A 57,568-nucleotide genomic window follows, 5' to 3' on the forward strand; every position below is an offset into this window, starting at 1 on the left:
TATGATGTTTCTTGCAGTATCATTCCTGTAGAATGTTTCTTCAGGTAGATGAGGAGGAGGTATGATGTTTCTTGCAGTATCATTCCTGTAGAATGTTTCTTCAGGTAGATGAGGAGGAGGTATGATGTTTCTTGCAGTACCGTGCTCCCAGTTAGTAAATTTTGAAAGATTAGGATATGAGTTGTCCCCTGTAGTACCGTGCTCCCAGTAATTATTTTTGTTCCTTTGCGAATTGGAGGCATGTATTTTATTAACGACGAAATTTCCTGCGGAAATATTCGTCCAATATTTTAAAGCTTTTTTTCCCGCACAGAAATAATGTCTTTTACTACTATGTAAAGGGCATTTACTTGTAGGTTGTAATAAATCACTATTTGTATAATTTGTAATCTTTACTTCATGAATTTCCCTTTTTAATGTATCCAAAAAAAAACTTAGCATTTTCACTACCTTTTACATATATATACTTAAAATTTTTTGTTAAGTTTTGCAATATGTTTTTTAAGTTATTGTAGGGAATATTTCCATCGTTCCAATGAATTCCGTGACGCATTCGCGTTAACCATTCATTGGTTTTCTTATCTTTTGGGGATAATTTATCCCAAGTAAAGGGAGGACCAACTACAAGGGACCCTGTGTGTTTTAAATCACATGAAACATAGCCTAGTTCTTTGAAAATGTACTTGTAAACACTGTTAGGAGCCTTATGCTGAAAACCTTCTAACGTTAGTACTATGAACGAATGACTGGACATTATGTTTTAGCGTGGATAAGGAACCTAGAGGGGGGGGAGAAGGAATATTTTAAGAAATTATTATTAAATGAAATTATTATTAAATTTAAGAATTATTTTTAACTTTAAGAACTTTTACAAATTATTATTAAATTTAAGAATTATTATTAACTTTAAGAAATTATTATTAAATTTGAGAACTTTTACAAATAATTCAAAATTAAGAAAGAAATTGTTATTAAATTTAGGAATTATTATTATTTAAAAATTATTAACTTTAGGAATTTTTTACAAATAATTCAAAATAAAAAGAAGCACTTACCAACAGCCAGTTAAGAAAAATCTCAAGAGTTCACTCCTTAACAACTCGAGCAAGTAGTGAGGAGCTCTAACAGACCACCTCCTTTTATATGCGCTGAAATGATCTTATCAGAGGAAATGATACCCTAGAATAGTATTCATAATAAGCCAAAAATAAAAATTGAGGTTACTTTACCACGCCCAGTTCTTGTTATCAGTTTCTAGAAATCAAATTCGCAACAGGATATCTTTTCATAGAACCACTTTTCAAGGAGAATGTCTTACCTTGTGCTTAATTTCGAAGATTTTTAAAATTCCATGATTCAATTCGTAGTGAAAGAATTAGCATATAGTAATTAACTAAAAAGTAAAGAAAGATGGATTCTTCATCAAGGAGAATGTCTTACCTTGTGCTTGATTTCGAAGGTTTTTACAATTCCAAGATGCAATTCGTAGTGAAAGAATTAGCATATAGTAGTTTAAATGGAACGTGTCGAGGAATATTTGTTTTTAAACCTCCTTTTCCATGGTATTATATGAATGACCAAGAAAAGAAAACAGCCGTTTGGGCAAGTAATTACTATCACGGTTTATCTTGGTACGAAGGGGAAATACCTTATTACCATTTACAATTTATTTTAAACATGTTGAGTAGGACATTTAAACAATTTCCAATTTATTGTCGAGGGGAAGGAAAACGCTTATTCTTGGAAAAATGGCTTGGGAGACCCGTTTATAATATTTCAGGATCGAAAGAAGAAATTAAAAAATATGATGAAATTGAATCGGTATCTTGCCCTAATCATACAAATGGATTTCATCATTGTGCTTTGCAGAAGGTGGTTAGATATACCCATTATTTAAAAAGCAAAGGACCTTGAATACATAAAAAAAAAAATAAAAAAAAAAAAAAATAAAAAAAAAAACTCTTCCTTTTTCTATTTTATAATTTGATGTCTAAACTTTTTACTTACTTTGAAATGGAAATCTATTTTTAGAACCCAATTTTTTTTTTTTTTTTTTTTTTAACATATTGCTTGTAACCATGCTTTTATCCAATGTATACGTAGACTCATTTTTTCTCCTTTTATAAATATTTCCCCCTGCTAGGGCTGTTTGGTTCTACATTTACTCAGGAGTTTAGTCCTGCCATGGAGGATATCTGTACTAGAAAATCGATAATGTTACCCTTCAGGTTCGAGAATATACCCGTGACAATCTTCATTATAGAAAGATGTTTATGGTTTAAAGCTTTAGACATTTCAAACTGCCTCAAAAGACTATTTATGAGTAACAGAGGAGAATCAGTCTTAAACGAATTTATCTCGAATGAAACGCTTCCATTCAGAGATACAGGAAATACCCCTGAACCCATCTTGTACCAAACGAGGATATTAAGAAATACGAGGTTCCTGATGTATCCAAAATTGAAGAGCCTCCTAGAGAAGTTGGGCCAAGACGCAATTTTGTTCTCAAACTGGCTAAACGACGTGTTAAGCAGACCGCTTCAAATAAATGAAGATAGAGTGACTGGAGAACCCTATTTTACTATTATGGAAACTGAATCAGATTGTAAATTCCAAAATTTTCTGGAACTGTTGGATACTGCCTACCTGTGTGAACAAATAAGCGTTCCTTGAATAGTATTATATGTGTATTTAGTTTCTTTCCCGAAATATATCATTATGAGATCAAAACATAGATGTAAGCAATCTCTTTCAGCTCTGACCATCCTAAGGAACAAAATAAGTCAATTCTCATCTCCTTCCTAATTCATTTGGAGGTCTACTACGTCCCCCAAAATGGTGAAAACGCAAAAAGGATTCCTGATCTCCTGTGGATTGGTGAAAGGATAAAAAAATTTTCTCCTCATTTCCCTATTCAAAGTTCTGGAGAGTTTGATAAGGAGATGAAAAAAAAATGGGTTCCTTTTTCACCCAACATTGGAATTAAGAAATATTTATCAGTATCTTATCTCTTTAAATAAATAAATGTATTTTTTTGTAAAGGTTTTGGCATGAAAAGCAAAAGACCCAATGGTAGTTATCTTGAGAAAAAAATGAATCCCCGAGACGAATCGAGATAATCTCGGTTAGGTAAGGAGGTTCCCTTTAGAAGAGTAGAAAAGAAAGCTTTTTTGAGGGAAAATATCTGAACGGTAAACAAGTAAACAAAATGGTAAACAATGTAAACAAAATGGTCAACAATGTAAAAAATGGTAAAGTAAAAAATCGGCTGGAGAAATTTTTCTCAGGAAAAAAAAAAAAAAAAAACTCTTCCTTTTTCTATTTTATAATTTGATGTCTAAACTTTTTACTTACTTTGAAATGGAAATCTATTTTTAGAACCCAATTTTTTTTTTTTTTTTTTTGAGATTAATTTAAAGTAATGACATTTGCAAAGAAAAAAAAATAATGTATGGTATACAAATTATCGCTTTATAAAGGATTTTTTTATTGGTATTCAGTCTGCTCAACTTATTGTTATGAATTCCTTCATTGTTCTTAACATAGAAGGTTTTGATTTGGTCCAACATAATGATGAAAATTACCATGATATGTTAGGAATGTATATAATTAAGGAACTTGCATATATCTCGAGTGATAATGCCAGAGGAGTTGTATACGTTAAATCGCCAAAAGCATGGAGTGATTTAACACCTTCCATAAGACGACGTTTTGTTTCTACCTACCTCCGCCTAGCCGATTCTACACACGGATTTTCGTGGAATGAGGGCAATCTTCCTTACAAAGCGTTACAATCCTTTCTCGTTTCTTTAACGGCAGGTTATAGTAAAATTTATTGTCCAGAATTTTGGAAAGCTAATCTTTTACAAAAAATAATTGATCGGGATGTTGAGAATACATTATCATTAATGTCCATTAATGTATGTCAGAGTAATTTAGCTTCAGATTCATATTCTTGCCTGAAACATTTAGGATTGAACAATTATTGTGCTTTACAAGGTGCCGTCGTCTTTTTTCGTTATCTTAAGGAATATCTATTGGACCGGCCTAATCAACTAAATGATTGACAATTAGGAGTAAAACAATGGATTAATGACATGAGATTACAATAAGAATTCTTTTATTTCCTCTCAGTACTTTGGAAAAAAAATTAATTAATAAAAAAGAAGGGAATATTATTATACTCTCCTCTAATTTTCTGTTGTCACGGTGCCAATATTTTTTAAAGTTTTTAGACTCAGAAATTTTTCCTCAAGATGAAAATTTCTTTTCAACTTTTCCGATTCCCCCCCCTAAAAAAATAAAACAATACAACATGTTTAATTGTTAAACGGTCAAGTTTAAGCCATTTTTCTTCATGTTTGATAAGTATCTTTTAACACAGGAAATGGGAGAAGGAGCTTGAAAACAGGAAACTAAAAATACAGTTCGATTTCTGAGAAAGAGCTTCAAAACAGGAAATTGGAAATGCGGTATAAAACGGGAGGATAGAAAGCGTTACGAGTCATTGCCTGCTGAGCTTCTTTAACTAGCTACATATTGAAAGCCATTATGGACAAGTTATGCGATGTGTTTCCTTCCAAATGTATCGAGTCCGTTGACGAGTTTAAACGACTGTCCAGCTTTAATGATGATTATTTTAAAGATTACTGCTGCGCATTTATACCTCATATACCCATGGATAAGAGAAAATTGTACTACAAGCCAATTAATACCACTCAATTAATTTTGCAAAATATTGAACGGACTATGCTCGATTCAAGATTAGCTCGTGAGTGTGATCCTTATAAATGGAACAAAATCGATCAGAAACTTCGTCTACCTGTGAAATCCTCGAGTGCAGAAAAGAAATATACGGACACTAGGACGAGCTTCAGGTGGAACAATATGTTTCTAACCAAAAGTTACTTTACTTTTGGACTTAGAAGAACGGGAAAGGGAGAAGTACATATTTATCAAACGTCTGCAGCACCTATGGTATATTATGAACTTTGCCCTTCTCCCAACAATTCCTCTATGTTAGAGAGAATGTTTAGACCTGTAGACGAACTCAAATTTAAAAGGTACATTTTTCAACCGAATAGGCTGTACCTTATCCCATCAGATAGGGCATATACGATTTTAACTACGCAGAAAACATTGTTCGCGGTGGACAGGTGTGCTGCTGCTTTAGCAGTACAGATAAAAAAGAAGCTGAACATAAAATACAAAAACCCACGAAGTTATACGAAATTTGAACTCTCAAAGGATCAACCTATCGACCCCTATGAGAAACCACCTGCGACTCCCTATTTAGACGAAGTGGCAAAGTGGACGTCAACCTCGATCCCCAAAAAGAGGAAAAGTGAGAAAGCGGAATCAAAAGCGAAAATTGCAAAATTATTTGATAAGGCAGAATCCGAATTTTACCAGTATTTATCAGATGAGGAAACGGGGAGCAACAAGAGGGCGGAAGAAGGAGAAAAGATGGTAGAAGAAGTATTTAAACAGCCACTTCCACCCCCTCCTGCTGTTGTCAAGAAACCAGCCTGTACTGAAACATCAACTACTATTTTGGTACCGGAAAATTTTATAGAACCCATTAACAGTACCATAATACTTAATTTAGACGAACAAACATGGGGAAAAGGTACCCCGTCTAATTATACGGACTCTGAAATCCAAAACCAAGATACCTCATTGCAAGTAGAGGTAAGTATTAATCCTACCACAAGTTTTAGTAGTGTTCAGACTGAAAATATTACACCAAGTGACTGTGCATTAGTTTCAACCGAAACGACTAATGACTGGAACTTTATGAGTTCTTTAAATGATTATAGTAATACAAACGTTGAAGCGTTCAACTACTCATCACCACAACTAGTACAGGTACAAGAATCTTCTTTTCAGCAGACTTTATGTTTAAAACAAACCCAATGCACCTCATTACAAGCAGGGGTAAGCGACAATTCCACAACTAGTTATAATGACGTTCAGTCTCAAACTGATACTCTGCATTAATTTCAATGAAACCCGTGGAAGATTGGAACTTTTTGACGGGTTCTCTAAGCGATTATAATATGGACATTAAATCGTACAACTCGTCATCTCAATTAGAGTATACCGTTGTACAAGGAGCTTCTTTTTCGCAACCTTCATTAATTACAGAAACCCAGAAGGCCTTATTACATGGAGAGGTACACGACAATACAACAAGTGATGTTCAAACAAATTCATTGTCTGATGACTGGGACTTTTTGATGATGGACATTAATTCTTATAACTCGTCATCACAGTTATCACAGACCGTTGTACAAGTACCTTCTTTTACGGAAACAAATCCTGAAGAAGAAAAAATGTGGGAAGAATTTATGTCATTTTCCTCATCTTTAGTTTAGCATTGTGTTATATATTTAATATAATTCATTGATTTTAGACTTTAGTCATTGAGAATCATATTTAATGAAAAAAAAATGTATATATATCTTCTTATTTATTGGAACTCAATAAAACTGTTTTTTTACGGAAATTTTGTGTTGTTATTTTGTCTTTTTGTTTAACTTTTAAAAAGTTTTCAAATATTGAAACATTAACGAATAAGAAGCAAATTACACTCACTTGGTAAGTTAAACAGCTTTTAGTGATTTTTGCGTTTTCAAGATGGGTACCGGTGTTCAAATACTTTTTTGACAGACTGTACCTCCACATCAGAAAAAATATCTAAGTAGTGAGCAGAAATAGAAAAATTGCATAATTGGTTATCATGATGCACACTAGAGGGAGCTACATTAGGTCGAGAAAGTTTAGGGATAGGAAAAATCAAGTTTTGATTTTTTTTTTTTTTTTTTTTTTTTTTTTTTTTTTTTGAAGTTTTATGATTTAAAACTTTTTATATATATATTTTAAAATTTTATAACACATTAATGTGACACTAAAAAGCTGGAATATGGTATTCAGACGAAGATCAGTCAGTTAAAAGGACATTTTATGCGCATGCGCAAAGTACGGGACGCGCGTAGGATGCAGATTGTTTACTTGTAAGTGACTAGCGTCTACATCCCAAAACGGCAGCCTATGAGAGAGGCGATTCTATTATTTTCCTCGGGGAGTAGGAAGTAGGAGTAGGTTTTCTGAGGAACGCCAACGGCAGTGCACGATGTTTGCTTACATTAGGAAGTTCATTGCAAAGGTGGATTGCCTTAGTTTCTGCGGTTACTTTCAGGGAAATATTAGGCAGTTTTTTCGGTTTGCTGATAGAGGGCAAATAGACAATTTACCTTTATAATCCGAGTTTATCTATTTAAACTTCAGAAGATTTAAGATGAAGCGAATATATTCAACACAACAGAACACAATCTTAAGACTTGTAAATCTTTTAAAAGACAACAGTAAATTTTTAAACATTACTGTAAAAAATATTTTCTCTTCTAATTATAATAAATAATGAGATAATGCATGGATGAATTGTTAATTATATGATAACTATGCATTTATAAAAAGTTTTTAATAATAAACTATAAATAATAATTTTAATTATTGATGTATTGTTTTTTAAAAGATTTACAAGTCTTAAGCTTGCGTTCTGTTGTGTTGAATATATTCACTTCGTCTTAAATCTTCTGGAGTTTAAATAGATAAACGCGGATTTATAAAGGTAACTTATCTATTTGCCCTCTATCAGCAAACCAAAAATCTGCCTAATATTTCCCTGAAAGTAACCGCAGAAACTAAGGCAATCCACCTTTGCAATGAACTTCCTAATGTAAGCAAACATCGTGCACTGCCGTTGGCGTTCCTCAGAAAACCTACTCCTACTTCCTACTCCCCGAGGAAAATAATAGAATCGCCTCTCTCATAGGCTGCCGTTTTGGGATGTAGACGCTAGTCTAGAAAGTGTCTGCAAAGCGAGCGTTGTTTTCTCTTTCCTATTCTGTAGCTGAAGTTCAGCAGCTAAATTCGTACGAATGTTATCACATCAATATTCCCCCAAAATTGATTTCAATAAGTAACCTTTATTATGTAATATTTGTTAAAAACATTTAATATGGCTCAGGTACTACTTGATCGAGCTAATAATCGAAGATCTAGTGTTAAAGAACTTTTATCTAATACATTTGAAACTGTTGGTAATAATAATTTGGTATCTGTCTTGAGCAAATTAAGACGGAGAAAAGAAACATCAAAAAAGTAAGTTATATGTGTATGTGAGCGTAGACTTCTATACATTCCCTAATCTTAATGAATCCTGTAGATTTGCGTAAAACCTAATCTTCATAATCCGTTTTAATTGCGTAAGATTCTTCCGTATACTGCAGAAGCATTTGAAAAACTACCCTTTTTCTGTTGCGCAGTTTCACTTCCGAGTTCCTTTTTGTTTTATATTCCAATTTAACCAGCTTTAGTAATTCAGCTTATCATACTCATATTCTGCTTTAATGTCAATAGAGAAAAAACGATTTTTACTTGCTATGGGATGGAACACAGTATTCAAGCAAATATAATATAACTCAGATTGAATTCTCTAGTGAGGGAAAGAAAATGCCTTGGGTTTAAAATGACATAATCGAATATGGAAAGAGATTTTTTTGTTTTAATATTTCATAATTCTTTATCTTTCTGCTTTTTTGAGACATTCTGTTTGTTAATTGGCTTTAATGAACTTGATGCAAAAATTTGTGCATGTATACACAAAATTTTAAATATATTAAAATTCTAAATTGTATTATTATTATTACCTTAATACCTGCATGTTTTTTTCGTATGAAGAAATTCATTAAAAATTCCTTTATAAGTTATGGTTTTCCAGCTTGTTATATACTAAACAGAATAATTAGTTTTTTAATATCTATAAAATTAGTATCAGATCTACAATATACAGTCTATCCCAAAAGTGTTTATACACTTAAAGAGTTTTAGTGAAATATTGCATTATTCATTAATAAATATTAATATTTGAGAATGAGAATTTTTTAATACTATCTGTAAACTTTTCTTAGCAAAACTGCATTAAATATTTTATAGATATATTAAAATATCTTTTTTTTTTTTTTTTTTTTTTTTTTGGAAAATCAATAATAAAAAAGTAACAGAAAAGTACCTCCTGAAAGTCTTCCTATGCTTTACAGGAATCTGCACGTTGTCACAAATATTATAGTATTTCTCTCAGTTAGTATTTTGTAGTATATCCTGCTGTATTTATGATAGCTTTCAAATGTCCGGGCATAGAGTTCACCAGTTTCATTGTAACATCTCTATCAATGTTCCTACATTCGTCCATCATTACTTTTTTCGGTTGATCTTTACAATATGGTAACTGGTAGTTTGGCGACATTTTGAAGGCGATAAAGGTTACTACCTGGGAGTTTGGTAATATTGTGAGCAGTACTCGGTTCCGATTACGCATTATTTTGTGTGAGGGAAATGAGAGATCATGGAATATGTCATGTGATATTAATGGACGAATTATGGTTCTTTAATCGGAAAAGGGGGGAAATCGGGAAAAAATCTGGAAATTTTGTATTTGGATTTATTCTGTGTTGTGTGAAACAGTGTTCGTGAATTTTTCGATCCCATGGCCGTAACTAAAGTGAATTCAAAATGGGTATTTATGTATGTATTAATTTAATGTATGTGCTCATTTATATTTCAAGTAGTGTTTTTGAATTTAATTATATTTTAATTAAATGATAGTTATTTTGTGAATTTTATGTTTGTAGGAATTTGGTATACGTTTAAGTTGAAGTAAACGTGTGTGGAAATAATTTAAATATTTGATACTAAGTATTTGTAATGCTTGTGGTATGAATTCGTTGGTGATGTGTATAATGTAATAGATGATTTAGAGGTAACCAGTTTGGTTGATCTTTACATTATGGTAACTTGGCGTTTTTTTGGCGACCAACTCTCCTACAGCAACCCTCTTTTTTTTTAACCGGCCGCCATTTTGTCTTCACGAAGTAAAGACGTTTCTTTTCTTTTTATCTACTTAACACTTCTTCCAAGAATCTACTAGCCGAATTACACTTATGCTAGAAATTTTATCTAACAAAACTGCTTAATCATGACAAATATTCACTGCAAAATTGGGAAAAAGTGCACAATACCATACTTCTTACGCGTTTTTCAAAATAACATATACACATAAACCATGTACACGCCGACTAATTTTTACTTAAAAAAAATCCCAGAATTGCACAAAATTGGCATTGTGCACACTCTTCACTATATCCATGTACACTGCTTTTTTCTCATAAATTAGAAAAATTTCACGAAAATACATGACAATTTTCTCAATCTTTAAACCCGGTAAAAAGAAGATATATGAAATTACCTGATCGCGAAAAAGTATTTACCCTTTCCAAATATGAACATTTCCACATATAAAATAAATAAAATATCCAAAAACTTTTACCTCTAAATCATCTATTACATTATACACGTCACCAACGAATTCATACCGCAAGCATTACAAATACTTAGTATCAAATATTTAAATTATTTCCATGCACGTTTACTTCAACTTAAACGTGTACCAAATTCCTACAAACATAAAATTCACAAAATAACTATCATTTAATTAAAATATCACTAAACCATGTACATGTCGACTTATTTTTACTTAAAAAAACATCCCAGAATTGCACAAAAATGGCATTGCGCACACTCTTCACTATATCCATGTACACTGCTTTTTTCTCATAAATTAGAAAAATTTCACGAAAATACATGACAATTTTCTCAATCTTTAAACCCGGTAAAAAGAACATATATGAAATTACCTGATTGCAAAAAAGTATTTACCCTTTCCAAATATGAGCATTTCCACATATAAAATAAATAAAATATCCAAAAACTTTTACCTCTAAATCATCTATTACATTATAGACGTCACCAACGAATTCATACCGCAAGCATTACAAATACTTAGTATCAAATGTTTAAATTATTTCCATGCACGTTTACTTCAACTTAAACGTATACCAAATTCCTACAAACATAAAATTCACAAAATAACTATCATTTAATTAAAATATCACTAAACCATGTACACGCCGACTTATTTTTACTTAAAAAAACATCCCAGAATTGCACAAAAATGGCATTGCGCACACTCTTCACTATATCCATGTACACTGCTTTTTTCTCATAAATTAGAAAAATTTCACGAAAATACATGACAATTTTCTCAATCTTTAAACCCGGTAAAAAGAACATATATGAAATTACCTGATCGCGAAAAAGTAATGAACATTTCCACATATAAAATAAATAAAATATCCAAAAACTTTTACCTCTAAATCATCTATTACATTATACACGTCACCAATGAATTCATACCGCAACCATTACAAAGACTTAGTGTCAGATATTTAAATTATTTCCATGCACGTTTACTTCAACTAAAACATATACAAAATTCCTACAAACATAAAATTCACAAAATAATTATCATTTAATTAAAATATAATTAAATTCAAAAACACTACTTAAAATATAAATGAGCACATACATTAAATTAATACATACATAAATACCCATTTCGAATTCACTTTAGTTACGGCCATGGGATCCAAAAATTCATGAACACTGTTTCACACAACACAGAATAAAGCCAAATACAAAATTTCCAGATTTTTTCCCGAATTCCCCCCCTTTTCCGATTAAAGAACCGTAATTCGTCCATTAATATCACGACATATGCCATGATCTCTGATTTCCCTCACACAAAATAATGCGTAATCGGAACTGAGTACTGCTCACATTATTACCAAAGTGCCAGGTAGTAACCTTTATCGCCTCCAAAATGTCGCCAAACTACCAGTTACCATATTGTAAAGATCAACCTAAGTTTTATAGGATTTAATTATTTAACATAAAACAAAACATTTGGCAATAAATAGCTCAGGAATTTTTGAAAACGTATTAATTTTTTAATAAAAATTGAAGTATACAATTATGAAGTAAAAGAAAATTATGTACTTACATTTTTTTTTAAGTATTTTACCTGTCATATATTGATAAGTACCACAAAAAAAAAAAAAAAACTCTCTTAAACGATCTTCATCTGCGATCCACATTTCTCGCACTTAACTGAAGAAGCAATGAGCGAGGTTTTCTCCAAAAATTTAAAATAAATTTCCTTTGATGCTATTAACAATTTATAAATAAATCTTTGATTAGGAAAGACAGGTTGGCCAAAATAAGGTCTCAAAGGGCAATTTTTTATTCCAATACCAATAGTTCTTGGTAATTACCAATAACAACATTCATCTTCGAAACGGACATATCCATTCCATTTGAAATCTGAGGAATTCGAAGAAATGAATAATAAAATTTTAAAATGGGTTGGTAATGCACAAATATTCAGTAACCAATCAGGGAGCTGATTACATCATGCATAGAATTAAAATTATTTAAGTAATCATTCATAATAAAATAATTTTTAAAACAAATGCAAAATTAAATTGTATTTTAATATTTAACAGCCATAAATAATGTTTAAAACATTAGATTAAATTTATAGATATTAATAAAACCAATTACTTTTTAAGTAAGGTGACGTCATTGATTACATCATCCACAACATAAAATTATAGAAAATATTATAAACAACAAAAGTTTTATTTCAAATAAAAATGCAAAATTAAATTAATGTTTAATATTTAGAAGCCATAAATAATATTTAAAACACTGAATTTTTGCATAATAAAACGCATTATTTTAAAAATAAAATGACAACAAAGTATCGGTTACCATAAATAATTTATCCAGCAATGGGTTTACCATAAGTCGTACTACTTGCCAAAAGAAAAATCGCCAAAATCCATGCAACCGTCTACCAAAGTAGCACCCTTTTTACAAGAGTAAGAAGAATTGGATTTTTGTCAATTTTGTTTGACTTTTTAAGTGAAAATAGGTCGATGTGTAGATTAAGTCAAGGGAGTGCACAGTGCCATTTTTGTGCAATTCTGGGATTTTTTTTTAAGTGAAAATAGGTCGATGTGTGCATGGATACCGAGTATGTGCAATTCTTTAAAACACGATATGCAGTGGGTGATTCTGCACTTTCCCCAAAAATTATCAAATTTTGATTGGTTTTCATTGTTTTCCTATGACTATGAGCCATTTTTAAACATTAAATAAATATAATGAAGTAGGCAAGCAAAAAATAAAGCCAAACATTTTTTTAAACATGTCGCCAAAATGCAAAAATTTTTTAAAAAAGTGGTAGACTATAATTTCATTTATGAAATTTTACGAAAATGTTTCCATGTACTATCTATCACTTTTGTAGCATGTTTTATGTATGCCTCCTTACATTTTCAATTTTAGAAGAAGAAAATAAGTTAGTATTAAAAAAAAGGTTGGTTTCACGATATTTATTTAAATAAATTACTTGAGTATATGCACTGCAAACGTTTAGGTTGTACTAGTGGTGGACTAAGTAAAGAAACACATTTTGCGTTAATACATACTGGCTATATGTTGCTTGAAATGTCAAGGTATTGTATTGAAAAGTTAAAATTTGCTTACTTTTTACCAGGAAAAAGTTCAGACAAATCTCTTCGAGAATACATTTGGAAAATACAGACAGCTGGCTGGTTCACAACGTAATATTTCTGTAAGACAAATATATGAAACTGAAGAGAAATTAAGATTACAAAGTCTTCTGCCAACTATTATTAAATCATCAAAGTATGGAGTATCCTAGTTATCTCAATCATCAAAGTATCTATTTATCTCAGTTGTAAAAAACCGATGTATTGAATCTCAGGAGCAAGAAAATAATGCATGCACTCTCTCAGAAACAATAATTGGAGCTACTCTTATATATGCTCTCAGGTCAAGAAACTCCACGGTGCCATATTACTATCTAAATTTTTTGTCTACATTTCAAACTTTAAGCCTAAAATGTCTCCAAAAACTCGTTTTCGCACATGCAAAAACCACATTTTAAATACATGATTTAGGCTAAACATCCGAAACAAAAAACTTAGATAGCAAAAACTTGAAGTTTCTAACCAAAAATGTTTGACAAGAATCCATGTACACAGCAATCTGCTTTAACTTAAAAAAAAAAAAAAAAAAAAAAAAAAAACTACAAATTGCACAATCTAGCCAGCGACGGAATCTACGAATTACGCACACCTCGCTTTAATAAATTAACATAACAACAATAAATTTCAAAGAATATCACGTATACAGCATTCTGTTTAAATTTAAAAAAACATCTACGAATTGCACAATCTAGGAATTGTGCACAAATCAAAAAAAATAAACTAACTAAAATAAATTACAAATAATTCAAAAAACAACAATAACAACAGAAATTCGTAGTAAAAAAACAATGAACATAACATTCTACAAAATAAAAACAATAAAATAAAATGCATTTACCATAATCGATGCTTCTTCGGACAGCAGAACGTAGCTTTAACATGCCACCACGTACTCTCTGTGGTTATGACAGCCAGACTCGCTATCCACAAAATTCATACTATGGTTCACAAATAAATGTTCAAAACCTTCTTTTTCTAAATCCGTGTAAGATTTGCAGCCATCTAAAAAAATAGTTGTACAAGGCTCAGTCCATTCTTTAATACACTGCATCAGCGTTTCCTTACTTTTATCATGCACAGCCACTAAAAATAATCTCCCAGACCCTCTTGCAACCACGTCTTTCTTTGCAACATAGGCCATTTCAAAACACGCACAACACGAACCAACAACCAATTGAACCACTCCAGCAAAAGAGTTTTCAACGTCAAAAGGGTTACCATACAACACGCAGTCGTGCCAAAAGCAAGCGCAGAACACATATTGCCACATTTTGTGATCTTAGGGCACATGTATGAGTAGAGCCATAACATTTACAAATGAAGGTATACAAAATATTCAAAATGCCATACCAGTTTTAATGTATGTAAGTGGTTACTGTAGTTGTAAAAATGTTAAGCTGTAATATTTGTAAAGGCACTCTAACTATTGATAAAGAATTAATTGTAGAAAATGAAGGACAGTTGTGAATAGAAAGATTTAATAGAGGACTTTTATAGCCTTATTCTGATGTACTAAATTCAGTAATATATTAATTATGTTGTTATTTAGAAACAATCAATTTCTGTTTTCTGCGAGTGAAATGGGTATAGCATATAACTTAACTCTAGACATACCGATAGAAAATGACATTTTTAAAATTCTAGTTGGTTGCCCTAAAGCTCACGAGCCGCAGAATGTGTAAAGCAGATCCTTTGGTCATCAATGAACACATTTCTGAATAATTACAGTCAAAAGTCGTTAATTCGGACACCCATAATCTGGTATGATCTATAATCCGGACCTCAAAGCTAAAATCTTTCTGCGCATGCGCTGTGTTGACGCATGCGTGATGCTAAAGCAAAGTTTAAAGTTTAAAGAAATTAAACATTTAGCAGTGGTAGCAATGAAAGCTCCCTGAGTTATGTTGTGCAGACATTGAAGACAATAAAAGATTTTGAACTTAACAAATTTATTAACAATATAATAAAAATAAAAACACATAAAATAAATGTCAACAATATTAGAGTATTAGGAAAAACACAACATAATCATCATTCATCAAATATTTTTACCTGTACTCCAAAACACTGGCATTCTATACAAACAAAAAAAAAAAAAAAAAATGAAGATGTCCTAAATAGTGACTATGCAGCCTAAAAATAAAGCCGGCTACCCTTTCAATAAGTCCATAAACAATGGTCAAGAAAACACCTGAAAAATTTAAATGTGAAACCACTTAAAACCGGCCTAACTTCGTTTGCACAAGGAGTCGTCGCCGCTCACGTATTTTTAATTCCGCCCTCATTGAAGAAACATGGACACCGCCCACAGCATTTACTCACAGGACAGGCTCGGAGAATTTTAATCTGGAATCAAGGCATTCTTTCACCGGACTGCATGCATCCTTTGAAGGGGCCGGAAACCGCTTACTCACTAGCCGGGAAACCAGGAACTAGAAGGGTTGAGCCAGAGCGATGCGAGATACTTATAGCAGAAGTAGGAATGATGTCATCTCACGGCAACCAATCAGGTATCGGCACGAATCGGCTTTTCAGATGACGTAAATCATGTTTCGTTTTTGCATCTCAATTAGGTTGAAACAGTCCGTTCTCAATGCAAACAGTGGCAGCAAGAAAAAGAAGTAGAAGTAACTACTATATTATATTAAAATAAGGACTAACCTAAATAAACATTTCAAGGAGGAGAGATGATGCAGTAAAAGGTTTAAAAATAAGCTATATTTTCCAACAATGCGCATAGGCGTTTCCGCGTGCGCGCAAGACCTTTACGACTGCGCAAGCGCAGAATACGTTTTCATGTGTGCGCTTAATGTATAACGGATGGTATAAGTTAAAATTATCTAATTATCTATTTCAGTTAATGTTGATGATTGCGTTGTTCCTTAATCTTCGAATTGGATCCGGCTTATTATTTTTTCCAGACTGTAAGAGCAATTTTATAAAAGTAAGCTTGAACTTTCGATTATGTCAAATAGAATTTCCGATGCTGGAGCTCCCAAAGGATCTACAAAACGAAAGTATGTTTCGATGTCCATCAAACAAAAAGTGGAATTGCTACAAAAAATGGATAAAGGCATATCCTTTGTTTATCTAACCGTTCCGAAATCGTTTTATCAATTTTGTTGGAAAATATAGCTTATTGTAAACCTTTTACTGCATCATCTCTCCTCCTTGAAATGTTTATTTAGTTTAGTTCTTATTTTAATGTAATATAGTAGTTACTTCTACTTCTTTTTCTTGCTGCTACTGTTTGCATTGAGAACGGACTGCTTCAACCTAATTGAGATGCAAAAACGAAACGTGATGTTACGTCATCTGAAAAGCCGATTTGTGCCGATAGCTGATTGGTTGCCGTGAGATGACGTCATTCCTACTTCTGCTATAAGTATCTCGCATCGCTCTGGCTCAACCCTTCTAGTTCCTGCTTTCCTGGCACTTGAGTGAGCGGTTTCCAGCCCCTTCAGAAGGATGCATGCAGTCCGGTGAATAAAGTGCCTTGGTTCCGGTTTGCGGGATGGCTGTTCCTGAATAATCCTTGGTGCCTGTCCGCGGGATGGTTGTTCCAGAATAAAGTTCCTTGGTTCCAGAGGCTACCATGTGAGTGACTGCTGTGGGCGGCATCCATGTTCTTCAATAAAGGCGGCATTTAAAACACGTGAGCGGCGATTCCTCGTGCAAACGGAGTTAGGCCGGTTTTAAGTGCTTTCAAGAACTTGATTTAAATTTCAGGTGTTTTTCTTAACCATTGATTATGGACTTATTGAACGTGTAGCCAGCTTCATTTTTTGGCCGCTTAATTACTGTTTAGGACATTTTTGTTTGTATTGAATGCCAGTGTTTTGGAGACCAGGTAAAAATATTATTTGATGAATGATGGTTACGGATTTACGTATAAGCTACACAAGCTATGGCTTAGGGCCCCCATCAAAAAAATTAAAATATACCATTGTTTTTCGAAAATAAGACACTGTCTTACTTTCTTTTTTGGTCCAAAATACACGCTAGGGCTTATTTTTGGGGGAGGGCAAAAATAAAAGTATATTTATATATTTTTATTCAATATTTATTTTACACAGAATACAGAAATTTAAATTTATTTAATTACAGTCATGTCATCATCTTCTGGAACATCGTCATAAATAAAATTCTGAATTATATTCTAATTTTCTTCCAAATCTATTTCCTGTTGAATCATTGGTCCGAATCTCTCATGTCTTGCGATATAGCTATCGTTAAAGGAATGCTTCTTGTCTAAGTAGCCTGTTCGTAGTGTATTGGAAACATCACTATCAGTTATTTTTCCCCATGAATTTTTTACCCAATTCACAACTTCTTGTAAGCCTAGTTTTACAAAATTACCTCGATGATTTCTCACCATTCTGTTTTCAATATGTTCATTGATTTCCATCCGCAAATGATCCTTGAATGGCTTGTTTATTGCAATGTCAAGTGTCTGGAGGTAACCAGTCATTCCTGCCGGAATCATTATTTGATCAATCTTCCTCTCAGCAAGAAAGTTTTTCATGTCTTTAGCGCGGTGAGTACTGGCTGAATCCCAAACTAATAAACCTCTATTTTGACCCCTTAACAGTGGTTGCAGCATAAAATCAACCCACTTTCTGATAACTGCTTGGGTGCACCAGGCCTTTTTCACTTTCAATGACATAAATTCCTGAAACACGTTGAATCTGGTCTTTTTTACCTTTAGTGATTGAAAATGGCGATACTTTCTTGCCATCTAGACGAATCGCCAAAATACAGGTAACACGTGCACTATCGTAACCGGTAGAAGGAACGTAAATTGACGAAGAAGCCTTGTGGTGAACTGTCGTTTGAGCTCCTTGGCCTAGGAATACCTCAGTCTCGTCCATAGCAATCATGTTGGAGAGTTGGTGTTTCGAAAAATCGATACCATCAACAAAAAGCTTAAACGCAAGTGCTCGCTTAACAACTTCATTGTCTTCCAGCTTAAACAATGTTGTTGATCTCCTTAGAGACAGTTCATATCGTTTAAGGAAGTTGTTCAACCAGTGTGAGGATGCTTTAAATTCTTCTGTGGATATGTCAAATTCAATTGCTGTTTCAAGGGCAAATTTTTGAATATCAGCCCTGCGCACAAACAAAGCCATTGCTCTCCTGCTTGCAATCTTCCAACTCAGAAAATAATGGCTGCCGACCGTTTTTTTTCTCATTTCCTTGGTCCACCAGTTGACACAGGTAATCGTAGTCTGCACACCATTTACGAACCATACGGAGATCCAGCATCTTCTCTTTACAGAATGCTACAAGATTTACACCCCTGGAGTCTTGCACGATTCCCTTTTTGTACTCGACGGAATAGCTCTTTCGTTTTGTTTTCATTTTAACTGGGGTTAAAAATTATTCACTTTATTTTTAAATAAAATTACGTATGAGGAAATAATAAGACTTACAAGACTGAAATGAATGAACGTTGTATATCTGCACTGTCGCTCAATGTAGACTGCTGCCTTATGTTGTATTTTTAACCAGTTCGCCGTTAGGAAAATCGCAAACACTTAGTGCCATTTTTCACATTCAAAGGTAAACTTTTTGTGTCTAAAACTGAGCTCAGAATATTTCTTTCCCCCCTTCACCACCCGTGAAAGCCTATTTAGAAGTTCTGTTCAAATCAGATTGAACAGCATACCTGTCACACTGAAGGATGGTGAATAACGACCCACTAATGGGCAACATAAAACACAAAGACTGGTGTAGTCCTTAGAGCAGATATTTTTATCTTTGCACCCAACCCCACTTCCACTTCCTGCACCCAACCCCATATCTATTGCAATCTATTACAATGTAAATGTAATTTTTAATTGTTAAGAAAAAGCTTTATATAAAGTAAAAATAAGGGCATTAGCTAGTATTTGAAATGTCCTTGAATTTTTTTTTATTATTTTCTTGATGGCCTGTAACAAAAGAGAAGAATTGAAAAGATAGCATTCAAATCCCTTTGTTCGTTTATAGAAAGGGAGAAAGCTGTTGTGGATCTCGTAAGATATGTTGAGGGGGTAGCTATTCGAAGAAAGTGTCCCCATCCTTTACTTTCCTGAAACAGCCCCGCTGTGACCCTAATGCGACACCGCTGAGAAGATAAGTAACCCATCAATCACCCCTTTTGATTTTCGACTCATTCTGGGGGGGTTGGAAAAAGGTCGCTGCGTCGTATGTGTCTCGGGGGTTACGGTTCAGCCCAAATTTCAACCTGACGAGAGTCTGCCGACTCTAACGAATGACGATGCCTTTCCTGTGAACATATCTCTCTCGGGGCAAACTGTGAACTGGTTAAGATAAATTCCAAGAATTAATTTGAAATGAACTGTAGAGGTAAACAACTAATTTCTCGGAATATTTTGTTTCAAACATTTCTCTGAAATACGAGTATTAGGAAAGCTAAACATATTATTACTTATACTTAATAAATCAACAGCATTGTTTAACAAATTCTTTTTGTCACATTATTTTAACTAGGGATTATTTTCAGGGGATGTCCTATTTTACAAAAAGTTCCGAAAATCATGATGGGGCTTATTTTCGGAGGATGTCTTATTTTCAGAAAAAGACGATAGTATAAATAGTATTAAAATATATTATAGCAGACTTATAAAAGGCCCCACATCTGAAATAGCTAACGACCTAATCAAGTCTAAACTGGCTCTGTTTTGGACTGTATTGTAAAGAAGTATTGGAGAGCTCTTTGCCTCATTACCTGATGGTCAGCAGCCAGGCATTTGATAAATAAAATAAAAGCATATGGTAAAATACTTTATCAAGGTAACAGTCACGTGTTTCAGCATTCCGACAAAATGACATGTATGTAATAATTACTATTATAATAATAATTACTGTTTTGTATTAATTACTATTGTTTCTTTGCCCTTAATTTGTTGTTATGTTAAAAAGGTGTCTGGGTTGTGTTTTAAGTGGCCAGTACTTCTTACAATTTGGATATAATTTTGGTGTTAACATATGGTAAAATGCTTTATCATGGTAACAGTAATGTTCAGCCATTCTTATCTCATTCATTTGCTCTTTGGCAGCTGAGGATGATGTCTCGATAAAACCATCGAAACTAGTCCTGTGAAAATTTGCAAATATAATGCTGATTTTTGTTGTTTGACTTCTATTCTAAATTACTGTAATTTCCGGAAGAAAGACCTCATCAGAGTAAACGCCGCACTCGAGAAAAATGGCGGGAAAAAAATAAAAATTACACAGAAACGCCGCATCAGCGTAAACGCCGCAATAGATTAAATTGCGCGTGACATTTTAAAATGTGATCAAGGTGACATCGTCGTGGGCTGTATAGATGCAAAAACTCAACCTAAGTCCTGGTATATGACATACCAGTTAAGAAAAATGCATGAAATGAAACCATAACTCAAAAATAAATTAAAGGTAAGAATGTATAGCTTCTGTGCCGTTTAGAGACATTTTCAAAAATTTTCCGCTCCCTTCTTACTTAAAAACTATTCAACAAGTACTTGTACCCAAACTGGTGGGATCTGTATTTGGCAGAATGCCAAGAAAAATCCATTCATGCTCAAGGGGAAATACGCCAGAGTTCGTTATTGCGAGGCAGGTGGAGTCGTATCCGCCTTTGAAAAAAATTGCAGAAAAGGCAGGGGTGGGGAGAGGATGGGTCCTGGAAGATTCATCGAATCACAGAGGAGAGAGACTATTCAAACTGATGAGAATGTTGATTTGAAAGGGGGAAGAATGTTATTGTTCTGAGATCTCGTTTAGGGTGAATAAGGCATGTAGGTCCGTTCAAGGGAAAGAAAGTAAACAAAATAACATTCGCAAAAAGCAACTGAGTGGTCTTTTGTGTGGGAACAGCACCAGTCTATGCACAATGACAAGGCCATCCAAACGATGTACAATGACCATCATAGGAAATATTTTATTTTCAGTGCACCTAAACGCCGCATGGGTAGAAATGCCGCACCCGCTGAAAATTTAAGTTTTAAATATGTAAACGCTGCGGCATTTCTTCCGGAAATTACGGTAATAACAGTTACGTGTTTCAGCATGCTTACAAAATGACATGTTTGGTAATAGCTTCTGCTGTTATACTTGGAATGGGTCATTATAATTTTTTTGGTATGGACATGTACTGACTGTTTTATATTCGGATCACTTGAAAAATGATAATCTTGAAAAACTCATTTCTGTGGTGTTTAATTGTTGTTGCATAAAAAAGTATCTCAGTTGTGTTTTAAGTGGCAACTAATTTTATTATGTGGACATCATTTGGTGTTAACATATAGTAAAATGCTTTATCATGGTAACAGTGCTGTGTTTCAACATGCTGACAAAATGACATGTTTGTAATAACTCTTACTATTATACTGGAAATTGGATTGGATAAGGGGTGACTCAATTACAAATACTCAATTCACAAACATGTGATTTTCAACTGTGTTTTGAGATTACGTGTGTCACATAATTAACACTCAAGGCTTTCTGGAAAAATCATATTGATATTTTATTTGCTTAACGTAAACAAGCCTGATAGCAAGTAACTTAGAAGACCACAATTTTAGCTTGGAAAAATTACACCAAAATTGTGATGCAGGTAGTGACCAGATACTTTCAAATCGGGTACTGGTGCATAGGCAAATGTTTTTTTTTTTTTTTTTTTTTTTTTTTTTCTGTATTTAAAACATTAACTGATAATCCCCTACTTTACATAACATCAATAAATGTTTTACGTACACATGTGATGCTAATGTCCACTCACTGTTGAATTATCTTTATATGCTTCATAAATAATAATAGCCATCTCATAAATTTGTTATCATTTGTGCAGCTGAAGTGTTTCAAATGGCAATGGACAGCCTTTTCAAGAATTTGCTTGATATTTATCCATATTATGGCAAAATCATAATACATTGTGAAACTCTTGACGGCTGTTGCAAAAAGTTAATTATGGTGTTTCAAATTGCTGGACAAAAAGAGTTGAAATTCAACAAATAGAAACTTCAAGTTGCAGTACCAATATTTAATATTTAGGTCACATAGTCTCATCTGATTATCTTTGATAAGACCCAGGTAACATGCAAGCAATTTCGAAATTTTCACACTTATTAATAAATAAGAACTGATGAGATTTCTGTGTATGATATGTTTAATGAGCTTTCGTCTTCAATTTTCGCAAGAAACTTTGAATAATTTATTGAAAAAAAAAAAAGAGATCAGCTGTTCATGTTATTTCTATGTTATAACATAGGTATTATGTTATTGTTCTGACTGTTTGCATAAAATTGTAAATAAAAACTTATTATTTTTCACTTGTGAATCTTTATTTTCAAAGAGTTCAGATAACTAACATAATATAATTAAGTACATATACAACTAATATTACTTATTGGTTCTATGGAGATAAGTAATAATTTTAAATTGCACATTGAGTTATTTTCTAAGCAGACCTCTAATATACTAATTTATTTGAAACTTGCAAGATACATAGCATATTAAAATTTAGTATATTTTTATACCATTTTCTTTAAAAGACAAATTACTGATTTTGAAGGAAAATGGGATGATAAGTAGTAACTTGTATGCAGATAATTTGAAAAACCTCCGCCCCCCCCCCATAAATGTTAGAAAAATATAGGGCAACTTTAAATACTAAATTATGAGGGAAAAGTCAGAAATTTCTTTTTGAGTAAGTATGGCTGATTGTAACTTATTAAATGCTGCTGTTAAACATTCCAGGAAGTGTAAGAAAATTCTGCAATTTACACAAAATTTTATTGTGTTAAATTTTTATGTAATTATTCATTATATATAATGCTTAGACATTTTTTCTGCCTATATAAAAACAATCATATATTTCATAATGTTATATGTTACAATAAGACATTTTTTCTTATAAAATGTATTTATTATAAAAATTATACTAAAATTATGAAAAGAGGTAACTTTTTCCCAAAAATTTTTAAAGTGTTACTTGATACCATACAAATCATGAAATATAAAGGATGATTTTAAGGAAATACTTGTCTTTCAGAGGACACCTATGATCTCTTTCTTTCAAAAATTTAATTACTCTTTAATAAGCAGGGAAGTAGATATCTGGGTAGAAATTCAGCTGTATTCCAATAACAACTGTCTTCATGCACAATATGTTTATTAGTAAAATTATAGAAACAAGTTGTATTGTAGTTGCAATGCTTCCCTGTGAAGTAATTTTTTAGAATTTATAATAGTTTTGGGGGTAAACGTCTGTAGTTAACCATGGACATTATTATTTATTTTGTTTTTGAGTATTACAAGGTACATTTTGCTTCTTTGAATACTTTGTCATAGCATAGCTATGTATATTAGGTATTACCTTTTTTAAAACAATATTACTGTAATAGTTATGTAAAATAATAAATTATATTTGTATTTATTTACTTATTTTACTAACATCTTGTAATTAGGATCTGTGAATTTCTGTTTAATCATGTTTAGAATTAGTATATATTTATGAACATAAATTTTTCCATACTCTACTTTGTAAGTAATAAAATTATGTAATCTTTAACAAAAGTGAGTTTATTTTTCATTGTATTTTAACTTTTAGCATTTTTTATTCCAGAATTTTATTGTTGTTTCTATGTAGAAAGTTTTTTTTTTTTTTTTCCTTTAAGAGAATCTCAAAAGTACAGTTGAAAGAAATCAGTCTAGGGAGTGAGCTGATTCCAGTGATCCCACTCCTTGTTCAATTCTTTCTGCTTTTCCCCCATTTTTGCACACCACTCATGATCCATGCCTGTTCCAAGCACATTCATTAAGGTCATTGTTAGTCAGTGGTGAATTGTTAAAAAGAACTGGTTTACTTCAGTGAGAGAACAGTTCCAATCTGATCCCTTAAAGGAGCAATTTTGCTCATCTGTAATGTTCAGTGTGAGTGGCTGTGTGTGGCCGCATATTGTCGTGGAGCAAAAGCACTCCAAAGCAGTGTTGCCAGATTGTGCGATTTTTCTCAAATTTGCTACTTACAATAAACCTGTGTGACTAAATTTTATGTGCATGTGATGTTATGAAATGTTTGCTACTCCATCATTTCCATATGCTATATTTGCGACTTCAAAAGTTTTTAATATATCGTGAAATGCTTCTATGTTAAAATTATGTATCTACAGTCAAAAGTCGTTAATTCGGACACCCATAATCCGGCGACGCATGCGCATAAGACCTTTACGGCTGTGGATATGCGTGTGCGCAAAACACGTTTACGAATGCGCGTTTAATGTATAACGGGCGGTATAAGCTAAGCTAAAATTAGCTAATTCAGTTAATTTTGCAGATCGCGTTGTTCCTTAATCTTCGAATTGGATTCGGCTTATTATTTTTTGCAGACTGTTAGAGCAATTTTATAAAAAGTAAGCTTGAACTTTAGATTATGTCAAATAGAATTTGATATATATTTATTAATATGTAAAGGACCTACAAAGCGAAAGTATGTTTCGAAGTTCATTAAACAAAAAGTGGAATTTCTGAAAAAAATGGATAAAGGCATATATTTTGTTTCTCTAAACTTTGTTTATCTTTAACGCAGTGGCGCGCAATGAATTGGAAGTTGATCTGTCAGCACTATCCTTATCTTCAGGGCAGATGTTTTTATTTTATTTGGCTTATAATTCCTTACTAAATGTAGTATTTCATCTCGATGTACTCCGTCTTTGATATGATTTAAATCAAATTCCTCGTCATTATAATTTGCTTCCGATAGCGAAGAAAGTGACAGAGGTTATTGAAAACGAAAAAATTTCGATTGACAAATTAGTCGGTATTCTCGACACAGCAATTATAGGACTTGAACAGCGGAACTTTGTAACTGAACAAGAAATTATGTCTGTTTATAGAATTAAAGAGAATGTATTATCACATAAAAAACGAAGCAACTTAAACAACTTACATTGAAAGAAATGGTTAATAAAGTAAACAAATAAATATTAAGCTCTTTTTTGTAAATTTTGATACCCTTTAGATCATAATTGTTCTTTATTTCATAAATTACGGTTTCATATTTTTAATTTTATAATTTCTGCATGCCATCTTACCAGATTTAAACTGATGATCTATAATCCGAAAAAAATCGATAATCCCGAATCGCCGAAGTCCCGACGAGTCCGGATTAACGACTTTTGATTGTACTAAAATTTTTTTATAAGTAAATAAACAAACATTTATTTAGCCTCATACAGAAGTTGATATATAACAAGCCTGAGATCATAAAGCTGGTGTATACAAAACAGATTTTCAGCTCCAGTCACTGTTATTTTTACTTGTTTTACTGATTCCTTTATTCTTTAAAATTTGCTAAATAAGCATAGCATTGCACACTTAGGGGGGAAAAAACAATGAAAGGAAAAATGCTGGACTCCATACTTCGAATGAAGATGTGGTTGGAAGGAAAAAAAAATCTGCCTTGTTTAATTTGTACTGTAACCACCCATGCAATATGTAGCTCAGATACTTATAAAAAGAAAAAAAAGAGGAGGATAACAAACTTAGGAAAAAAAAAAGAAGAGGATGTTTAAAAATGTTTGTCTGGACTTGTGGAAAAAATACCATATTGTATAGGCAGATGATTACTCCAAAGAGCATAAACAGAGTTATGCACCTTAATACTAGTAATCTCTGTCTATTTCTGCTTTCCCTGGAGAAAAGGTCACTGATATTTTTCACCTCAGCCAGGCCTGTTTGAGATTCATTGTGGAACTGATAAGAGCAGGAAAAGATATCTGCTGTTAACCAGTATGATACAAAAGTATCTGAGTAATTAATACTAATATTGGAAGTTTTATTGCTTTATAAATTTTGTTCTCAAGTCAGTTTACTCCCCTTTTCCAATTCTGTGGTGGTAAAGAAGCAATTTGTAGCCTGAACACCATATATTAGGTAATCAAATATACAAAGAAATGAAATTCATTCTCTTGATTATAATATTGCTAAGAACCAAGCAATTGGTATGACTTAAAAACCAAAGCAAAAGGATTTTCTATTTAACAACAAAAGGGTGGAGATTTTATTAGAAAACAGAATCTCATAATTATATAAGTTATATAAGTGAACCAAGCAGAACGGAAGATTCGCTGAAAAGCATTAACAGTTAAAATAAAGCAAAAAATTATGAATTAGAAAAAAAAAAAAATGAAGTGCCAACTCAAAATATTATAGTACAAAAGTGCTAAAAATCCAAACTTGAGGTAATGCTTAACAATGAATATGGAAAAAATTAATTTAAAAATAAAAACTGAAATTATAACAGAATTAATTAAGAGAAAAAATGAATGTTTTAACAATGGATAATTTAGCAATATAGTTTTAAAATTTTCATCAAAACTATAATACCTAATCAAAGTAACTAAGAATTGAATTACAGTCCATAATCTATGGAACCAATGATACTGAACTTGTAATGATGGCAGAGGTCATGTGAACATATGTAGCCCTGGCATCTTGTGCTACTTTTTGCGACCTTTTTCGTTCCTTCTCCTTATACTTAAAAAATTTCTGGCTACACTGCTCCAAAAGACAACATGCCTGGCTTTGATTGTTGCATACAGATGTTTGAGGGTATTGCAGTATTGAGCAGCATTGGTCGTTTGACCTTAGGCCAGGAACCTAATGAGAAGTGGGCCTTTCATATTGGGGGAAAAAAAAAAAAAAAAAAAACACCGTGAATTGTCTTTAATCTGCATCATCCTGGACTTCTTTTATGGTGGGGAGCTGGGACATTTCCACTGTTGGCTTTGTCATTTGCTTTCTAGTTGGTACTGATGGCACCAGGATTCATCACCTGTTATAACTCTGTCCAAAAAATAGTCCTCGTCACAATATCAGAGAAGGTGCTGCAAGGACAAGCCCATGTGAAGCTATCTCTGAATATCTGCGAGATCATGTGGCATCCACTGTGCACTCAGTTTCGTGTAATGCAGTTTCTCCACAACGATGGCACGAACAAAACCGAAACTCACACCCACCTCCTCACTGATGTCCTTTATTATGCATTGTCTGTTTACATGGGGGATCTGGTCAGCTTCAATCACCAAAGTGTCCATGATGATGAGGTCTCTTTGACCAGGTTGCATATCTTTCAAAGATGTCTGTCTCGCAGAAATGCTTGCGCTTGTCCTGCACACGCGTCAGTGACAGTGGCAGGTCTCTGTATACTGTTTTCATTCGCCAGTGCACTTCATGAACTCCAACACCTTCTGCTGATAAAATAATACCATGCTCTTTTGTTGCAAACATTACGCAGATGTGGATAAAATGACAAATTATTGCTTGCCGAATGACTTACTCGCCAGCCCATATCTCGTGGTTCCGCATGATTACCTAGGGCATGTGCATTCTATGATAGGGGTTGTCTTTCTTAGCTTCAGTTCCTTTACACATACTTTTCATGACAGTCACACAAAAATGTCAAATTATGACCGCTGTTCCATTTTCATTTGATCCATACTTGTATAGTCAAGTCGTGGACACAGTTCGAAACTGGTTTCAGGCTCAGCCAAACTCTTTCTACAGATGAGGTATTCACCACTTGGTGCAACAGTGAGATAAGTACTTGTTTAATTTTGGTGATTACATTTGAAAAAAAAATGTTACCTTTTCATTTTGTGGCAACTGTTCTGCTTTCATATGGCCCACCCTTATGTCTCAGGAGTAAAGATTTTCCTCATTCCAAAAAGTAGAGCACAAAAAATTTGCTTTTGTACAACAAAAATTGACGTAGATATTTGATCAGTTTGAGATCTTCCAAGATATTCCATACATCTAAGATTTAGTTTGAGGAGTAGCTGTCATACGAAAATTAAAAAGTGAAATATTTAAATTTATGTATAACTAAAAATGAAATATCTGTATAGAAGAAGCTTTCTGACATTAATAGATTATGTGAGCAGCCTAACTATGAAGACTACCATGAAATGTTTTGATGAATACAGATTTTTCCAAAAGGGAGATCTTGTGTACAGAATCTTTTTTAATTCATGTGCTAGAAAACAGTCGCAAGACAAGGGCCAGTTTGTAATATTATCTGCACAAATAAAAAGTGAAGAATATGTCTAGTCCCTTTCTTTTCTTTCTTTTCTTTTCTTTTTTTTTTTTTTTTTTTTTTTTTTTTGTGTGTGCATAACTAAGTAGTAATAAACAACATGTGAGTACTCTTAATGTATTTTTAGCATTTAAATCATCATATAACCTTCCAGCTTATGCACCAATGAATTCACTATTTTTAGCATTTAAAAATTTTTAAACTCATGTTTGTTAACTACTAATAATGAAAATGCTTTTGGCTTATCAAATGCAAGAATATTATAAATTAAAGAATATTGCACAACAGTAAATTACAAAGAGTGTCACTGAATGGCATTAAAGAAGAAAAAATTCAACCTCAAATGGTTCAAATATTTTTGGCCAATTCCACTAGGAAAGCTTTAAAAAAAAAGAAAGAAAAGACATTAATTAAAGAGGAAAAAATTCAACCTCAATGATTCATTCTTTTTTTTTTTTTTAATATTAACAGGATAAGGAAAGCTAAAAAACATGGCATAAATGACATTAAAGGCTAAAAAAAGAAAAGCTAAAAAATATGGCAAAAATTACTTAATTAAGGAAAAATTTAGCCTCAAATCGTTCAATTTTTTTTTTTTTTTTACCAGTCCCACAAAGAAAGCTGAAAAACATGAAAGCAGAAATCCCAAAATTTGAAATTAAATGTCTTGGTCACTTTTTGTCATAGAGTAGTCAAACTTCTTGCATTTTAATTTTTATAGTAAGTATAAACTCTTCCTAAATGTAACTATAGACACTGGAGGCCATACAAAAAAGTTCATAACTTTCATGAAATTGATTTTTTAAATTTAAAAGTGCCAAGGCATGGATATCTGCATCATTTGAAACATTTTTGTAGTTGAATGTATATGTTTATGGTTAATGGTTGTAAAAATAAAGCTGTATGATGATTTTTAAATGTATATGTATAGGTATATATATATTGCACATTTAATTCATTGCCATTCTGTGACTTTCACCACCATTTCTTTTTACTCGCAATCTATATACATCACAATAAAATTATCCAGAAGGTAACGACTTCCATATATTTAGTTATAATTTACAATCAATTTAGCTTGCTTTATGGATACAGATTTCTTTTCTTGAGTATCTCTTTTCCTCTGAAGGTAAATAAGTTATATCATAGTTGCCATAGCTATGATGAAATTGTGTTTCCATCAAATTACTATGATGCCATGCTCTTTATCAGATGTGGTGTCATGTGTTTCATGTTCTTCTCATTCCCTTTTGTTTACAGGTATGATAGGTTAGTTTTCTAATCTGCAGTCAAGAATTGTTCCAGCCACATGACATTTCAATTCTGACAACAACATGTATGATTTAAAATATTGTTAAAATATGTGTAATGATTTGAAGAAACTTTCACCATACTTGAAAGATCTATTACAACATCTCGACCTAGTCAGTCAATGTCTTTGAAGATTTTCTTGAATATACAGTCAAAAGTCTTCACTCCAGACGTCCATAATCTGGACCTTAAAGCTACAAACTTTCTGCACATGTGTAAACGCATAATGCATTTACGCATGCGCGTTTAATGTATAATGGGCGATATAAGCTAAGCTAAAATGATCTAATTATCTATTTCAGTTAATGTTGCAGATTGCGTTGTTCCTTAATCTTCGAATTGGATTCGGCTTATTATTTTTTGCAGACTGTTAGAGTAATTTTATAAAAGTAAACTTGAACTTTTGATTATGTCAAAAAGAATTTCGGATTATGGAGCTGCCAAAGGATCTACAAAGCGAAAGCATGTTTCGATGTCCATTAAATAAAAAGTGGAATTGCTTCAAAGAATGGATAAAGGCATATCCTTTGTTTCTCTAATCATTCTGAAATCTGTTTGTCAATTTCACGCTGCTCTGTGCGGGGGGGAACGTCGCGCCACATTATGAACTGGAAGTTTATCTGTCAGCATCTTCAGGGCAGATGTTTTTATTTTATTCGGCTTATAATTCCTTACTAAATGTAGTATTTCATCTCGATGTACTCCGTCTTTGATATGATTTAAATCAAATTCCTTGTCATTATAAATATCACAAATACACATCAAATAGTTTTCTAGTTGCAATTTTCTAATTTCGGCTATGCGTAATGTATGCTTTATGCATGCGCATGTTGAAAGAAATCTTTAATAAAATAAACATTAAGCTTTATTTTTTTTTCTTTTGTAAAATTTGATACCCTTTAGATCACAATTGCTCTTTATTTTATAAATTACGGTTTCATATTTTTAATTTTATAATTTCTGCATGCCATCTTACCAGATTTAAATTGATGATCTATAATCCGGAAAAACCAATAATCCGGAATTGCCGAAGTACTGACGAGTCTGGATTAAAGACTTTTGACTGTATATCAAAATGTTGCAAGTACTCTTCATAGGAACACAAAACACCAAACTTTGTGCCCAAAACGAATGTGTTTTTCTTTGAGAAACATTTTGCATGAATGTCTACCAAAATAAGGTATCATTTAGACTTCTGTATGTTGAAAAAAACTTCATATTGCACGAAATTGGCATTTAAAATATTTAAATAGAGATGAACGTTAGCCAGTTTTTTTGGTTTTATCCAATAAATTACTATCAGCTAAATACAGTTTCTGCTTGAAGTATCAAGCATCAGTATACGTAGAATGTTTCATTGCTGCATATACTAATGGATTCTTTATTGACAGGCATCACTATGTGTACAGAAGAACAATTTTTTCCAAGCATTTTTTTTTCTTTGTTTAGATGATTCAGAATCATATTGATAAATTTAATACATTTTGTAGATGAAAAACTCTCGACCTCATGTGATACATCTATAGGCATTAGCAAATTATTAACCTATCATCTCAGTGCATTCCTTATCAGTCCCAGTGTCTGGCTTTGGGACAATTACTACTAAATCTATTTCACTTAGACATCATAATCTGATGAAAGTTCTAAAACATCACATTCATCTAACTCCTTTATAAATTATTTTAATGCTTCATAACAATGTCAAAAACCATTGTCTTTTATATTCATTTTTTTTGGAAAAGTTATATTGTGAAATTCCACTGTCTATGAAAATATGTCTATATTCATAAAGACACTACTTTGAACTGACACTGCATTTTTGCAGCATTTTCTTTAAAAACGCATGTTTATACCAACAAAAACAAAACAATAACCTTACCTTTTGATGCTGTTATATAGTCTAATGTTTCTAGAAGAGTGGTGTATCTTTCATAAAATTACTTGATTAGGTGTGCCTATGAGGTCTACTCAAAATTAAGAAACTGCAAAAAAAGTACCAAAATCATCATTTATTTTTATAAAAATGTTGTGAGAGAAACATTTTATTTTTTTCCCCCCTGGCCCAGAAACAATGATGAAATTTTATCTACACTATACAAAAAAAAGGTGAAAGAAAAAAAAAAAAAAAACGCTGTACAGAAGATGAGAAAAATGTTTTGGCTAATGTGAAAATGCACCATCAGTTAATGGTTAAGGAGGTTGTCATTACAGCATTTATTATAATTTGAATATGATGACTAATGCTATAGTTGCTGGAACATGTGGTGGGAAAAGCAAAAATGTGTGGTAAATAGGTTCTTATTCTCATAATGAAGATCATAAATTGAAGTGCGTTTTAATTGGTTCTTTTTATTTCTGTCTAGATACTAAAATAATCTTTTATCGCAAATGATAATTATAATTCATGTCTGCTGAAAGAATAGTGTATGCATTTCTTGTTTTGAAACAACAGATACAACTGTAATTACCCAGATACAACTGCTTATCGCAGTATGTTTTCAATCAGTGCATTGATGAAAATCAGAAACATTTGATGATGTGTAATGTGATTGATATTGTAAATATTGGATGATATACATATAAAATCTTTAGGAAACTGGTGTTAAACGTTTCTTATTAAGAAAACGTTATAAATGTTTGATGGTAGCTTTAGCTTGAAGAGACTTTCACCATTTTCAAAAGATCTGTTACAACATCTCGACCTAGTCAGTCAATGTCTTTGAAGATTTGATGGTAGCTCTGAAAACTATAGACAAAAAATAATATACAGTATTTAACATTTTTTATTAATTTTATACTGCATAAAAGTTAGTTTTATAAGTAGATACATACATTTCTGTCTAGTAGTGTTATATTTTTAAGTATTCTGGTATTATTAATAATAGTACTTCAAAGCTTGCATATGAAAATGATAGAAGTTCTGAATAGACTTTTACATTTCTGCTATGTGAGAAAAGTTTTTTTAACCTTTTCACGTGGGCTGAGAGACAAATTTTTTATGTATTCGAGCCATTTAGTCAACTATTCAATCAGCAAGGAACAGAAGAACAAATTGAAAGTCTGCCATTTCCTGCATGACAAATTTTAAAACTCCATCATCGTCATCCATGGTGGCCAGTGGGACAAGGCTTTCTGAACTAGACGTTTCCAGTCATCTCTGCTAGCAACCAAACTCTTCCAATTCTTAGTTTGAAGGACTAAACAGCCCTATAGCATCTATCCATCGGAGTTAGGTCTTCATCATCATCTTGTGGTATGCGGTGTAGCCTAAAATACACTGGTGTGCAAAACTTAAGCAACAGGATTTCTTTTTGACATAAATCCACGAGATATAATCTGAGAGACATGAAATTCAGAAATAAGAGACAGCATTTTGTATTTAAACCATGACGAAAGCATAATTGCGCAAAAATGAATACAATGCATACTGTAGGGAATTAAACAAAAACAGGCTTTATTGAACTCATAGTATCGTTACACATGATTGTCTGTATAAGAGGAAGAACAACAAGCAGATGTTCCTTAGTATGGGACATGCCCTGCCCTTACTGCAATGGTTGGTTCTCACCGTCTTCCCATACTTAGCACCAGATTCTCCAACAGATCTTAAGGTGAGAGTGCCCATTCCTCAATCAGCATCTGTTTCAGTTGTTGGGTGTTCGCCGGAGGATGTAATCGTGCCTCAAGGTATCTCCCCAAAGCATCCCACACATATTCTATGGGTTAATCTTAATGGGGTTTAAATCAGGATAGTATGTTGGCCAATCCATTTGAGTGATATCTTCACTTTTCAGTAGCTTCTGAACAGCAGGAGTGCGGTGTGGCCATGCATTTTCATCCATAAAAAACGAAGTCTGGTCCAATTGCACCTCGAAACAGACGCACATAGGGAAGGATCATTTCCTGACAATAGCGATCTCCGGTTACAGAACTTCTGTCGAAAACTTGGAGCTCTGTCCGCCCGTTCAGCATAATGCCTCCCCAGACGAGATCTCCAAGACACTGTGATGTTATTGAGATTAAACCGTGCCCTTACCTCTCTCCAAATAAGTTGGCGTTGAGAATCGCTTGGGGCACTAAAACGACTCTCGTTCGTAAGGAGGACACGACTCCATTGATGAGATGGCTAGTTTTTGCGCTCCTTGGTCACTCTAAACGGTGGCGCCGATGGTCAACTTTCAAAGGGATGCAGCGTTCAGGACGGCGGACGAATAGGCCATCTTTATGAAGGACACAGTAAACCACAACAATTGTTGCTGAGCTGTGGAGCTTGCTGACGGGTTTTGTTGGTCTTTTTGCCTGTAGGACGATATATCGGTTATCTGCTGCAGTTGTTGTCCTGGAGCGTCCACCACCAACATTTCTAGTAGCTGTACCTATGGTGTGGAAAGCTTTCCAAGCCCGCGAAACGACACTTTTGTTGACTTCGAAATCTTCAGCCACACTGGTAACACTACGCCCCTCTTCCAGCTTTCCGATCATTCTTCCACTCGTGAAGTCATCCAGATGATTTCTTCTAGCCATATTTCAAGAAAGAAATCCTTGCATTTGCAGCAAATGTCTTTAATTGGTCTTCGTCCTTCCTTTTATGGTAGTCTCGAGTGGAGAGCACACGTTTTGCGTACGATCGTGTAGCCTGTGATGTTTTTCCGGACGTCTGCATATGCATGACCTTTCTACTGAATTGTGTGTTCATTGTACTGATAGCAAGAACCCATTTTCTGCAACTGCATGGTTATCTGATTAAAATTTGCATTGTTGCTTAAGTTTTGCACACCAGTGTATTTCTTTTAGTATGTTACTATCATTCATATGAATAACATACGCAACCCAGTTGAGGCTTCTTATTTTAATTTAATGAACATTTAATGGCAGATACTGGCTCTTTGAACATTCGGTATAATTCAGTGTTGCATATTCTATGCCAGATACCATTTTCCTGAATCATCCAAAAACTACTCAAGACATTGCATTCAGAAATACCCAAGATCCCTTCCTCCTTCATGGTCGTAGTCTAGGTCTAGGAAGTATAAGTCAGGACGAAACAGATTAGGGTGTTGTAGAGTAATAATGTTATCTCTCCAGATAAAAAGCTTGATCTAAATAAACGCTTTATCAGCTGCAACAATACATTTCATTATTTCAGGTAGAATATCATTGTTTTTGTTAAACATCAGTCCCAAGTAAATGAAATCTGTAATCATTTCAAATTTATAATCCTCAATTAAGAGATGAGTTGGGGTGTAAATATTTCCAATACAGTGGAACCTTAAGATACAAGTTTAATTCGTTCCAAAATTGAGCTCGTATAGCGAATTTCTCATATCTAGAAACAAACTTTTCCATTGAAAATAATGGCAGTCCAGGTAAGCCGTTCCGCAAACCTAAAAATATCAATATAAAAATCAATTTTTCTAATAGATAACATTGGTAAATATTATAACTGTAGTTTACCTTTATGATAATTTCCGACAAAGTATAGTTTCCAACACCGAATCTCCTTTTAACTGCTTCTCGTTAATCCACACCAACAACAGCTGCTCAACATCTATGAGTTTTGGGCATTTGCTTGGAAGCAACGGTAATTCCTTGGCCATATCAGGTTTCTTAATTTTTTCCTCCTTCTTCAGAGTAGTGCAGATCGTCAATATCCGAACGGCCGTAAGTCTTTGCTAATTCCTTCACTCTTATACCGTGATTATGTTTATCTATGATTTTTTTCTTAATTTCAACGGTCATGGTTCCTTGTTTTTCTTTGCAGCACTATCAGTCTTCAACAATCTTCTTGGGAGACATTGTGAAATAATTATTTTCACATTAAATGTAAGAAAAAAAATTAATTCGCAACCACGCAAATATGTAAATCAAAGAACATCGAGTGATCTGACAAGGGGATTTCCCGAGTCAAGCCGGATCAGGAAGTGGCGTCACGCATACCAACAGCCTGGCTTATTGCTCGTTCCGTCAATGCTCATGTTTAGAGATGAATTTCTCCCCTCGTACTTTCCTCGTATATAGAGGTGCTCGTATCTCAAGGTTCCACTGTAGTACTCATAGATTTAGTTTTATCTCATTTAATAATATGGCTCACTGGTATAGCTTCCCTTTCAATAGTTTTAAATCCTTCTGTTAAATATCTTTTGCTTCTGACCACCAGTGCTATATCATCTGCAAATGCCAGTACTTGAACAAATTTTCTAAAAATACTGCCCCTGGTGTTTACTTCAGACTTCCTGATGACCCTCTCCAGCATAGTTTTAAATAAAAGGCATAAGAGGGCATTTCTTCGTCTAATTTTTTTATCAACAAGGAAACCACTACAAAAGTATCTTTGAATCAGAACCTTGCCGAAAGTCATACAGTCAAAAGTCTGTAATCCGGACTCGTCGGGACTTCGGCGATTCCGGATTATAGATCATCAGTTTAAATCTGGTAAGATGGCATGCAGAAATTATAAAATTAAAAATATGAAACTGTAATTTATGAAATAAAGAGCAATTATGATCTAAAGGGTATCAGGATTTACAAAAAAAAAGTTTAATATTTATTTGTTTACTTTATTAAACATTTCTTTCAATGTGCGCATGCGTAAAGCATACATTACGCATAGTTGAAATTAGAAAATTGCAACCAGAAAACTATTTGTTGTGTATTCGTGATATTTATAATGATGAGGAATTTGATTTAAATCATATCAAAGACTAAGTACATCGAGATGAAATGCTACATTTTGTAAGGAATTATAAGCCAAATAAAATAAAAACATCTGCCTTGAAGATAAGGATAGTGCTGACAGATCGAATTCCAGTTCATTGCGCGCCGTGACGTTCCCCCCCCCAAAACTTAGTAGCAAGTGGTACTAAGTTTTCTCCAAATTACTGTATTTGTAATGAATTTATCATTTTACAGTTTTGATAAACCAAAGAATGTCCTTTATATATATATATATATATATTAGGCAAAGAACACATATAAGCCAATCTTCTTGCATCTTCTGACTCGATCCGTGTACTTTATAGTTTTTAAGCTCCTTAACAGCAGATAATATTTCCTGCAAACTTGATGGTACCAATTGACTGGAATTGGCCAAGGTATCTTCCTTTGTAATGTCAAAAGGTTTAGAATTTTCCCTACCCTTTAAATAAGTTCTCAAAATACTCGACCCATCTTTCAGAATTCGAGAATTTTCACTGAGGATGCCACCTCTTTTATTTCTACAAAAATTTATTCTGGATTTGAAATCTCATCGACAGTAGCTGACCTACTGATAGAATGCATGGAACTCATTGGTCTTCTTCAGGTGATTAGCATCCTTAAATCTATTTTCCTCAAAAGCTTTTCTATTAGCCCTAAGAATCTCCTTTCAATTTTTCTGTGCCTCTTAGTATTATTCTGCCATATTTCTAGTTCTATGTTGCAATGTTCTTTTGTATGAGACGAGTTTTTGTTCATTTGCAAGCCTACATTCTTTTAAATCTCCATATTAAACTAAATTTCTTTGAGCCTTATTTAATGTAGTGCATTTGAGACATATATGCCCAACAGCTGGGTAAAGGTGAAATAACGTACATTTTTGTTACACCTTTTACCACATAATGGTAATGAAAAATGGTCTTCTCTTTCAATTTATTATTTATTTTATTCTTCCTCCAAGGCAATATTGGCTTTTACGTATTATCCTGTTGACTATAAAAGTTGCCTGCCATCGAATCATGAAAATTGGCAAAGATCCTGCCAAAGCTGTGCTATTTATTCTTGCAGGAATGTGAAGGAGCTGATTCTCTCCATTTAATAAACAATCTGTATCCAGCCTGCTTCATAAAAAGGATTTTGTTGATTTCTGCTAATTTTATTAAGCCCTCCAATTTTTTTGAAAGCACTGTTTAGAATGTTCTGCTCACAAACTTCCTGCACATTACTCCAATCTGTTACTGTTTTGTTGGCCATATCGTGTCTACTAAATGCACATTTTTTTAATGGTAATTTTTTAATGCACATTTTTTTAATGGTAGGATCCCATAACATTGCAAATAATCCATTGCTTACAGTTCTATAGAAGGCATAATCCAAATTTTAAATAGTGGTTTTCAAAATGTCATGAAAAATGCAGCAATAACAGTGAAGTTATATCCTTATTCATGAAAACAAAATGTGGCTTAACAATAATCAATTGAGTTAACATCTAACAAAGCATAGATGTTGTGAATGTGTTATTTTGTCACTCTTATATAGAACTGGCACTGAATCATCCTGCTTGGCAGCAATTTCATGGTTGACAAGCTATCTAGTTACCATAACATTTAAGACCTACTATAGGCAAAGTAATTCTAGTGGATTCATGTTTTTGCAAACTTTTATTCACAGTTTAAAAATTTTAACAAACTGGAACCGTGGCTGTAAAGAGCCTTTTTTTTTTTTTTTTTTTTTTTTTTTTTTTTTTGTTTATAAACTTTGAACTGCACAAACTTTTTTTTTTTATATATGTGTATGTGTGTGTCTCTGCAAGTTTATAAAACAAAAAACTGTTAGCTGTATTTGTCATATAATTAGTAATATCTAGTAAAATAGAAACATTCTACTATTTTTTTTCACTGTTTGAAAATTATGTCTTTAAGGTTAAGTTGTTTGTTATGTGTATTTATAGTAATCCAGTTCATCATTCATCAAAAGACCAGTCTCTAACACCTGAATTATCAAGAGAAAACCAAACTATTGATATCATAAACCTTGACGATAGCAGATCGTGTGATGATCCAGAATATACTCAAAATGAGGAGGATGACTTGCCATCTGTTGATATTATAGAAGAGACAAAAAATGACATGAAAGGGTAAATATTTTTTAATTATATGCAATAACCTCTGTGATGTTACTCACAAAAAAGTTAGTGATTTGAATTTTAAAAGAATATAAAATTATTTTAGTCATTCATCTGGAATGTTCTGTGGTTTTTCAAATCAAAGCATGCCTTCTTCTAATTGTTTTGTTACTGCTTAGGAGTGATCTTGACTGAAGCAGATATGTAAATATGATCTCTTCTGCTCGTGTTATGTAATTCTAGCATGTGTTGTGGCATAATTTTATGCACTGCAGTCCTCAGAATGGAGAAACCAGAAATTAATTTTCGTCATATTTTGCTGTTTTATTATTTAAAAAAAGGCAAAAAAATACTCTAGTCAGAGGGCTTGTAAAATTTTTGCTGTTAAGAAGACATAGTTCGAAGATGGTTTGAAAAATTTAAATGCAGAAATTTCATCCTCAAAAGATAATGCTCACTGTGGACAACCATCATCTGCAAACAAGAACCAATTAAAAGAATAATGAACATTTAACAGGGATTTTTTTTCTGAAAGTCCATGTTACATGTTCATACATCGAGAAGTATCAGACAGGCTAAATATTCGGAGAAGTGCAATACATGATTATTTGAAGGAAATTCGGTATGTAAGCTGCTGCGATGTGTACCCCGTATTACGAGAGAGCAAAATATGCTTGCTGAAATTTCAGCATGTGATTGTTTGCTAAAATGGAAGAATAAAGATTTTTTTAATGGGCTTATTACTGAATATGAGAAGTGAATACTGTACAAGGATGATGGAAGAAAAAAGAGAGATTGCTGACATCCATACAATGAGAGTTCGTTCTAAACATCACGCATGGCTTTCGTACCACCTCCAGCTTAGCCCTCAATGTCTTGGCATGCATTTTGCCACTACATCTTAAAGCAATTTAAGAGGCTATTTGCTGTTCAGTCCTTTAACTCGGAAAAAGCATCAGCTTCGAGGATTGCATCTATTCTGCAGGTGATTACAAACAACACGCTTCTCCATACAAGAGACATCCAGCTGATCCCCATACCAAAATAAAAATCTAAGAGAACATCGACCCCAAAAACAAAGGAATTGAAGCTTACACTGATGGATCAGAAATTGAAGGAAAATTCGGATGTGCAGCATTCTTTTCAGTTCAACAACATTTAGACTCTGAAATAAAATGAAAAGGGTACTTAAACAACTGCAATAGCCAATCCCGGATCTAGCGGGGGGGGCAAGCCGGGGTTCTTGCATCGGGCGGCAAATTCAAATATAACGTTGGATCATATTTGGTATGTTGTTCACTAAAACAGCTCTCTGATTTTAGTACAATATTAATAGTTTAAAGGCCAACTTTAAAAACTTCTTTTAAGAAGATTTATAATTAAATATTAAGAACCCTTTTAAAGGAACAGGAGTTAAAATAAAGTTAAGTACAGCCGATTACAACTATAAATTAAGATCAGAAAGAGGCCAATAGATGGACTCCAGGTGTCACTGATAGAATCAGACTGACCCTATCAGTAACGTCTGAAGTCCCTCTATTGTTTCCTGTCTGGGTGGGATGTATTCAAATGAGAAATAGAATGATAGCTTGTTGAAGAAGTCGCCTGGTTTTCATAGCAACATCTGCTGGGAAATGGAGAAGCATTGTAACAATTTTCTAAGAACTAACCCAAAAAAATTAACCTTGGGCCATCCTGGACAAATGGAATAATGCAAATTAGTATTCGTTGGGTGTATACAAGACACCATCATTATGTCTTCAAGATGAAGCAAGGCATTTAGATTTTTTTGCAGCCAGTCGGCAAATTAGGCTCGTCTTTGGTTTGTTTCGGAACAGTGGATCGCATTTTGGATTTTAAAGCTAGATTTATTATTTTTATGCTTTCTTTTTAGTTTTCAGGTCTCTTCTGTACTCTTTTATTGGTCCTTTTTTTTTTTTTTTTATTTTTTTTTAATTTTTTTTTTAGATATGCTTGCTTTTAATAGCCCGCACTACATTTAGCGAGACACGGCCATTTATTTAGGATGGTTCAGTGTACTTACGTCAATTCTTAGTTATTCTTATTAAGGCAATTCATAGTGAATTTCATTAAGATTAAAAGAAAACATCTGCGCGCCGAGGGGGAGAAAAGCGGAGTATAGTAAATGAGCCAAAGATAAGGCCAAACAGAGAAAACAAATTTCAGCTAAGATGAAAAAATAACTCCACAGAAGAAGTAAACCGTCAGACCTTGCCGCAGTTCCGATTATGCTGAGATTCTAGAGGGTATTAATATTTCTTGCAATTTGCACGATCAAACATGACTGCATCTATCATCCCCAAACAATCTACAAAGCAGCATTTGAAGGAACAACCTTCTTCATCGACATCACATGAATAGCTGGAGGACATGAAACCATGATATAAAGATCTCTTCATTTATATAGGGGCAGGCAGCAGAAAGGCGAAAATCTAAAAATTTTTTATTTGTTGGACCTATGCAGGTTGTAGAAAAAAATGAACGATCACCAACAATCTTTCTTAAGCAGTCAGTCAGTATTATTAGCCGGTAAAGACCCAGAAAACGTAAACCTCAATCCTATTGAACGTGAGAGCAGAGATTTGACATCTGATACAGAACATTAGTATATAATGAAAAGCTTAGAAGATCTTGGCTTACATATTCTAAAAATAAGAATGCAATTTTTTGTACACCCTGCAATATTTATCAGAAACATGGTGCTGCCGCTACACCATACTACAGACTTCATTAATTGGAAACAAGTTTTAGCAAGATTAACTGAGCATGAATCATCTGGAATCCACAGAGGTGCATGATTACGTGGAAAATACGAGGACAACAAATGAAATCGTGCCAAAGCATCGATCTTGACACTGAGCGACTCATTCACACAGAGAAAGAAAAATGGAGTGAGATTCTATATAGTCATGGATATGGCAGTGTATCTTTCAACAAACTGTCGTTCTCTTCTTGGATCTGATGAAATCCCAAGTAGCCTGTTCACAAAGTGTCCTCGACCTAGTGAAGGAAATTTTCTAACTTAATCTCTCCACTTGCCAAACATAATTCAACTTTTAGTCAAATCTCCAAACAAAGGGAAAGGAATCATATTTATCAAAGATAATTCAAAATGAAGTTATTAACTTAAAGACAAAACAGTCTGAAGTAGCATTTTAAATTACATTAAAGAAGCCAAATACTACACAATAATGCTCAATTGCATTCCATATGTGCCTCATACAGAAAAAAATGAACCAGGTGATTCAATACGTAAAAATGTGTGATGTGTGTGAGATAAAGAAAAATTTAATTGATTTCATAGAAGTTGGTGAAAAGATAGGAAAATGTATTTCTGAATGCATTGTAGAAAATTAGTGTCTTGACACTTGATGGTTGAGATATTGGACAATGTTGGTGTCAGTCTTACGACAACTGGCCTAATATGGCTGGCATTTCTAAAACAGTACATGCTAGGATTACAAAAATGAATAAGCTGGATGAATTTGTGCCATGTGTATCCTCGTATCTTGTCTGTGTGCATTTTGTTTCTTCGTGGCCGGAAGCAGTTAATCTGTTTGGAATTACTCAGGAAATACTTTTTTTTTTTTTTTTGTCGGATGCACTACTTGATGATATATTATGAAAAAATGTACAAAACGCAACTTAAAAGGTGACAGCTGGACGAGATGGTCGGCAAAATATGTGGCTGTAAAAGTCCTTCTAATGAATTTACCAGAAACATGAAATATTTAAAAGAAATTAAAGATATTTCCTTTGATACGAAATCAAAGCACGAGGTAGAACATTTGTACATGCTGTGAAAAATTTTGAATTTACTATCAACCTGAAAATTTGAACTAATATTTTTCCAGAATTCAATCGAGTAAATATAAAAATTCAAAAGGAATTCCTTCTCCATGTTCTGTGTAGTTAACGAATAAACTGTCCAAAACTGAGGAATTATAAAAAAATGAGAGGAAAATCCTATGGAATATTAGATACAAGAATCTGAAACAGTAGCTGAAAGAAATGCATTTGAGTCTATTCTGACAAAAAACGATTTCCAAAGCACAAAAAGTAATCTGATGAACTGTTTGAGGAGAATCACGAACACTTCAACCTGTTTAGATTGAAGTTACAGCAAATTAAAACATATTAAAAAATATCTACGATCATCAGTGAGCCAGGGGCTTTTATCAAGTCTTGCCATTCTGGAAAACCAAAAATCAAACCGCAGATCAAATTATGATGATTCAATGCGCTTATTAGCAGAACAAAAGGCTTACAGAGTAAAATTTTAATTTTTGTTACTAATTCCGTGATATTTTAATAGCGTTAAGGCAGGTAAGAATTTAAAATTACTTTTGAAATAGAGAGTATGAAAAACAAGACAGGAAGCACGAATACTCTCAGTAATAGCCCATATTCTGTATAATCTTTTCAGAATATTTCCTTTTGGCAGTAACCCATATTTTGTATGCAGTGACCCTATTAGTGGCTGAGCAATAAAATTCGTTGAACACTAGTAGTTCGGTCCAAGGGTCAAGTATATGTGAATGTGCTGGCTGTATGAGCATTTCCGTAATTTTCCCCGTGTGTAACATATATACGAGCTAGCTTCCCTTACAAATGTTTTTCCACTGGGCATTCCTTCTTTTCCTTGCAGTGCGTAATGACAAAACACTGTAATTCATAAAATTCAGCAGATGTAACCTTCTAACACCCCAAGTACAAAGCAAGCAGCTATAAGAAAAGGGATGCTTCATTTGTTGATCCAATTTTTTGTTTGCAGTAATTTCTTTTGATATCATGATTATTATCTGCAGGAGTTCCTTTGTTGTGTTTCTCCTAAATTGTAATATCAGGGTCACTCCTTTTCCCTGAAAATGTATAATGGTTAGTTTTTGTTGTCTGAATGTGTGATTGATTATTTAATGAGGTGTTAAATGAATTGATGTATGTGTAAAAACCTCAACAGTCATCTTTTTTTGTGTGTGTGCCTTTTAGATTTGCTTGTACAGTTTGCGGACATGTGACATCAAGTTCACAAAGGTTGAGGGAACATTTAAGCCGTCATACTGGCATAAAGCATCTCGAGTGTGAAATCTGTGGGAAAAAATTTGCATGGCGATACTCTTACCGAAGTCATATGGTAAAATAATTTATACCATTACTTGAATATATATTTTTTATTATATTTTGTTTTATTTAATTTTACATCTTTGACAGTGTGTGCATTTTCTAGTGCCTAAGAAAAATAACAAGTATAAGCGTAATTGATAAACTCCAAAGATTCATTTCACATCATTAAACAGTAAAAATGTTTTGATTTACAGTGTGGAATCAATTAATGGAAAAGATGCAGGATTTAGAGATATTTAAGAATATTGTAGTTTAGCTAAATTATTTTTTAAATGAATCCTGTGAGTATTTAATTTTTTTAATGACATTCAGGTATCTTTATAAGATTTAAGGTGTCATCATTATATCTTTAATGAAAGAATGCTTTTTGACCTGAAAGATATCATATGAATTTTGAATGAAAAATAAATACATAAACTTGTAACCATTAACAACAGTTGAAATTTTAAGAACCTTAAAAAATGAAATTCATTACAAATATGGAGCCCATTAATAACAGTAAAAAATACTGCTGGTTACTTTTAACTAGTTAGTATATGTAACATGTAATATTCATGGATCTTGCATGCTTTTGTTGAGTGTGTGAAGTTGGGCATGCAGATTGATTTCCTTATCAAAAAATATATTTATTCCAGATAAACCTCAGCAGCAAATAAATAACATGAGGTCCTACAAAAATAGGACTGCTAATGACTAATTATAGTATTTACCACCCAATAAAAGGAAACTGTACATCAAATATGCACTTCAAAACCTGGTACTACTAAATTCATCAGTTGACATTTCTTACAGTGTACATTGCATTCATTGGGGTCAGGAGGGGTTGATGCATTTATTGATATTTTGTATTCATTGGGCCTTTGAATATTTTGGCACTTAAATTTTTTAATTAATATGTATATCCTTAAAAAACAATAAGAGTGGCTCTAATTTTTTTTTTTTTTTGAAAACTATTCATTACTTCCACAATCAAATGGTACATGTAACTTTAGTCTCTAAATTATGTGCTTCTGTCTCTACTTTGCTGTTAATCATGGTAATGTCTTCTAAAAGAGAGTTGTCCCTCATGAGCCACAACAACATGCCAAAAGTTTTAATCTAATATGCAAGCTGCTATTTATCTCTAAAAAAGTTGGTGGTTTGAAGATAAAAACTTGTATAAATATTAAAGCTTCAAGAATATGGGGAAAAAAAAAATTACAAGACTTTGCCCATTTAAAAAAGGGCTGCAACCAAAATTTGATCATTTCTCCCATCAGTGAAAAACAGTGAATAAAATTTTTCACTGTTATCTCAATTAACCAATGTAATTTTAAAAGTTTAATTAAAGCATGAAATTTAACAGGAAATTAAATAATTAGCTGAGAGAAAGAAGTCTCCAAAGATATCACTGTCATTCTAGTAATGTTTTCTTGCTGAATGTGCAGTTATAAAATGCATGCTATATTTGCATTAAATTGTTACTAGGATTTGAGCAGTTATTTATTTTACTCTTGTTTCTAAAATCTTCAGATCACTTGATCAATTTCTAGATATTAACCACTTGCACTAAAAAGACGTGCCACGCACGTCGAGATGATTTTGTCTCAAACCGCACGCAAAAATGAAAATAATGTGGTGCACACGTCGCCTAACAACGAGATTGTTTATTTTTCGAGTTACAGCACTGGATTGCACTTGCAGACGCAGAGCGGTGTAAATGAGACTCTTTACCACTTGTTATATTGTAGCGCACAGCACCGCAACCGTGAAGTTTAGTCATAGCGCAAGTGGTTAAACAAAGTAACAGAGGCAATTAATTTTAAAGAACAAGGTAAAATGTGCATACAAATTTTCAACAAATCTTGTTATGTAAAAGGAGGCATCCTATGTAAAGGGATAAATAAGCAAGCAATGCTTCTCTCAAAAGGTGTGGCAAATGCAGTGTGGTACAAGGCCATGCTATGAAAGGGAATTTTATGACCTTAGACTGTCAGTTTTAAATAAACAGGAGCTTGAAATAATGAGTTATATAGTGCGCTTATGCTGTAGATATCTGTTAGTTCCTTTTACTATCAGGTAGAAGAATGTTTATACAGTTGTGTTATTTTTTTAATACCATGAGAGAACTGATCCTAGTCTTATTTTTATTTATAGGAATAGGAACATTTTGATAGTATCAAGCCTAAATTTTGAATATCCGTTTGTAAGGACAGAATTTTCATGATAAAACAAAATTAGACTGAGCTACTATGGTAATAACTATATCTAATTTTTTGGTGAATGCGCAGAATATGAGCTGATAATTTTTTTGAAACTGAGGCTTTGTACAGCTTTTCTTAATAGAATTGCTTAGTCTTTCATATCTGAACAGCACCTGTAAAATTGATTCACCTTGGAGCTTTAGGCATTTAGTAATTCTGTGTCACTGTAAACTTCTACTGAAATCATCTTTGTCACTTTTCCTGTTCTGAACTTTCAAACATTTCAATATTTATAACTTTATATAAATTGCAAACATTTCAAAATTTATATCTTTTTTTGTTTTTAACTGCAGGTAATAATTATGGTATAGCTTAAATCTGTCAGTCTGTTGTTACAATTCTTTCTCTTTCTTGTGTGGATGTTAAGCACGAATTGCTAGAAGTTTATCAAATATATGCTTTTGCACCATCATTTCAGCTATGAAATTGCTGCCAGTATGTGAAGTAATGAGTGGGGAAAATTTATTTGTCAAATGCCAGTTATATTGGCCGTTAGGCCATTAAACTCCTTCCTTGCCAATAGTGCTGAAATCTACCAGAAAAATTTGTCAGTGCTTCACACTCGTCCAAATGTTCGCCGTCATTGGCCGTCCACTATTACATAAAACACATGCCACTTGAGTGGGGGGGGAAGTCAGGATGTTTTAAAATTGTACAAGTGTTCTCAATCATGCTGAAAATTATATAATACCTATAAATATCATTTCTGTTCTCTAATTTCAGTCAACTTCCAGGTATTAATTCTTGAATTTTACTCAAAGAAAGATCCATTATTTCCAAGAACAAGGTCAATTTGGATATGCAAATTGCAGCAAAGATTTGCTGAGTTATTGAGTTCGAATTCTCAATAACTCAGCAAATCTTTGCTTGCAACTCAAACATGAGTTGGAATTCATTTTTATAATGCGTGCCCTGAATGCAAACTAGGGTTATTCATGACTAAATTTTTCTTAATTGTGACTTATATGTACAGTACCTGCTGCTTATTAAAATCACTTCCATTCCAAACACATTTGAGTTTAATTGACGGCGATTTGAATATTGCAAATCGTGACATCAGTTTTAAACTTTGCAAGTAAAATAATAACTAACAATCAATTCACTAATTAATCCTAAAATTATACTGTATGCAATTTTTAAATTCACTTTTAATTTTTTATAAAAATATTTTTATGATTACATTCTTGATGAAATTTTATCTCTTGCAAACAACTATTCCATCCGTGGTAGTTTCATGTTATTCAACAACAGTTTTTCAGTTGTATTCTCAATTTTGTAAAATTGCTGGTAGCTCTTCTAATCAGCACCAACAGTTCGAGAAATTTTCAGAGAATTTGCAGTTCTTTTCCAGATTCGATTTATATCATCATTACCATAACCTTTCTCTATATCCCGTTCATCTCTTTATGCCTTTCTTCTAACACTCCTGCTGGCAGTTTTTACACGTTGTTTCAATATTTTTGCAAGTTGGCAAATATAAAAATGAATCTTCATAATTTTCTTGACAGATGTCTCAACATAGCTGCAGCATGCAATTCCTCTAAAGCTTCTTCTACATTAAAGCATTATTTTTCAAAACAGTTTTTAACTGATTTTAAGATTACTCCCTACCCCCTGCATTGATTACAATATGCAATCCCTCTAGCAGAGATATTGACATATTTTCTTCCTTTTCCCAAAATTCAGTTCTGTTCATCATTTTCTATAATGACATTTGAAAACTTTTTTAAGATCCTAATCAGTGCAACTGAATATTAGAAGTTGTACTTGCAGGAAATGACACTAACGTTTTTCAAAAAGAGGTGAGAGGTGTGTGCTGTACAGTTATCAATTCAGTAAAATTATTTTTATGTTTTTCAGTTTGCTGTCCCATTTCAAAAGAAACTCCGTAAAAACAGCACTTTCTGATCCATGAGTTCTCGTTGGTATAAGTTAGTGATAAAGGATTCTTGACTTCGTTCAAACATTGAGGCTTTCTGTCAACAACCAGTGCTGTCCTTAATTGTTTGATCCATATTGCATTTTAATAACATAATAATTCATTCCTTCAATTTCTGAAACAAGTTGCTTTTTTACTTTTAAATATTAATGAGTTTTCTGATGATTCTTTGTAATGAATTCCAGTTTTGTTTATATTATCAATTTTTTGTGACTTTGTTCATTTAGCAACTCAAGTAAAACATTATATAGTTATCAATTGCATGAGGATCTGCCTCTCCTTTCTCACCACACAAGTTCTGATGAAAAATTTTAGTCGGTCAGTTGATATAAAATTGTCCCCTGGTGTTTAGTGAATTAGTGAAAAAAAAAAGCCCTGGATGTAGAGAAAACACTCTCATGTTATTAATGTTAATTGTTTTATAACTTGGAACCATTCTAAGAAAACAGTTTTATTGGCTTTTTCCCCACTTCCATGAAACATTTTCATTTTTTATTAGTTCATCATAAAGTATGATTCATTGTTTAAGTAAATTGCACAATGCTCTATGGGAAACTGCCAGTTTAAATGCAGTTTTTCTTTGGCTTTTCAGTTACCAAAATCATCAAAATCTCTACAATTTATCCCCCCCCCCTTTTTTTTTTTTTTTTTTTCCAGGCTTAAGTCTTTGGCATTTTTGACTTGTTACAACTGAAGTGCACAACAGATTTTTAAAAAACTGCTCCTTCCAATGATACATTCAAATTTTAGAACTTAAGTTTTTGGCCAGCACAAACATTGACCATTATCTATTTAGTTGAATTACAACTTCATCATTACAAGCATGACTAATGCTTTCTTTGATTCTTCTTCAGCCTACAGTTATCATTTCCATTCCATTCAAAGGCTTTGCATGCATGATAATGGTAGCATTTTATGAACTTTTTTTAGTACTCTCTTCGAACTTAATGTATCTAACTCAGAGGGAAAATTTTGAATGTGAAAACTTTGAAAGGTAGAATACAAATGTTGCACTTCCACCACCTATGAGCTGGTATTTGAGGTATACTCATTTACAATCATGTACAGTGCCTCTAGAACAGGAGTTCTCAGTCAGAGAGTAATGTGGTCAGCTTGACTCCACCTGCTTCATACTGTGCCATTAAAAGATTATCAATTCTAATTAAATGTACATGTATTTCTTGCATTTTGGAAAGGGGGGATGGTTTTCTAGCAATGGTGAATGAGGTGGGTAGGACAGAAAAAATTGAGAACCACTGCTCTAGAGCAGGGTTTTTAAACGTTTTTCAGTCGCGACCCCTTTTTATCGCTGAGATTATTTTTGCAACCCCAGGGCCCCATAATATTTATGAAAATTTTGTGTGACCCCGTAAGTATTGCAAAAATCCGTCACACGCGAGAGTGAAACTGTCAATTTTTTCACTTGTACTGTATATACTATCGCAGTTTTAGGTCATTAACTTTGATTTCTAATTTTAAAACATCGAACAATGGGAAAATTTTAAATAAGTAACAGACGAAATGACAGCGTCACGTGCAAAGCAAGTAAAATGAACGTTATAAAAAGAGTGCATCGAAACGTTTTCATTTTTTCTTTGTATTGTCTTTTCTTTACCCATTTTCAAATACATTGTGTAAAAATATTTGTTAATTGTAAAATTATTGTAATAAGTTAAAGAAATATCAAAACTGCTAAAATTTTTGGCGACCCCTGCTGCAGATTCCGCGGCCCACAGTTAAAAAAACCCTGCTCTAGAGGATTGTTTCTGTCTACTTTAAAAGAAGAAAATTTTGCCCATTTTAAGTCAAGTGCTGACAAAGGACACTGAAAATAGAGTCTCACAGAATAAAAGACTGGGGGATTGGTAAAGTTTGATCAAAGCCCTTTTATTGAAGCATTATCTACCTGAACAATAAAGCCACAGTCCACAACGCATTAAAATGATGAAAAGTTTTAACAGGCACATGTAGGATATTCTGCTCTGAAAAATCAGTCTTTTGTTAATCTGAGTTTTATAAATGGAGGAGATGAGTTTAATAAATGACAGTTTTTATTTTGATTAAAATATATTTGTTTTAATGCCTGGAAATTTGAATAGAATACCCACTGGATTTATTAACCAGTGAATTTAATAAGTAGCAGACACTGTACTTTAATATCTGCAGTATAAATTATTGTTGCTAGTTTACAAACCAGTTAAACTACTAGGAGAAAGATTTATTGTGGATTGTTATAGCATGATTCTGCATGATTCTCCCAACTGATGATGATCTGTTTCTGCATGATTCTTCCAACATTATAAAGTAAATTTTTTATTTGCTATGTAATTTTTTTATGTTTAGGTTTCTCATATGGAAGATAATCCTAATAAATGTACAGTATGTGGCAAAAGATATTGTAATAAGTCAGCCGTGAAGAACCATATGCTAAGAATACATGGGAATCCTAGCAAAGACTTTAAATGTGAGAAATGTGACAAAAGATTTGTGACAGAAGCCGAGCTTAAGAGACATGGTTTTAACCATACGAAGGAAAAGTCCTTTGTATGTGAATATTGTGGAAATGCATATCGATATAAAGGAGCTTTATTAGTGCATTACAGAATTCATTCTGGTGAAAAGCCTTATAAATGTGGATTTTGCGATAAAGCATTTATACATTTATCTTCAGCAATTGGTCACCGTCGGAGACACACTGGAGAAATGCCTTATCAATGCAAAGAATGTGGGAAAACATTCAGAGTCAAAAGGGCAATGACTGCTCATATGTCTGTGCATAATGACAAAAGACAATTCAAATGTAATGAGTGTGGCAAAGGTTTTAAATCCAGAAGTGGATATCGTGTTCATTTAGATTTTCACCTTGGTGTTAAGAGGCATGCATGTAAATACTGTGGCCGAACCTTCCGAGCTTGGTGTAATATGCACAAACATGTGAGAAGGCACCTGGGAGAAAAGCCTCATAAATGTGAATTATGTGGTAAAACATTTATTGAAAAACAAGAATTAAAAAATCACATGAAAAGTCATAAAGAAAAAAATCAGAAATCAAAAAATGTAAAATCTGCTGGAAATACTTGTGAAAGTAATTGTGCTGAAATCCTACCTCCCCCATCAATGACTTGCTCTTCTGCAAGTATCAGCTCTTCAAATTTCACTGGTACACAACATGCAAGTGAAATAATACCTCATATTGACATTTCTGACAGTCAACCAGTAATGTATGATTGCAATCTTCCAAGTTCCTTAGATAAAAACTCCCCTGAAAAATGTCAGTTACTTCAGGATAATTTTGTATCTCAGTTTTTGTATTCTCAACAGTCTTCTGTACAATATTCTTCTCAGTCTTCATCTGTTCTAAATATGTATCCTTCGATTGAATCTGGGCAAACATCATCGAATAGATCCGCATTCATTACCAATATGAATTCCACTAATTTTAACTGTGTGTCATTAAATAACCAAAATTACAATACATTTTCATATGGTCTTCCAAATTCAGATAGTATTTTGTCAAAATGTAAACTGTGTCGTAGTCTTTTTAATTCTATTTTGTTATTGCGAAGTCATTTGTTAGATTATCATAGAATTGAAGAAGAGCACATTGATGAGTTAATGGCATAAATTCTGTAGAAGTTATGAAATATGAAAGGCCAGCCACTAAAGATATTTGTTTTTCCAGAACAGTAAAAGTTGAGTTTATTTTAAACTCCATCTCTTAAAATGAAAATTAATATAATGTATAAGACCAGGGATGAAAAATCTAAAATGTTTGGTTTTGCCAAACAAAGTAGAAGCTGAGTTTTAGTCTTTCCCCAAATAAACTGTAAATGCATATATAAATGCAAAATGCTTCAACTTTAATGGAAAAAAATTATGAAATCGAGGCTGAATTGTGATTTTAAGATAAATTCCACATAAAATTGTTTGTGTTTGAAGAAAGAAAATTTTTTAACAAAACTACATCCAGGAAATTCATCCAAAAATGAATGCTCAGCTAGGCAACATTAAGTTTTTAAATAATGTTAATAAAGAATGTACTTTAGAATTTATTTCTCTTTTATATATAAGAAATTACATAAGTGAATATTTCATGTCAAAAAGTAATAAAATTATTTCTGACATACTTTAAAGTTAAGTCAGAAATATGGCCACATATTAGAAATAAATGGGTGCATCCTGGAAAGACTGCTCAATATCAGATATTAAACAAATTATATTAATTAGTAGGAGTTAGCATTGTATGTCTTTTATAGCCATATTATTTGCATATTAACTTTGTTAAATATTGCATATCATATAAATAAATAGGTAAACATAATCATTACATTTGATCATAAACTTTGAATTAGAAATCCATGTAAAAACAAATAAGAATTATATTATAGAGTCCCAATTCAGTTTTCCTTGGTCTGTTCCAGGCAGGGCCTAACTGTAGCTTGCAAACCTCATGAGATTCTTTCATTCCTTAAATGCAACTCCACTGCAACAAGCAGTAATTTTATTTTTGAAATGCAGTTGCATTTTCAAATAGAAACCATGCAACAAGTTTCTTTATTAATTAGTAATGTAATTTCTTAATTTATACTATGTGTTTAATAATTTAATCCATTTCAAACTGTGTATTGTCCCCTAATTATCAGAACAACAAACACAGTTGCAAGTAATTGCATTTCTATGAATTACTGGGTTCCCTGACAAAAGCCCAGTGGACAAAATCACATGCAAAAAAAGCCCACCAAAAAACCCCACTGTGGTAATTGCCCACACAACAAATACCCATACCGATAAAAAGGTGCATGGATACATAATTTTTATCACTATAAAATGTATACATGATTGTAATTATAGTAGATAGAGTATTTAGATTTGATTTTCAACGTCTCAAAAATATATCTGCTTGTATATTTTATCATAACTTTATTTGTTAATTTTTTTATGTAGCAAACAAACTTTCTGCTTTCTAATTAGGTAATCAGCTATAATGTTTCGATGATAAAACTGAATATGTATTTTATTATTTATTTATTTAATTTTGGTATGTGTACGCCAAAATGAAAACTATCATAGTGAAGTTCCTCACATACTATTTTTTGGTATGTGCCTGAGATTAACCATAATTATGTTTCATTCCTAAAGAAATGAAGGAAATGGTATTTAATCAAAGAACCTCAAAAAAAATATTTTACAGCTATGACAGCATATTTTAAGCCACTCTTAGCTCTTGAACTAAAATGTTAAGTAGTAACTTCTTGGACTTACCTATGCTGACTAAAAGCGGCATTTCCTGTATTTAATTGTTATTATTAGAAATCAAATTAGATGCCTATATCAAGAAATGTATGAAAGAAATCGTTAATCTTCGTTGTCAAGAATTTCTTTCATTTTAAAGAGAGATTTTTTTTTATCTCTCTTATTTTTATTTTATTTTTAAATGTGACATTGCAGAGAGAGGATATAAGCTTGTGTGAAAGTGCACATTTGCCTGCAGACTACCAGCATGCAGTGCTTGAACTATATCTTTGAATGACTATGCTAAAAAAGATAGTTGCTCAGAAAATGAATCACTACAACGATTTTCTTAGCATCCCGTGGATAAATTTTTTACAATATAACTAATTTTTTTTAGCTTACACTTCAGCGATTTCTTGATAGGGACAGTTACCTTCGAGATCTCTGTGATAATCTTTATGAGTTTTTTAATCAATTAACTGCACATTTGAGAAGTTTGCATTAAAAAATACTATGTATTATAAACTTATGACAAACTAATGTTCATCTTTCTCAAAAATAAATTTTCCAGGAATCTAAGTTTTCTAAAGAAAAGTTAGTCTTTTCTCAAACTGTTTTGAAATTATTTTCGTTATTTTCCTTTTTTTACAAGTTTAAATCAGACAATATCCCTATTCTATGCTCCTGATGTCCTTTGTAAAATTTTGAATATGAAACAATTTGTTTATCCCTGACCTTTTGGGTTATCTAAGAGAAAACATGCTTTCTTTTGGTAATTAAAAAAGTGTGCTTAGAAAAGTAATTAATTTTTTATAAATACAGTTTAAAATTTTCTCTCTGGAATAAACTGAAAAATAGTTTTTTTTTTTTTTTTTTTCCAAATTATGCTTTTTATTCTGTGTTTTAAAGCATTTAATACACTAAATGCCAAAATTTTCCTCTCGATGACCTCTTGGTTGGAGCCGTAATAATTTTTATTCTAAATGCCCTTTAAATTTGCTTCACTAAAAGGTTTTGTATATTAATAACCATGGTATAGATAAGATAAATTTGGACATTACTCACTCCGCAAGACTTAACCACACTGTAAGTCCCTTCACCCCTTAGAACCAGGCACAGAGGTTCAACCACTGCCCTCGCACCTTAGAGAGAAAGACGCATCGTTTTTGCAACACCAGTCATTGTGTATGATTTACCTGCGAGTCGCTCAGGCTGCCCGTTGCAGAGGGACATTACCCAGCGTCCCTGGGTTACTAGAACCATCTGCTCTAGGACTTGCCAAATCCCAGGCTGGCCAATAAGTGACATTTCCGAAGTCTGAAGAACCACTAGGTTCATAGTTTGTATACCCCCGTGACAGACTGCGTAGGTACAGATCCTAGCCAGTAGTTTTCCAGAGTTCTCTACCTCGCCCCCCCCCCCCCCCGGGGGTAACCATTGTTATGTAAAATTAACTGTTTCTTAAAAAGCATTTACAATTAATTGAGTAACATAAAATTTTTTATTGAATAAAAATTTATTTTTAATGTGCAAGATTACTTTTCTTACAATGCTGGGCTCATGGTTTGTAAGTTTTAATCTTAAATCCTCTTGTTCTTGAGTTCAGAATCTTTTGTTGTTTAAGTTATTTGAATGGTTAAATCCATTTCAACCATATAAATGTTAAACCTAAATTTTACCTAAATTTTAGTTATATGTAATGATTTAATTTATTAGAAATAGTCAAAAGTTTTACTTTGAAGCTATGTTTTTGCTTTCATATAACAGGCATGTTTAATTAGTTCATCAAAAACTTGTTAGAGACACTATCCAATCAAGAACAAGGATATTTTTTCACTCTGCAATTCTACTGCTAAAATAGTGAATTATCCTTTAAAATTGTTAAGAAATATTTTTAACTTATCTTCAGTAATATTTTATTCCTTTCATTTTCCAATTATTGAAAATTTTTTAAATATTTGAAATTCTAGTTAAATCTATAGATAAAAATATTTCAAGAAATAGACTAAAGAAAATGCAAGAAAGAGGTTTTTTAACTTTGGTTGCAGGCGAAATTTCAAATATGGTTCTTTTCTAGTAAATAACAAAAATGTCTAAAATCCTCTTTAATTTATTTCTCACCACCCTTTAATGGCTCTCTTGTCTCCTCCTTTCTTTTGAGACCCTTCTTTGGCACCGTAGATTCGAAAGGGGATAAAGCAGTTAAGAAAGACTGTCCTCACTTTAACTTCTTTTTCACTCAGTTTGGGGGGAGGGGAAGGTAATGTAAATGATTTTCCACTTGAAATGCCAGTGGTCAGTTATTAAAAAATACGTGACAAAAACCCTTAAAGATGAATGCCCACTTAAAAAGAATGCACATTTTCAGGAAATCCAAAATAGTTATGACTTCCTCAAAAATTTTGCAAATAATTATTATGATTAAATATGAAATTTTAAGTGGAAATGAAATTAATTTATGTAAAATCAAAGTAGTCGAAATTTAACGAAGTGTCAAAATTAACTTGAATCTAAGTAGTCAAAATTGAAGTTATTTGTAACCTTGCTTTGAATTTACCATTAAAACTTTATTTCTGCACACAAATGTTTTCCTAATCATAATAGAATAGGGTGCTTTTATCTCTTTCATTGAAATGTAAATTCAGCTTTAATTCTCTGTATTAAATTATTTATAAACAATATATAAATTATTCTCTGTACATGAGGAAAATATACATGTGTTTTATACTCCTTATAATTTTGTGGAATTAAAAGAAGCTGTGTGGCCAGCATTCCCTTTCATCTCTCTTTGTCGGACTTTTACAAGGGACACTTCCCTTTTTCACGTAAATATAATAACAGAGTTACACATAGATGTATGTTTTTAATTATATTCATTTTATTTTGATCAACTCTCTTTTCTATATACATACAGGGTTTTAATTCAGCTGGTGCCCAAAATAAAAATATGTTCCATTGCTTTAATTTATTGTTCAATTATTTGTTATTAATTTAATTTAATGAACTTATTTTTTATTTTATATTTTTTTCATGAATCTGCTTTATATAACTAAAAAATATTAGGAAAAAATATTAATTTCCACTTAGGACACATTGGTGTGGATTTAGTCAACATGGGCTTTTATTAGCGGGGCCTTATAACAATGTGGGCTTTTATTGATGTGGTTATTTGTCACCTGGGCAATTAACACATTTTTTTTTTTTTTTTTTTTTTTTTTTTGTGTGTGTGTGTGTGCGTGGGAGTTTGGTCATTGCATTCCTGCAATTGCCTTGTTACTTTCAGAGCAGGTAATAGTCATCGTGGCAGCACAAAAGCTATAAGTGAAAGCTGTTTTAGAAGTAATGTACTCTAATTGTTTTTTTTTCTCCTTGCAGGTTTTATTTTATTTCTGTCAGTTTCTCCTTACAGTCCTATATAGTTTCCTGTCTCAGAAGATTTGCAGTTTTTTGTAGGGTATTGCTTTTCTTCAGTAATTCCTTGAGTAATTCATTGAAGAAGGTAAGATGCAGTCCACACTTCAGTTATATTGAATTGGGGAAATATTTGAGGTTTGGTAAACTCGTGTAGATTTTATGGCAGATGAGGTTAATTGTATCATTTGTACTTGGTCAGCAGGTCTATAGCTCATTTTCCATTTATTTGATGTGCATTAATTAACATTCAAAATACCCATCCCTAAGCAAGTCAGGTGGTTTGGGCATGTTCTTATGCATAATTTTTGCACCCATTCACAATAATATGATGCAGTCGCAATTTTTCCAGTTGGAAACCCTTATCTTTCATGATTCTGTGATAATTCTAGACAGAGATCATCATTTGCTTTATCTATGATTAGCCACGTCAAAAGTTTTTGGGTTGTGGGAAGGACAGGCTTCTTCATTGGAATGACCTTAATTTCAGCTGTAGTACGGAGCCTAATTTTTGTCATTATATCAGAATAGTTATATCATTTAGGAATCCATCAGGAAGAAACATTTTTTTCCCTCCTTTCAAAGCTTATCTTAAAATACAGTATAATGAATACAAGTGGAATTGTTGCAGATTGATATATTTCTTTGCATGCTGTTTAACAATCTTCTTCCTTTTTAATCTGTTACAAGTATCGCTTTTCATTCACGTATTGATATTTCTGGTCTCTCTGGCTTTCAGTTATATTATACATCTGACATGTCCTTCACATAAGTGGGAAGCCCGGTAAAAAGCTGTATTGCAATCCATTGCCTAATTACCACAAATTTCATGCAATGCACTGTCAAATT

At 32.7% G+C, this 57,568-nt stretch overlaps 1 protein-coding gene across 1 annotated transcript; it reads left to right on the forward strand.

The window, feature by feature from the left end:
- Positions 1-7,852: 7,852 nt before the first annotated feature.
- Positions 7,853-54,623, forward strand: LOC118199265 (uncharacterized). The gene is made up of 4 exons (XM_035371078.2): positions 7,853-8,166; positions 38,576-38,761; positions 43,760-43,904; positions 50,420-54,623. Exons 1-4 carry the CDS (start codon positions 8,024-8,026, stop codon positions 51,698-51,700), a joined length of 1,755 nt encoding a protein of 584 aa, XP_035226969.1. The 5' UTR covers positions 7,853-8,023; the 3' UTR covers positions 51,701-54,623.
- The last annotated feature ends 2,945 nt before the right edge of the window (positions 54,624-57,568 follow it).

Source organism: Stegodyphus dumicola, chromosome X1 (assembly GCF_044657685.1).
Source record: "Stegodyphus dumicola isolate Sdum_Otavi_A_Nest chromosome X1, ASM4465768v1".
Classification (NCBI taxonomy): domain Eukaryota; kingdom Metazoa; phylum Arthropoda; class Arachnida; order Araneae; family Eresidae; genus Stegodyphus; species Stegodyphus dumicola.

What these genes read in the sequence shown, in the direction of transcription:
- LOC118199265 (XM_035371078.2), top strand. Translation starts at nt 8,024, where the DNA reads ATGGCTCAGGTACTACTTGATCGAGCTAATAATCGAAGATCTAGTGTT. An exon ending in ACAAAAAATGACATGAAAGG is followed by an intron (nt 38,762 to 43,759) that starts GTAAATATTTTT and finishes TGTGCCTTTTAG; the next exon opens with ATTTGCTTGTACAGTTTGCG. An exon ending in ACTCTTACCGAAGTCATATG is followed by an intron (nt 43,905 to 50,419) that starts GTAAAATAATTT and finishes TTTTATGTTTAG; the next exon opens with GTTTCTCATATGGAAGATAA.